Genomic DNA, 72,089 nt, shown 5'->3' with positions numbered 1-72,089 from the left:
AACCGCAAAGGCGATCATTGACGTCTTTGACGGTAAGATTTCTCTTCGTGCGGGTGACGAGGTTGTCACATTTGAGATCGATAGAGCGATGCAGCACCCTAGTTGTGGAGATGATGTTAGTGGGCCGTGTCATTCCGTCTATGTTCTTAATTCATTCATATCTTGTGTCGACACGTGCTTCGAGTACATTAGTGGAGCCGATCTGGTAGGTGAGGGAGTTGCTGACGAGCATTCTGAGGATGAGGTAGAGGAGGTAGAGGAGGAGTGTTTAGATGAGAGCGATGAGGTTAGTGCTGAGCCATTAGGGATCGATGCGATTAGTGGTGAGAGTACTCCGGTAGAGATTCCACCGCCTTTAGAACTTAAGGTTCTTCCATCCCATCTCGAGTACGCGTTTCTAGGAGAGAAGCCGAGTATGCCTGTCATCATTTCTTCGAAGTTGACAGAGGAGGAGAAGTCGAGGTTGATTGAGGTGCTTAGAGAGCACAGTGATGCGATTGCATGGAGGCTATCCGATATCAAGGGCATCAGCCCTACCTTTTGCACGCATCGCATTCTGATGGAGGACGTTTTCAAGCCTGTAGTGCAGCCGCAGCGTCGGTTGAATCCGAATATGCAGGAGGTAGTGAAGAAAGAGGTGATGAAGTTGTTAGCGTCTGGGTTGATCTATCCCATTTCTGATTCAGCTTGGGTGAGTCCTACGCAGGTTGTCCCGAAGAAAGGGGGGATGACGGTTGTTCTGAATTCGAAGAATGAGCTTATTCCGTCTCGCACTGTTACGGGTTGGCGTGTGTGCATTGACTATCGAAAGTTAAATGACGCCACTCGTAAAGATCATTTTCCGCTCCCATTCATTGATCAGATGCTTGAGCGTCTCGCGGGTCAGCAGTTCTATTGCTTTCTCGACGGGTTTTCGGGTTATTTCCAGATTCCTATTGCACCAGAGGATCAGGAGAAAACCACTTTTACATGTCCATATGGCACATACGCGTACCGACGCATGCCGTTTGGATTATGTAACGCTCCTGCTACATTCCAGCGTTGTATGATCGCGATCTTTCAGGATATGGTCGAGAGTTCGATGGAGGTGTTTATGGACGACTTCTCAGTGTATGGTAGTTATTTCGATCAGTGTTTGACGAATCTTGAGAGGATGCTGAAGAGATGTGTGGAGACGAAGTTGATGCTGAACTGGGAGAAGTGTCACCTCATGGTGACTGAGGGGATTGTGCTAGGGCACAAGATTTCGCGAGCAGGTATTGAGGTTGATAGAGCGAAGATAGATACGATTAGCCAGCTTCCTCCGCCGACTAGTGTCAAGTCGGTTCGTAGTTTTCTCGGTCATGCGGGATTTTATAGGCGCTTCATTAGGGATTTTTCCAAAATCACTCGCCCCATGACGCGATTGCTGGAGAAGGACGTTCCTTTCGTCTTTGACGAGGAGTGCCTTCGAGCGTTTGAGTTTCTGAAGGAGAGATTAGTGAGTGCACCGATCCTCGTATCGCCTGATTGGAGCTTACCATTCGAGCTGATGTGCGATGCGAGTGACCACGCAGTTGGTGCGGTGTTAGGGCAGAGACGGGAGAAGCATTTTCACCCGATTTACTACGCGAGTAAAACGCTGAATGATGCCCAGGAAAATTACACCACTACGGAGAAGGAGTTGTTGGCGGTGGTGTTCGCGTTCGATAAATTCCGATCATAGCTCGTTCTTTCGAAAACCGTCGTGTTCACTGATCATTCTGCTCTGCGTCACTTGTTTCAGAAGAAGGACGCGAAGCCGCGTCTTATACGATGGATTCTGCTTCTTTCCGAGTTCGACATTGAAATTAAGGATAAGAAGGGGGCAGAAAATGTGGCGGCGGACCACTTGTCCCGCTTAGAGGATCCGAAGCGTGAGGAGATTCGTGAGGAGGTGATAGGAGATAGATTCCCTCACGAGTCTATTGATGCTGTCACGGCTGGAGCCGTGGACCTCCCGTGGTTCAGCGATATAGCCAATTATTTGGCCGATGGGTTTGTGATGGAGAGTTTGAGTTTGCAGGAGAAGCGCAAGTTGACGAGGGACGCTAGGAAGTACATTTGGGACGATCCCTATCTCTTCAGGATAGACGGTGATCAAGTCTTGAGGAGGTGCGTTAGTAGAGAAGAAGGTGCGGGGATCCTGAGGCACGTGCACGAGGGATTGACTGGAGGACACCATGGTGCGCATGTGACCGCGCAGAAGGTGTTTGATTGTGGTTTCTATTGGCCGACGGTGGTAGATGATGCGGCCGAGTTTGTGAGGAAGTGTGACCGGTGCCAGCGGACCGGCAACATCTCATCCAAGGATGAGATGCCCCAGAATCCCATTCAGGTGTTGGAAGTCTTTGACGTTTGGGGCATCGATTTCATGGGACCATTTCCATCTTCGAGTGGAAATCGGTACATCCTCGTTGCGATTGACTACGTTTCGAAGTGGGTGGAAGCTCAAGCTTCGCCTACGAATGATGCACGAGTGGTGGTGAGGTTCTTGAAGAAGTTGTTTACGCGATTTGGTACGCCTAGAGCCATTATTAGTGATCGCGGCACGCATTTTTGCAATGCGGTTATGGAGAAGGCGTTGGAGAGATATGGAGTTACGCACCGCTTGTCCACCGCGTATCATCCACAAACGAGCGGTCAAGTGGAGAACGCGAATCGAGGAGTGAAGCGGATTTTGGAGAAGACGGTAGGGAAGAGTAGGCAAGATTAGTCCGACAAGTTGGACGATGCGTTGTGGGCTTTTCGAACCGCCTACAAGACGCCATTAGGTACGACACCGTTTATGATCGTCTACGGGAAAGCGTGCCACTTACGGGTCGAGTTAGAGCATCGGGCTCTTTGGGCGCTCAAAACGGTGAATTTAGATTTGACCGAGGCCGCTAGGAGACGATTTTTCCAAATCCATGAGTTAGAGGCGCTTCGTGACGCCGCGTATGATCGTTCTTGGAGTATCAAGGAGAAGTCGAAAGCGTTGCATGATAGGAAGTTGCGAAAGTTGAAGGAGTTTAAAGTGGGCGATCGGGTGCTATTATTCAACTCGAGGTTGAAATTGATCGCCGGGAAGTTGAAGTCGAGGTGGTCCGGGCCGTACGTCGTGAAGGAGGTTTTCCCGTACGGTACCGTTGAGTTGTTTGATGAGGAGAGTTCGCATGTGTGGAAGGTAAACGGGCATAGGTTGAAACACTACATAGGAGGTCCCATCGATACCGCCGAAGAGGAAACCGTTCCTCTTTCGGACCCGCCTAGCACCGCCACGTAGGTTCTTGAGTGAAAACTCAAGTGTAGAGTTTGTATGTTGCGTCGTTGTCCGTGTCGTGTCCTTAGTTTAGTTTTTGTGCATTTTTGCGTCATTTTCGTCGTTTTGTGTGTTTTTGCGTCGTGTGTGTGTCGTGAGTATTTTTGCAGGTTTCATCGCCTTTACGGAGCCGAGATCGATCACCGAACAGCTGCACAGGTACGTTTAACGCTGAAAACGCGTAAATAAATGCAGGGGGTAAAATGGGGATTAATGAAAATGAATGTTTGCTGAAACTTGCTGTTGCTGTTAACCAAACAGCAGTTCTGCACTGTCCATGCGACCCGCGTAGGGTTTTTCCCTATTCAACGCGGCCCGCCTGGACTTAAAAGGAAATGCAGATTAAACGAACACTCGCGACCCGCTTTCACTTGCCATTACACTTCACGCGGGTCGCTTGGGTGTTAAAGGGGTTTAAAAATAATAAAGTTTAAGCGACCCGCTTCATATTGGCTTCACACTTCATGCGGGTCGCGTGAACAGTCGCAGTCGGTGTCATCTTCAAAACCCCCAAATCGGTGTCATTTGAAACCCTAACCCTTTTAGCACTTCTCTCCGGCGATTTCACACCCATAACCGCCTCCCTTCACCACCCATCTCCACCACGATAACCCACCATTCATCACCCCACTACCACCATTTTCGTGCACCACCGCTGAAACCCCATCACCACCGCCTGCCACCACAAACATCACCTTCCACCACCATTTCCGGCCATCCCTCACTGCCATCAGTCATCGCTGCCACCACCTTCATCCACGACCATCTTTCATCCGCAGACCACCATTATTTACCACCGTCTACCACCCCTGCAACCGATCACCCACCACCGCTTTCCACCGCATCACCACCATTACACCCACTGTCCACCTCCGCAGCCGATTGCACATAAGCAACCATCACCACCATTACAGCTTAAAAGGTATGTGTTTCCTGTGAAAGTACTGGTCTAGTCTGTTTTGTCGAGTCGTGTCTGTTGTATCGAGTGTGAAGGTCATTTATGTGTCGAGTCATTGTTTGCAGGTCCTAAGTTGATGTTTGAGCAGTCCGGTTACTCAGTCCGGTCCGTAGTCGAGTCACGTTAGCTGTTTTGAAATCATAGGCTCAGTGTTTGTTTTGGGTCCGGTCCGTGTCTGTTTTGGGTCACGTAGTCAAGTCGAGTCAGTCGTGTCATAGTGTAGAGAGGGTGCGGGTGGCCCGGGTTGGTTTATTTTGACGATTGGTTGTTTTGAGCGATGTGCGCGTGGGGTGTGATAGATACATATAGGAGGGGTGGTTTTGTCCGCGGATGTATTGGTCATGTTCTTTGGACGCGGACGTTCGTTTTAGGATATGGTAACCTCCAAGTGTGGGGAGGCTTTTCGCGCCGTTTCATAAAAATTCCATTTTTCACAAAAATCCCGCGCATTGCTTCCGTTGCTTCCGCACTTGGTGTGTGATGTTTTCTCGGCACTTAGGATTGCTCGAGGGCGAGCAAGGTGCCGGGAGGGGGTAAAACTGTAAATTTTTGTAAAATGAGTCATAAGTGTCATTTTAGCGTCATTTTGCGTCATTTTGCGTCGTTTAGGGTCCGTTAGTGTGTTTCGAGTCATAGTTGCGTCATTTTAGTGTCGTGTCGTGCACGTACTATTGCATCGCTCGATTTTAGGCCGCGTCGCCCGTACTCAATCTCCATTCGGGCGAGGTTGGCCTAGTTTCGGGTTGTTTTTGTGATATGCACTTATATCGAACAACGGCCGCGAATGAAATGCTATACGGCCGTCGTCCGATTGTACATTATTATAATATTATTTTATTATATAAAAAAAAAAAAACCAGAAAAATTCCAAAAAAATCAAAAAATTCAAAAATACCAAAAATAGCTTGTGATTACTAACGGTTCACCTGTTTTGCATGTTTATTTGATCTGTTGTGAACAGGATGTCAGGTGAAGGATCATCTTCAGGTGTCAAGCGCAAGAGGCGCACTACTCGTGCCCAGGCAGCTGCACAGGAGCAGCCGGATGCTCCGGTGCTTCGAGAGATTAGATACATGGATGCTGGGACCCCACACGGGCAGAGTGAGAGGTTGGTTGAGAGCCCGTTGTTGCGTTTTACGGTGGGGTCATACGAGTTTATGAAATTCGAGGCAATTAAGAAGGTGAAGTTGTTAGAGAGTAAAAGGATTGACTGGGATTTGGTTAGGAAGTTGGGACAGGTCGAGAGAGTTCAGGAGCTTCTAGGGGATAAGTTTAGGTGGGCGATGGATTGTGAGATGCCTCAGTATCTGGAGCTGACTATGGAGTTTCACTCCACATTCATTTATAGGCACCCAGGGGGGTTCGATCAGCCGGATGTGGTTTCGTTTGCGTTGGGCAAACAGGTTTACAATATGAGTCTGATGCAGTTTGCAGAGGCGACAGGGTTGTATTCGGCTGAGGAGGTTGGGTCAGATGAGTTTAGAGGTTTATTGAGGCAGGTTTTGAGAGACCCGGCAGAGGCGTGTGTCGTGAAGGAGGATTTGGCACGTTTCTGGCACACCATTGCTATTTCACCATATTCTAGCAATTTGGTGGCGTCAGACATTAGAGATCCGGTTCACAGGTTCGTGCACAAGATTTTATGTTCTACTCTGATAGGAAAGCACGAGGGAGACAAGGTAAACCAGCACAGTTTGTTTTGCTTGATGTGCATGGTTGAGAGGCGGTCGGCCAACCTAGCTAGTATTTTGGCATGGTCTTTAGCGAGGCCGAAGAAGGGGGGTGGTACGGCCAGATTGTATGGTGGGCCGTATATCACTATGTTGGCAGCCAATTTGGGTGTGTTTGCTGAGTTTCCGGCGGAGAGGATGACTGAGGGACCCGCTCCATCTCTTGTGGAGTTGAGGAGTTTACAGCTAGCTAGGATTGTCACGTTTATCGAGCCGCTAGCATGGACAGAGATTCTGCCAGCACCACCGTCTCCGGATCCGACTGCCGAGGAGGCAGCGACCACCACGATTCCGGAGCGGTACCAGGTGCCACTTCAGAGACATCAGCTCCCAGCACGGGAGTATCCTTTCAGGCAGCCGCGGCCAGTGCCGCTGACTTTGGAGGGTTTGTATGATAGAGTGGAGGAGGTTAGACAGGAGGTTAGACAGGAGGTTGAGCAGGTTAGGCATGAGATGCAGCTGGGTTTTCAGGGTTTGTATGATTACTTTCATATACAGCTACCACCGGTATTGCAGCCACAGCAGGGGGGTCCCGCTGGTGGAGAGGAGGAGCCTGCTGGTGGAGAACAGGGTGGAGCAGGAGATGCATGAGGATGAGCAGCAGTGCTTACAGCAGTTATATCTTTTGTTTTATTTTTTTTTATGCTGTTTTTGATCCTCGTTAGTCGGTTTGTATTGATATGATATATTTGGTTGGTCGGGTTTTTGGATTGGATGATACTTGTTGATGATACTTTGATGTATATATTATTTTGGTTTTGGTATGTTTGAGTGATAGGTTGTTTTGATGCCGCTTCCGTTCGCGTGTCCGAGTTAGTACAGTTTGCTGAGCGCGTTTTGGATTGGAGGGCATGTGTGGTATCGACTGGCATACTGACAGTCTCACATATGATTCAGCTAAGTCGTTCCACTTGTATACTTGTATATTTATTTATTTATTTTTGTTTTTAGGTTTTAGGAGTCAGGTTTACATCCTTGCATTAGGGACAATGCAACATTCAAGTGTGGGGATGGGAACTTTTAGTTAGTGAGTCTTGAGTCGAAAAAAAAAATCCAAAAAAATTAAAAAAATAGAAAATGTCTTTTGAAATAAGAAGTTTGCAAAATAAAAACGGAAAATGATAGAAAAGTCGGGTTTTTGGTCGGGTTCAAATAATAATAATATGAGATAAAAAAATCGTGCTTGTGTCTAGTTTGGGATGCGCGGGTAGGCTTGATTCGGTTTCGGGTTCCTTTGATATTAATTATACCTAATTGTCGGTCTACTAGTGGGTTCTCATCTAGGGAAAGTGGGGAAATTGAAACCGCCAATAATAGTATAAGGGATGCCGTTATAAGCTAAGATCGTTAGAGTTTTTGGTCATTATCTCGTTGAAAAAAAATAAATAAATAAATGAGCGAGCTAGAAACTAAATGAAAGTAGCCATTCTATGTAATCTGTGGTTAGGGATAGCGACTCTACAGCCGGAATACCGCTAGAATGTGTGAAATCGACCTTGCAAAATAAATAAAAAGCACCGAGGCCTATGTAATCTGTGGTTGGGGATAGCGACTCTACAGCCGGAATACCTCTTGGATTAGGGAAAGCAACGTCTACGCTCGTGAATGAAAAAAAAATGAAAAATGAAAAAAAATGGAAGAATAGATTTGATTTTAAACTCTCTTGATCTTGGTATAAGGCGGTTATTGTTTGGTTATTGTTGATGACTTCTCTAGTTTACATGGACCCTCTTTTTACACTCGAAAGATGAGACTGCAGGCATTTTGCAAGACTTTGTGACACAGGTTGAAAAGCAATTTGACCTTCCAGTAAAAGTCTTCAGGAGTGACAATGGCACAGAATTCAAAAAATAAGGAGTTTGATGCCTTCTGTGTGAAGAAAGGGATTGTAAGGCAGTACAACATCCCTAGAACACCAGAGCAAAATGGGGTTGTTGAAAGAAAGAACAGAACATTGATTGAGGCTGCCAGAACCATGCTTGCAGATTCAGGTTTGCCATTAACTTTTTGGGCAGAGGCAGTAAACACTGCTTGCTATGTCCAAAACAGAGTTTTGATCAACCCCAGACACAAAAAGACTGCTTATGAAATTATGTATAAAATAAAGCCATTAATCTCATATTTCAAAGTTTTTGGTTGCCCATGTTTCATTCTAAACTTAAAAGATTCTATCTCAAAGTTTGCAGCCAAAATTGATATGGGATATCACCTGGGATACTCAACCACTGCTAAGGCCTACAAAGTGTTTAATACACAGACCAAAGTAGTGGAAGAGACTTTGAATGTAAAGTTCAATGAACTTTCATCAATGAAAATCCCTGCAAATCCTGCAGAATTGTTTGATCTTGAAAAATTCACTTTTGAAAATACTGCTGTCAAGACTAACAATGCAGGTCCATCAGAAGATTCATCACCAGACTATGGATATGAGATCATCATTCCTCAAAAGTTTGCTTCAACAGGGAGAGCATCAGTTGTTCAAAACAGTTGTCAAAGCTCAACCACTGCTACCTCAACAGTTGTTGACCAAAGTAGCCCATTAACCACTGCTTCCACCTCATCAAACACTGCTGACAAAAGTCCTCAAACAGTGGATCAAAGTCAGCAGGTGTCCACACCTTTACCCCCTATGCCACCACCTTTCGAAGCCACTGCTGGGTCATCAAAGTCACCAGCAGTGGTTAGCTCAGATGATACACATTTGAAGCCTTCACCACTCAATGCCATTATTCCATACCAAGGAGAGCTAATCTTCTTGAAATCTCATCCACCAGATCAAATCATTGGCAACATCAATGAAGGGGTGCTCACAAGAAAGCAGTCCTAAAACATTTGTCTTTTTGCAGGTTTTCTATCACTCCATCAGCCAGTCAAGTACCAAAAGGCACTGAAAGACAACAGATGGGTAAAAGCTATGCAAGAGGAGCTCCAACAGTTTAGAAGACAACAAGTATGGGAGCTTGTTCCATTGCCAGAGGGTGTGAGTCCTATTGGCACAAAATGGGTCTTCAAAAATAAAACTGATGAAAGGGGTATTGTTGTCAAGAATAAAGCCAGGCTTGTGGTTCAAGGTTTCAGACAAGAAGAGGACATTGATTATGATGAAACATTTGCCCCTGTAGCAAGACTTGAAGCTATCAGACTCTTTCTGGCCTTTGCTGTCAACCACAACATCAAGGTGTATCAAATGGATATCAAATGTGCATTCCTCTATGGTAAGATTCAAGAGGAGGTTTATGTTTGTCAACCTCCAGGTTTTGAGGATCCATTTAATCCAGATCATGTCTACAAGCTAAATAAAGCTTTGTATGGCCTGAAAAAGCACCAAGAGCCTGGTATGAAACTCTGTCCACCTTTTTACTTTCCATTGGTTTCACCAGAGGCAGGATTGATAAAACACTGTTTTTAAAATGGAGAGGAAAGGATTTGATGATTGTCCAAATTTATGTGGATGACATCATTTTTGGAAGCACATGTAATAAAATGTGTGAAGAGTTCAGGCAACTCATGACAACTGAGTTTGAAATGAGTGCAATGGGTGAACTCTAGTTCTTTCTTGGTCTCCAAGTAAGGCAACTGCAAAATGGTACTTTCATCCATCAAGGCAAATATGCCAAAGAACTTTTAAAGAAATTTGATATGGATGATTGTAAGCCATGTAGTACACCCATTGCCACCAATAAATTGGTCATGTTTGAAGAAAAGGATGATTTGGTTGATCAGACCTTATATAGAAGCATGATTGGGTCTTTATTGTACCTAACTGCATCTAGACCAGACATCATGTTTGCAACATGTGTCTGTGCAAGATCCCAATCAGCCCCTAGAAAGTCAAACCTTATTGCTGTAAAAAGGATATTCAGATACCTCAAAGGTGCTCCCACACTTGGTATCTGGTATCCAGCTGATGGTAAAATTGAGCTTTCTGGTTTCTCAGATAGTGACTTTGCTGGATGTGATAAAACAAGGAAGTCCACTTCAGGAGGGTGCCAATTCCTAGGCAATTTCTTAGTGTCTTGGCAAAGCAAAAAGTAAGCAGCTGTTTCCACATCCACTGCTGAGGCAGAATACATAGCTGCTGCAAGCTGTACAGCCCAACTGCCTCTAGCTTCAAAATCAGTTACTGGATTTTGGTATCACTGCCTTAAAGAGACCACTTATGTTGGACAGCCAGGCAGCAGAAAATATCATCAAAAATCCAGTTTCCCATTCAACCACTAAACACATCAGACATCACTTTGTGAGGGATTGCTATGAAAAAGGTTTGATTTCTCTGCATCATGTTCCAACTAAGGATCAGCTGGCAGATGTGCTAACCAAAGCATTAGACACGTCCACCTTTCAAAGCTTGATCTCTAGGATTGGCATGCTAAACATGGAATAACAGGCAAAATCCTGTTTTTCTATGAATAAAAGCATTAAAATGTTTTCAGAAAATCAAAAATTCATCCTTAATATAGCTAAAAATGATTTTTTCATTAAAATCCTAAAAGTCTGCCATAACCACTGATGGGTTCAAAAGTCTGTTCTACTTCAAAAGTTTGTCCACTGCTGAAAGTCATCCCCTGTTCTCATTTTCCTTTGATAAACCCTGATGTTCAAAATCAGTGTTTTATCCACTGCTGAGCTATCCACTGATAGTTAAAAGCATCCACTGTTCTCCATTACCAATACAACTACTGTCTTCACCAGTTGTTTTCACAAAATGTACTGTTCAAAAGTACTGTCCTTCATTTCACCAGGGGATGGCATGGGGACAGTACATAGTGGTCAGATCTTTTGTAACCGCTACCACGTCAGCATTCACTTTTCCTCCATAAAACCCCTTTTCAAAGCCCAAACAGGGTTTCACTATCGAATTGAATTCTTAAAAATTCTCTTCTCAAAGCAGTTTCCAATTCATTTCATCAAATTTCTTCACAAAATCCTTTTCATTCCTCATCTTCAAAATGACAAAATCGAAATCATCCACAAAATCGTCTAAAGGGGCCTCTCAAAAGGCTACCTCCACAGAAATACCACACAAACCATCTCATAATCTTCTGGGTCTCCTCACAAAACCCGGCCACATCGACACATTTGATTCCATCCTCGATATGCTCAATGCATCAAAGTATAAAACTTTGTTAACCGTTGATGCACCCATTTACCTGCAAACTCAGAGAGAGTTTTGGAAAAACTTTACCCTTGAAACACAAGGAGAAGATGTCATAGCCATTAACTCTACTCTGCAGAAGAAAGCAGTCCGAATAACACCGCAATCCATATCTGAGGTCTTTCAACTCGCTGATCAGGAAGGTAAAGATTCTTTCCCTAAAAACGAGTTAAAAATTGACTTCATTGAGAGAGGGTATGCCGACACAATGATGAAGACGGATACCTTACAAAAAGGTTTCTTCCCTCCTGCAACAAGATTTTTATTTCATACCCTCCTCATGTGTGTTTCAAATAAAACCACTTCTTTCAATGAAATACCATTGAAGATTCAAAATCTGGGATATGTTATTCTTCAGGATGAAAACTTCAATTATTCCCAGGTAATCTTCAATGATTTGGTTAAAAATGTTGAAACAAAATCATTTTTACTGTTTCCAAGGTTTTTGAGTTATTATTTTGAGAAAAAGTTCAGTAAAGATGATATTGCGGTAATAAACCAAGGTGACTTTTTTCAAATAAACAGCTTAACTGCTGAAACATTTACAAGAATGTCAACACCTTGCAAAACACAAGTAGAGGTGCCTGGGCAGATTTTAGCAGCAAACACTGCTCCTCAGGTATCTGCTGCTGAGCCCACTGCTCAAGGTGATCAAGGTAGTCAAACAACTGCCCTGAAACGCACACCTAAAATCACCAAAAAACCACAGAAAAAGAAAAATCAAAAACCCCCCAAACCCATCAAAAAGGCAACTCTGGAGGATGAGATACCAGAGCAACTGCCTGTGACAGCACAAAAGTCACAACAAACCACTGCTGCTACTTCCTCACAGCAGTGGGTAAAAATATCTCAAACCTTAGCCGAAACTCCTCCTGTCTCTTCACAAAAAGAACAGGTTGTACACATAGGGTCACCACATCATGATGCTCTGGAAGCACTCGTTTCCATCATCCACAGCCCAATACCCGGGGCAATTCCGCTTTCTAAACCTACCTTCACATCCCCAATTCCCCCAAACACCAAACTACTGTTGGATGCAATTGATTTGAACCTAGCACAAACCAGTCCTTCTCACTCACATGTTCATGAGAAAATACCTCAACATGAGACTGGGCTTGATGTATCAATCTTTGCTAACCCACCAACACAACCTGAGGAGGTTACACCCCTTGAGTTACAAGTAACTCTTGGTGGTATTCCAAGTGAAGCAGCCACTACAAGTGTTGAACCTACAGGTTTACACTTGGACAGTGGTTACATCAATAAGACTTCCTTGGAGGCAATTCCATCCATAACACCTCTGTTATCTGCTAGTGAGTTTGTGTTAACCACTGGTTCCATCAAAAGATTATCAAGTGTTGAAGGAAGAAGACCCCAGTACGAAGAAAAAGGGGCACCAGTTGTTGATGTTTGGAGTACACTCCCTACCTCAACATCTGATAAAACCACTACTAGTGGGAAATCAGATGATCCCATTAAATTGGGTAATGATTTAAAGTACCAGGAATTGACGAAACGAGTTGAAAAACTGGATACATCTGTTGTAGAAATCAAAGAAATGCTGCAACAGTTGTTAACAGTTCAAATGGTACCATCCACTGCTGTTCCACCTCAAGCACCTGCTCCACCACCAGTAGATGTTACAAATGAGCTCTGGAATCTTTTTCAACCTTTTCTCCAACAACAACATCAACTGGCTGAGCAGCAACATGAAAAACATGTTCTAGATCTGACAAATACAATGCAGACTAGGTTCAAAGATACAAAAGATGACATCAAGGCTATCAAGGCCCATCTGTTAGCAACCACTGGCACTACTCCTCCAACAGTTCTGTTTATTGATGAAATCCCCACAGATAATGCCAAAAAGGGGAGAAAATTAAGGAGTGGACAAGGAAAGGGATTGATAATGGGTTGTATACTGATCCAGAAAAGGATGCAATGCTCAGAAATATTCCCTTGCCAGATGGTAGCAAAAAGGTTGATGTTACCCAGAATGCACTTGATGATGGTGTCATAAGTGTAAAAAGGGATAGAGCGGCAAAGGATTTATCAAGGTGGAATGAGGAGAAGAGAGCTTTCATGGAGCTAAATGAGCAGGGTTGTTCTGGTGAAAAGGATGATCAAAATCCTGTTCCAAAAAGAAATCTTACTAGAAAAGTAAGGAAACCCAAATCCACACCATCCAGTCTTCCAAAGCATATTCCAAAACCACCATCCTAAAGCCACCAACATCAAACCTCCATCAAAACAGTTGTTGAAACTCCTGTTGTATCAACGTCTGCTGGTACCTCAGTTGTTACAACAACTGCTCTCACTTCAACACACACCACCACCACTGCCTTATCACCACCCAAAACAATATCTCCACCATCAGTTCCTGCCTTAAAGCAGAAGACAGCAGATGTTAAAACATCTGTTGTAATGTCAACAGTGGTTGAAACACCAGTTGTTTCAACAACTGTTAGTCAGTCGCAAACCACTGCCACTCAAACCACCTCCATTGTTCCATCCAAAACATCATCTGCCTCTCCTAAAATAAAAAGGAGAAGGGTTATCATACCAGATGATGATTCTCCATCACCACCACCACCAACAGCTTCAAAATCCCAAGCACTTGTCACAATTCCAAAACCCATTCCTCTCTCTTCAGCTCAAATTTACAAGTCCTTACCTCCTGCGGGTGTCCAATTTCCTCTTGAACTCATAACAGTCAGAGAAGAGATTAAATCTTTCTACTATGAGGATGACCCTGCTAAAAGGAGTTTGCCATCAGTTGAAGGATATCCAAGACCAAACAATATTGAAGAATATTTGAAAGTCAAAGCTAAACAAGCAGAGGATATCTCAAAAAGAAATGCTCAAGGAAAATCTGATAGAGAAATTCAGCAGAATTACCAATTCTTGCTCACACAAGTCAGATCCTTAGAACAATTTGCAAAGAATGTATGTCAACAAATTTCAGAAAGAGCAGATGAAACTCTTCGAAAAGACTACATTGAAAGCATCATGGCAACCAAGAAATACAAGGGGGAGAAACACATGTACAGAAACTGGACCATTCCTGAGCTTGAAAGTGAAGCAGCCAGGATTCATGAAATGATCAAAGATAATGTCCAGCAGACTCCCCCTGAAAAATTCAAACAATTTGAAGCTGAAAAGGCACTAGAGTTGAAGAGAATGAAAGAGGAGCTAATCACTGCTGATTATGGGTCAAGGAATTCTGTGTCAAAGTGGGGAGAAGCTAGGGTCAAGGCCACCTATAAAAGGTTAGAGGAGCTCAGGAAGAAAGATCCAACAGCTCCACAAAAACCTGACTATTCCAAAGCAGGGGTTTCAAAAAGACCACCAAAGCTGCAAGCCAAATGAACCGCTGCTCCTGCTGGTGCTGCCATCTACAAAAGAAGGAGTCAAAACCAGTTGGGTGCCGAAACAGTTCAAGATTTAATTACTAGTAATGACCTTGTAAAAGAGGGAATTATGTTAATGATGAAAGAAGAATCTGAACTGGAACAATCTGCAAGTACTGCTCAGTCAGTCATGAATAGGCCAGCATCACCAAACTCCTCTTCTAATAAAAATCTCCCAAGAAACCCATCAGGCTCAAAAGTACTAAAGTGGAAAACTGATAAACAGACCCACGTATTGACTGTGTTCAGGTCTGATGGCGAAGTGAAGAAACTAACAAGGGAACAAGCTCTTGGCCTGAGTCTTGAAGATTTGCAGGATCTCCTTGTTCTTTCACTTAGCAGGGATGATGATGAGACAGATGCCTTAACTTTTGAATTACAATTCAAAGGGCAAATAAGGGAACTGCTGACGAGGCAATAAAGATCTACAATAATGAAGAGTTTTGGCATTATCTGTTCCAGGGGGAGATTGTTGGGATTGAACCCTGCCAAAGGAACAGATAATTAAAGCCAAAACTGGATCAGAGCAATGGATCCAGAATAAGCAGATGTTTGGTCGCAAGTCTCTCCCCTTGAAAGTGGTTTCAACATCTGCTGACCTCCTATCTGCTGATCATGCAAACTGCTGACCTATAACTGCTACTCAAGACAAAGACTGATTGAAGAACTAAAGCTCTGCTGCTCAATCTATTGCCTTGGTTCAAGCACTGCTGATCATGACAAGTACTGCTGGGTTCACAGCAGTGGAAGAATGCAACAGCAGTTTATGTTTGTTTTATGTATTGAAATGTAATATCAGTAGTTAGCATAGCAGTGTCTGTATAGATCAAAGGTTAGAGTTTGTTAGGAGGTTAGATGTCACTTTCATGGTGACGTCAGCTTAGATGCTCAGTGGTTTGCAAGTGCCTATAAATAGAACAGTACTCTGTACTGTTCTGTTTAGCTCTTTCACCATCTTCTTTCTGCACGAACAAACACTGAGCTCGGGCTGAGGTGGAGTTTGCATATCATACATGCATTGTAATCGGAGTTTAAAAATAAATTTAATCATTTGATTCGGTGTTGAAAATGTATGATTGAAAGCATTTCTTCTGTTTGATTGTGAAAAGTTTGCTTCCATTTAAATTCCGCTGCACTACTCTTTCATTTGTTCATCTAAATTCAAACACAAATCACAACTAATCCAAACTCAGATCCTAACAGACATCTATGCTTGTGTAATCATTGTTCAAACTCTGAACAATCCAATATCAATAAAACAATGTGTTTTAATCCTAATATTTGTTTAATTATGTTTGACATTTTGCACATTTTGATTTTTGATCGTTTTTAAACTCTATGTCGCTTTCTAGAAAGTTAAACGCAAACAGATGCGTAAACATAATCAACTTAACGCGACAAACACTCCGGAACAGCAACATAATCTTAACATACCTTAAATAACCTTTATATAACTTAGAAATAAGTTTTAAAGGGTTTGGTATGGCAAAAACAAGTTTATTCGCTCACAGGGACTATTTGCGTCAAACTGCAAAAGTCTGCCGTTTCGTATGGCAGCGTACCAGTCCGGAACATGATCATAAGCTAAACATACCATAAATAACCTAAACATAGTTTAGAAATAAGCTTTGAGTGGTTCGGTGTGCGAAAAGATGCTTATTTGATCATACAGGGACTAAAAGTGTCAAAAACAGCGTAAGTTTTCATTTACGCGCATATCTTACGTTCTAACCACCCCCGGACATCCAAAAATTTTTGTAGACACTAAAATATTTTATTTTAGTGATCGGAATGCAAAAATACCATTCGTCGCTTAATATGGATCGTTTTCGCGTCCGTTCGAGTTTCGTCGTAATTAACCGAACAACGTGACCGTACGACCAAACGAATCGACATCCATGGATTTTCCGAGCATATTTTGAGTCCCCTATACTTTAACGACCTTGTAGAGCCTTGAAATTGGCTTAACGGGGGTTAAATGTGCCAAAAATCAGCTTAAATGCGTGCAGGGACCAAAACAGTAAAATGTGAAACTGTTGCTGAATCAACCAGAGGTCGAGGGCCGCCTAAGCCCAGCCTCATTTCTTACGCGAGGCGCAAGAGCATGCCTAGTATCAGAAACTTGTTTTTCAGCTGCTGTTTTGCAAATCAGGCCCTTGTATGCAATTTTTATTGTTTTGGGAACAAGTTAACACCTCTCCAAGGAACATTAGCTGCCCTTAACACTTGTATGGCTAGGATTTCTTGCTTAATGGCCAAACAAACACTTATAATGATCTTACAAGATCACCACAAGTATAAATAGCATGGCCATTCATTTGTTTCCTTGCTCATTCTCATATTTGAACTCTAAGTGGAGGAATCCCTGCAAAGGAGCCACCTACCTAGGGCTGCAAACGAACCGAACGAACACGGAAAGGACTTTGTTCGTGTTCGTTTGTTAAGAAATATATGTGTTTGCGAACCGTTCACGAACACTTATCGAACGCAATTTTATGTTCGTGTTTGTTTGTTAAGTTAATGGACTTGTTCGTGTTCGTTTGTGTTTATTTGTTAATTTTAGGCAATGAACAAACACAAATGTTGACGAACACAAATGAGCACAAACTAATGTTCATGAACACAAATGTAAACAAACGAACACAAACAATCGTTCATGAACAAAATATATAATACACTGACACTTATTAGATATTTAGTTTGTCGGAATTTTGAAGTATTTAAATACATATAAAAACTAAAAACACTAATTAACTATCGAACATGTTATCGAATGTTCACGAACATAAATGAACGAACACGACCTCTGTTCATGTTTGTTTATTTAACTAAACAAATGAAATTATTGTTCATGTTCGTTTGTTTAATAAACGAACGAACACAAACGAACTTCCCGCTGAACGGTTCACGAACTGTTCGCTGAACGTTTGGTTCGTTTGCAGCCCTACACCTACCTGAGTTCTAATATCTTCCTTCTAGCCTTTGAACACCAAGTAAGTGTTCTTTCATGGCTTAGTAGTGATTTTCAGTTATTTAGAGCTGAAAGTCAAACTGTTTGAGCAACAGTTTGACTTTCGGTTTTGACCATCTATTGGTCAAGTCAAAGTTCAATTGAACTTTGCAACGTGATTGTAATCACGATGGTTATAATCCTTAGCGACTATACCTACTGATTACCACGCTGACTAGGTGTAGTGACGAGTCAAAGTTTCGGTCAAAATGCGTTTTAGCGCGCATTTTGCAACGGAACTACTTTTAGGTATCAAAATACTTTTTTTTATACCAAATCAGTATTCTAAGTTAGTTAAACATGTTTTGACATGTTTAACTTGTCACTACTAGTTTAGTGCTTGTTTAGGGTCGCAAGTTAAGCGGTCTAGACAACCGCTTAGACTTTCGAACCCGGCCCGTTTGGTCGATCATTAGGATCCGACCAAGCATGTTTAGTGATCATAGTTGCATAGGGAATAACCACTGAGGTTATACCTTATGATCACATAGGTTGGTTAGTTATTCGTTAAGTAGTTTATGTGCCCATAGAAAATGACGAAAATGCCCTTTTTGAACATAAATCCATATTTTGCATATGGGAACATGTTTTTGACATATAATCTGATTTAGTAACATATTTAGGTACAATTGGGCATGTAAGACTTAACATAGCACATAGTTAACCATCCGACCATAGTTTTACGCAACCGACGCATTATAGTAGCTTATACTACCGTAACGGGTCGAATCGGGTCAAAAGCACTTAGGTATACTTTCAAATCAGAATGTTGGGACTATTAAATCATGCCATATGAGTACCAATACTCATTTAATTTATAGAACCTCATTCTATCCTGTCTCCCGATTTAGGATCCGATTATTAACGTAGTTACCTATATTAGGTGTCGTTTGATTTCGTGATCCTTGAAGCTTAATTTGGTCTTATTCTCAAGACTATCAGGCAATCCTAAGTGAGTACATAGTCCCCTCTTTTACCGCTTTCAAATACTTTGGGGTGATACACATGTGCAGACTTGTTACTTTCATGCTTTTCATGCTTTTCATGCTTTTATTACATAAACATGCTATGTTCACTTAGTACACATATAGTACATGATTTCAATTATGTTTTGCTATTTATATTGACTGAGCATGCTAGCACATTGATTTCATGAACATTTCTACTATGTATGTTTACTTAGCATACTTAGTACATGGTTTTCATAGCATGCTTACATTGGTATGACATTTGGTATGTTTAACGGGACAATAATACATTCATTAACACTGATCATGCCGCTCGGTAGTATGTAATGGTACCATAGGACTTGATAAATCCCATTTCCGACTTCCTAGGTTTGTTTGGAAGTTGGGAATGACAGAATCTGATATACATAATTTAGATAAACCTTTAATTTGTTTAAGGGTTTGTCGCCACAGTCGCAAGGCTTGAATGTATGCGTTTAGACATTACTGCATAAATGTTCGTATCCATAAAGCATTGTTTTCTGCAAATCATAGCATTTGATTTAAACTTAGGTTTATTCAAAAACCTTGTTTTGTACATTTTCCTATGGGGTTGAGTAAATACTATTTATTCACCATACATGACATTTGTTTTTCACATACACATTATCATATAGTTTGAGTAGATACTTTCTACTTGCTATACATTTCATTTGGGTATACATGATACAGTTTACATGTGACATTGAACATGGTTTACACATAATCAATTTGACATTTGCTTTAACAAGACATTTTGGTTGATTATTCATAAGTGACTATATAACGGGGCTATGTGTTATGTGATAAAAGCATGGTGGATACGCCGCTGGTACTTCCTATATATAAGTGCTTTTATTGTATTACACATTGTTGCGTTATCTAAACCACTTCGACAAGACATGAAACACTTTATACAAGTACACGACATTGTTTTACAAATTACATATTTTATACAAATTCACTTTTACTTGGTTATCCATTTGACCATGCATTATCCTTTTATTATCATTTGATTTTCACTTCGATTTTCATATGATTTAATAAAAGAAAACAGTTTTACAAGGTTCATGACTACTTTTGTTAAACACTTCTTTTAACTACAAGTCATGAATCCTGCATAAACAAAACCTATGTATCTCACAGGCATTTTTATGTTGACGTACCTATTTTCACATGTGTTTCAGGTGCTAATGCATGATGATATATGTGCTACACTTAGGCGGACTTGGGCCTTAGTGACTTAAAAGACAGTTAATTATGTTATGTTTCTGTTAAATTCCAAGACAATGTAAACTTTAATCTTAATAATACAAAACTTTAATTACCTGAAGCGAAGGACGGGAACGAGCGGAATCAATGTGTTCCAATTTCTGGCCTTGCACGGTTATTGAAACAATAATTCTGTCGCTCCACTCCCCGACATTTCCGCCGCGGTTTGTTGTTTTACGCAGTCGGGGTGTGACACGGATATCATCAACTGAAAGTACAGGAAGAGGATATTCCTAAAACTACTTTCAGAACGAGATATGGTCATTATGAATTTACCGTCATGCCATTTGGTTTAACCAATGCCCCAGCCGCATTTATGGACATGATGAACAGGATATGTAAACCATACCTGGATAAATGCATAATTGTCTTTATAGATGATATTCTAATTTACTCTAAGGGTAAAGAGCAACATGCAGCGCATCTGCATACACTTCTGACATTGTTGAGAAAGGAGAAGCTTTATGCTAAGTTCTTAAAATGTGAATTTTGGTTACAAGAAGTGCAATTCCTTAGACATCTAGTTAATCATGAAGGAATTCATGTGGATCCCACAAAGATCGAGGCGAATACTAAGTGGAAAGTCCCTGAATCACCAACGGAAGTACAAAGTTTTCTTGGACTGGCAGGATATTATTGACGATTTCTTCAGGATTTTTCTAGAATAGCCATTCCATTAACTAAACTGACCTGTAAATCAGTTAAGTTTGAATGGGGACCAAAACAGGAAGAAGCCTTTAGAATTCTCAAGCAAAGATTAACCAACGCACCCATACTCGCATTACCAGAAGGAACTGAAGACTTTATAGTCTATTGTGATGCGTCTAAGCTAGGATATGGATGTGTGTTGATGCAACGTCAAAAGGTTATAGCTTATGCCTCTAGATAACTTAAGAAACATGAAGAGAATTACACAACCCATGATCTAGAACTAGGAGGCATAGTTTTTGCCCTTAAGATTTGGAGACACTATTTATATGGAAATAAATTTGTTGTCTTCACCGATCATAAGAGTTTAAGTTACATTTTTGAGCAAAAAGAATTAAATATGAGACAAATATGCTGGATGGAAATTCTTAGTGATTATGATTGTGATATCCAGTATCATGCTGGAAAAGCTAATGTAGTAGCTGATGCTTTAAGTTGAAAGTATCATGAAAAGCCAAAACGAGTACGCTCTCTCCGATTAAATCTGCAGATAGATTTAAATGAGTAAATTAGAAAAGCACAGGAATCAGCAATCAAGGATGATGCTGAAAGTTTAAAAGGAATGATTAAGGAATTAGAACAGTGAATAGATGGAATTTGGAAGTTCCATAAGAAAAGGATGTGGATACCTAAACAAGGAAACCTACGCCACATAATTCTAGAAGAAGCTCATAAGTCTAAGTATACGATACATCCTGGAAGTGATAAGATGTATCAAGATCTAAGGAAGAATTTCTGGTGGATAGGAATGAAAAAGGATATAGCTAACTATGTTGCTAAATGTCTAACTTGTTTACAAGTTAAAGCTGAACATCAGAAACCCTCGGGACTTTTGCAACAATTAGAAATGCCAATATGGAAATGGGAATTGATAACAATGGACTTCGTTACCAAATTACCCAAGATGAGAAAAGGAAATGATACAATAAGGGTGATTGTAGACAGATTGACCAATCTGCTCATTTCTTACCAATGAAGGAAACTTTTAGTATGGAACAGTTAGCCAAGCTATATGTAAATGAAATAGTTTCATTACATGGAATTCCTTTATCTATCGTATCCGATAGAGACAACCGTTTTACTTCTCATTTTTGGACAAGTTTCCAAAAACCAATGGGAACCAGGTTAAATCTAAGCGCAGCTTATTATCCACAAACGGACGGACAAAGCGAAAGGATAATTCTGATGATGGAAGATATGCTTAGAGCATGTGTAATTGATTTCAGAGGAAATTGGGACGATCATTTACCATTAATAGAATTTCTTACAATAACAGCTATCATACAAGCATTAATGTTGAACCTTTTGAGGCACTTTATGGACGAAAGTGCAGAACTCCAGTCTGTTGGATAGAAGTTGGAGAAAAGCAATTGTCTTGTGACACTTGTGACCTGTAAACGATATACGATGTAAAGCAATATCAATTATCAATGAAACAATGTGTTTTGGTGTCAATATTTGTGTATTTGTGTTTGACGATTTTACGTTTTGATTCTAGTTCGATTTCAAGCTTTAAATCGCTTTCTGTAAAGTTATACGCAAACTGATGCGTAAACGTAATCAGTATAACGCGAAAAACACTCCAGAACAGTGACATAGGCTTAATATACCTTAAATAACCTTTACATAACTTAGAAATAAGTTTTGTAGGGTTTGGTGTGTCGAAAACAAGTTTATTCGATCGCAGGGACTAATTGCGACAAACTACGAAAGTATACCGATTCGTACAGTAACGAACATTCCGGAACATGATCATAAGCTAAACATACCCTAAATATCCTTTACATAGCATAGAAATAGGCTTTGAGGGGTTCGGTATGCGAAAATATGCTTATTTGATCAATAGGGACTAAAAGTGTCAAAAAGTGCATAATTTGCATTTACGCGCATATCTTACGTTCTGAACATATCCGGAAATCCAAAAATTTTTGTAATCATTAAAATATTTTATTTTAGTGATTGGAATGCAAAAATACCACTCGTCACATAATTTGGTTCGTTTTCGCGTCAGTTCGAGTTTTCATCGTAATTAACCGAATAACGCAACCGTACGACCAAACGAACTGACATCCGAGATGTTTTCAAGCATATTTCATGTTCCCTATGCTTTAACTTCATTGTAGAGCCTTGAAATGGGGTTAACGGGGCTGAAAAGCATCAAAATCAAAGTTTTAAGCATGCAGGGGTCAAAACTGTCAATTCTGCAAAGTTCTTAGGCGGGCCGCGAAAGATCACACCTATTCCTACACGGAGCGCGACCGACCTGCAGAATAGAAACATTGAATCTGGCAAAAGCAGCTGATTTCATTGATTTTTACCACTGATTTAGAATACCATTGGCTTGTTTTTGAGCTCCCCTTGTATTAGAAACTATGGGCCACATGTGTATGGCCAAGATCATGCTTTGATCCTTGTAAAAACACATGTAACGATCTTGTTAATTCAAGGTTTCCTATAAATACCCATCAAGTTTGCCATTGTTCCTTGCTCATTGATCTGATTTGCTCTAAGTTGAAGCTCTCACATTGTTGAAGGCTTCATACCTGAGTATTTTAGTTCAATTCTTCCTAGCTTGGACCCTTTGTAAGCTTCTTTCATGCTTGTTTATGCTTTTCAAGCATGAAAGTCAAACAGTGTTTGACTTTCTCCTTTGACCATGAATTGGTCAAGTCAAAGTTCAATCGAACTTTGCAACGTGAGCGTAGTCACGATGGTTATAGTCCCTTGTGACAATACCTACTGATTACCACGTTGATTAGTCGAAATGACGAGTCAAAGTTTCGGTCAAAATGCCGATTATGCGCATTTTGCGACGAAGCTATTTTCGGGTATCAAAACACTTTTTTTGATATCAAACCTGTTTTCTAACTTAGTTAAACATGTTTTAACATGTTTAACTCGTCACTTTTAGTCTATTGCTTGTATAGGGTCGTAAGTCAAGCGGTCTTGACAAACCGCTTAGACTTTCGAACACGACCTGTTTGCTCGATCATTAGGATCCGACCAAAGATATATTGTGACCATAGTTGTATAGGGAATAACCTTCCGAGGTTCTACCTTATGGTCACTTAGTTTAATTAGTTGTATGATAGGTAGTTTATATGCCTTAGGAAAATGACCAAAATGCCCTTTTCATGCATAATTTGATTTTAAGCATATGTAACTTAATTTTTGTCACTTAAACTGATTATGCAATATATTTAAACATGTTAGGGCATATAATACTTGTCATAGGACTAGTTAGGCGTCTCGAACGCGCTTTTGCGTAAATGACGCGTTAAAGTAGCGTAGACTACCTTAACAGGTCATAACGGGTCGAAAGCACTTAGGATAGGTTCCGATTTAGAATGTATACTTTGTTAAACCATATCACATGAGTTCCAATACTCATTTGGTTTACGAGACCTCATTCTACCCGATCTTCCGATTTAGTGTCGATTTATTAATATAGCGATCCGATTACTAGGTGCCACTTGATTTCCTTGGTTTGCCCGAGCTTTGTTAAGTTCATTTAGTCGAGGATATCTTTGCAATCCAATGTGAGTACATAGTTCCCCTATTTTACTGTTTTCAATTGTTTTGGGGTGATTCATATGTGTTAAACGATTTCGATGCTTTCAATGATGATTTCAAAAATGAATACTATGGTTTATTTTAAACATAACGATTTTGATAATGTGAACGAACTTGTTGGGACGTAATTACATAACGAATGACATTCATTAGCTTTGGCCGAGCCGACCAGTAGTATGTTATGGTACCATAGGATCTGACAAATCCCGTTATCAAACTATCGCCATGGTTATGTGTAGGGATATGTGGGTAACGATAAAACCTGATGATTGTTAACTTACCCTTTGGTGGTTTGTTAATACGAGTTGAAAAATGGACGAGTTACGAAGGTTTGAATGTATTCAGCGAGACGACCAAAAGTAGTTTTCACAATTAAAACATTAACGATTATGAACGATTTGAACAATTTGGAACAATTTGAATGATTTAAACAAATGAACGATGGACTATAACACGAACGAGTTGAACGATTTAAATGATTGGTTTTTGGGATGTGATTAGATAATGGGACGGGTGTAATGTGATAAAAGCATGGTAGATTCGCCGCTGGTACTTCTTATATATAAGTGCTTTTATCATATTACATAACGTGGCGTTATTTAGTTCACTGGGACGAACGATTTTAAACGATGTCACGCAACGATGTTTACTAAATGATATAAACCATACGAGTTTTATTACGAGAACGATTTACAATTTGGTTTACATAAACAAATGTTTTGGGTTAAGATTCATGGCATCGAGGTTTTATAAACTATAACCAACTTGTTTTGAGTTGGTCAATCATATTGCAATACTAAACACTATTCAAAACAAGGTTTTCAACTATCAACTTTTGTAGTCTAACGAGGTATCGTAACATGTACACGAGCCATGAATCCGACACTCTCACAAAACCTATGTGCTCGCCGGCATTTCTTTGTTGACTTTATTTTCGCATATGTTTCAGGTGGTGTTGAATGATGTTGATTGTGACTAGGATGCATGCTCACTTAGGACCGGACGAGGCCTTAGTGACCTAATGATGATGATAGTCGATATGTGAACTTGTTTGTTCTGTTTCAAGACAATGTTTAATGTTTAATATCTAAATAAAACAAACTTTTTAATCCATGTGTTGTGAAACAATAATTCTATCGTTCCACTCCCCGACGTTTCTGCCACGGTTTGTTGTTTTACGCAGTCAGGGTGTGACATGTCTGGACCAAAGATAGTACAAGAAACGACAGATAAGATAATTCAAGTCAAGGAAAGACTAAAATCAGCACGAGATCATCAAAAGAGTTATGCAAATAATAGACGAAAACCTTTAGAATTCCAAATAGGAGGAAAAGTATTACTAAAGGTTTCTCCATGGAAAGCAGTCGTCAGATTCGTTAAGAGGGGAAAGTTAAGCCCCAGGTATGTTGGACCTTTTGAGATTATTAGAAGAATAGGACCTGCAGCCTGTCAGCTACAACTGTGAGAGGAAATGGCAGGATTACATGATGTGTTTCATGTATGTAATCTCAAAAAGTGTTTAGCAGACGAATCGTTATTAATACCTCTTAAGGACATAGAGGTAAATGAGAAACTTAAGTTTATCGAGAAACCAATTCAGATTGAAGATAGGAAGATCAAGAACCGTAAACATAGGAGACTAGTTCTGGTCAAAGTAAAATGGGATTCCAAAAGAGGACTAGAGTACACTTGGGAACTCGAATCAGAAATGAAAAGGAAATACCCACACCTGTTCCAGTAGACCTCGAGGACGAGATCTTAAACAAGGTGGGGAGGAAACGTGACCCTAAGACGTTCTTTACGTACCCCGTACATGAGAACCGGGCCCGAAATAACCCAACACTTAGAACAATCATGAAAAACAAATTTCAGGTGTCGCTCGCGGGCCATGACGGAGACCCCAATGGTCTATCGCGGGGTACGACGGCCCTTACTTGGCCGGCACATAATAGTGCCACGTGTCGTAAGCGTGGCAAAGCTACCCCCTGACTCGACAACCCTATAAATCGACACGTGGGCTCTCGCGGCCCGAGACGGCCGAAGCCGTAGCTCTCACGTGGCGCGACGGATTGTCGGATCAGCCTATATAAGGGGGGTCAGGGCTCATTTGCAGCTCGTTCAATTCTCGATTCTCTCTCAAACTTTCTTATAGTAGAAATTCTACACGGGCATAATACCCACTATAAAGCGATCGATTTAGGATTCCGTAATGCATTTCGGCTCTGCCCGACTCAGTCATTGGAATTCTGTCTCGTGTGTACACCCGATTAATTTAGGATTCCGTAATGCATGTCGGCTCTGCCTGACTCAGTCATTGGAATTTTGTCTCGTGTTGTACGGTTAATGTGATTTTGGGTTATTTTACTAACACGTGTGCATTTTTTAATTTTAATAGATAATAACCAGGAGATTCTCAGGAAGCTTTAGTATTACCTAAGTAAACAAAGTGAGTACATCTGCTTTTCGTAAACTATTTTTACAAAACCTCAATTGTTTTGAAATATAATTAACAGTGATTGAGTCTATGTATTCTTCAATTACTGCCGGTATGTTGGGGTTTTGTATACAAAATGTGAAAGACGTTACCATTAGACAAAGAGTTAGCCAATGAGTAATATGACCCACCAGTCAGGATTGACAGTATTTAATGAGTAATTGTGTAGATATAAACATTGTAATCGCTCTCAATACTATGAAATTATATAACTATTTTTTTATTAAACTGGGATGCACTCGCCAGTATTTCTTGCTGATAAAATGTTTTTAAAACGCGTTTCAGGTAACAAAATGTGAAAGCCAATAGAAGCCAGCTGGAGAGCACTGAAGGCTTGGAAAAGTGGCTATAAAAGTTACCTAAATAAAAAGGAGTTTTTGTTTTCAATAATTAGGGTTTATCCCTACAATTGTACTGTCAAGTGAACTTGGGTTTTATCCCAATGTTTTATTATTATAAAAAGTGTGGTGTTTTACGCTGATAAAAATATTTCCTAACTACGGTCCTGATGTCTCATTTCCGCTGCCAAATTAACAAAACACCGATACCACGAGCTCTAAGGTTCGCGGCGCCCGCTCCCGGGGTAGGGGTCAGGGGCTGCGACACACGTCGTCAAACATCAGCGTAGGCTGCGAGAAAAGGTGTCAGCATGATTTTTATGTTTCTAGTAGGTGTCGGCGACACAAAAGGTGGCGTCGGTGACGCCTCCTTCTATGTGTCGACGCGATTTTTGTTGTTTGTTGGCTTGTTGACGAGTTAAAACACATCTTGGGGTCCTTTTTCGGGGGTTACACTTATTTTGGAGTTCAAACCTTGTTCTTGGAGCCTAGAATTCACCATCCATCAATCCCTTTCATCCATTACACCAATCATCAACCGAATTCATCATCATATTCATCCCATAACCCTAATCTCCATCATTCCATCAATCCATTCTCCATAACCTTTCACCTTAAACCCTAATCATCACCTCCACCCTATTTAAAGCTTCAAGATGTCAAAGTGCGAGTTCCAAACATCCGGTGATCGCGTTCATCCTACCATGAGCGACTAGAATATTGTGGGTTTCACCCCGGTGTAGGTTTTTGTAAGTTCTTAGGGTTGCTATTTGTTCTTTAGTTGATTTATGACAAGTTGAATTGTATTTTGAATTGATTGATAGTTGTCTTACATTGGAACTACATTTGTGAATTGTCGAATGATGATAAAATTTGACTTTGTGAAATAAGTTTGTGTATTTATGCCTTATCTTTCAAAAGGTTTTATTTGTCCAAGGTAACGAAGTGCATTGTCGTCTGTTATACGCGCTGATAGCAATTGGCACCTAAGCTTCGTGATAGAAATCCGTTAATGACATGTTCAATTGAATCAATCTAAAAATATTTAGCAACCTTAGGACTTCAATTACCGAACCGGGTGTGAACCTTGTTTTCATATATTGTCTTAAATCGTTAATTCTAGTTTTCATGCAACCGTCTAAGTTTTTAGTAGTTAAATCATTCCACTCAAATTTGTCGGTTCATTCCAACCCACTTTCCAACAAACAAATCAATAAAATTCATAGCAAGCTTCATAATTTGTGACAAAACCTTTAAAATCAATCACATCCATTCGTAAACCACAAACTCTTCGTGGTTCGAACCCTTACTACCACTAACGCATTGTTAAGGGTAATTTGGGAATGTAAATATTATCTTTGACCGAAGCGCGACACTCCAATCAATTTTCAAGATGTTTATACTGAATCTAAGGTTGCAGGTCATGAGGTTTGAGTGATAATTTATATGATTCCATGTCTGTCGTTGTTCAAGATAAAGGGGTTTGGGAGAAGAGAAAGGGAAAAAAGTTTGCGGATGTGGGGTAAAGAGGTGAAATAATCAAACACTCTTTTTATTACACTCCGCAGATATTTGGTCCACCTCTTCTCATGCAGACGTTTGCAGATGTGGTCCGCAGACTGCAAACCTTTTGCATCTAAAAAAATAAACACCACCTAAGTAACTTTAGATAATTATGTCTTAAGCGAGCTAAACTTGATTTATCTTATGGTGCTTGTAGTAGACTTCTTGTATCTTGAATTCTTGATTTATAATTTAATGGTTGTATTTGACTACTTGTGTCGTATGTTTAAGGTTAATGGTGTTTTTTTTTAATTTCAAGTTTAATCTTCGTTTGTGTTCATATGTGTTCGTTTGTATTCGTTTATTGTTTGTATTCGTGACTAGTGTTCACGAACAACTAAAATTCCTTAACAAACGAACATGAACATAAACTTTTGTTCGACCTGTGTTTGTGAACAGTTCACGAACACCTGCATTTCCTTAACGAAGGAACACGAACATGGTCTAGTTCGTGTTCGTTCGGTTTGTTTACAGCCCTAGGCTCAACGATTACTCAATAAATATCGAGAATGTCAAGTCCCACTCGGAGATGAGTATGAATATCCAACTAGACCAACAAATAAGGGTTAGATTATCCATTTTACTCATTCTCACTCTTAAAACGAACAAATACTTATTCTCATATTGAAGCTTGGTTCATTGGTTGCATGGATAAATCATTTCTTGATGCGATGAAGCTAATGGTTTGCTAGACTTGCATATTACTTCTCATCGCTTTAGTTACGCGCTACACATGATATCCACCGATCATCTATCCAAAGCACAGAGAGATTGACTTTAGCTTCAACAAGCACAATGGACCTTCTTGGATTTGTATGTATGTGACATACGGCTCAACAAAAAATGAGATACCATGTTCCAGAGCGTGAAGCCCTAGCTACAAAAATGTTTCTTAATAAAAAACCAATGATTAATTTTTCTGTATCCTGAAACTAAAGATCAATAAATCGATAAAAGGTTTACTGGACTTGGTCGAAGTATGTTTATTGAAAAGGTTTTAAACAAGTTCAAAATGGAAGGAATGTTAATTTTTATATTGTACATTAGGTAAAACTCGATATGCGTGTTTAAACATTGTATAATAACAGATTAATAACCTATTGTTTGTATTAATAATCGATTTGATCATGTATGTATTGTTATATGCCAGAAGAGGTGTTGCTTATGCTTTATGAAAATCAACAATGTGTCATTCATATTCTATCAAAAAGTATTGGATTAACATCAAGAATGTTCTTATTAGTTACTTATTAAGGACTAAAGGATAATTTTTGGTCTACAGGACTTGGAAGAAGATCTTTGTATTACTGTTTAAACATATTGTTTTTTTAATAAAATAAAATTGAGGTACTATCAGACGAAAAAGTTTAAAGTAGAGAGATCTTTTATGATAACTCATGTTTCACTATGCAAGCAAAAGAAACTCGGTAACATCATCACACCACAACACATGGAAATGAAATATCACATCATTAGACATTTTGTTCATATAGAAGATAGAAAAGTTTATCAAATTCCAACTGATGACAACATCACTAATTCATTAAAAAAGCTTATATAATAAAGTATGTTCATCATGCAAGTGAGAGGAATGAGATTCCTTTGTGAATGACATCACTTTTAGAGACTAGTATTTTGATATGATTATAAATATCGATTTCAACATTTTAGTATTACATTTTAAATTAATATGCAACTAGATTTAAGCTCCCTCGCGTTGCGGCGGGGGCGTAGAACTATGCCAAATAGCACTAATGTCACACCAACGTCAGCGACTACCAACACTGAGTCGACCCAGGACCTGCGCGTTGCGACGAACTTGGCAAATGAAAAAAAAATAAATGTAAAACATTGAACCACACATGCATGTTGCGTCGTGTTAACTCACATAATTTTGAATGAAACAAAAAAAACGTTAAACAACAACGCACGTCGCGCCGTCTTAACTCGCAAAATTTAGAACGAAATGTAAAACAAAATTTGCAAAAGATGAAAAGTATAGGGACCAAAGTTGAAGGTAAAAATATTGTGAGGTTAAATTGAAAATAATGAAACTTTTGAGTTAAAAGTGAAAAAAAACAATTTATATGGGTTAAAATTGCAAAACATAAAAAGCTTTTGGGTTAAAGTTAAAAAATCAACTTTTTTTTGAAAACCACCCAAAATATGAATTACTAACACCTTATGCATAAAATTGTTCCTAATTTATAGAATGTAAATATATGGTACATAATTACATAAGATGGTATTCAATATTAACAAGTTCTACGTAACCCATGAATAATGAGAAGTTTTCTAAAAGAGTTGATGAAACACTGGTTAACACAAGGTCATCCAGCTAGGTTGTCTCGTGTATTAGGGTTCAATCTCTTCTTTCACTCATCAATCGCAAAATAGAACACCGGTGACTCGCCATAAGGAGGGGAATAGGGGGCTCTCCTTGTGACCACCCTCCGATGTGAGAATAAGTACTGTTCTAAGGAGAATAGTGTGTATTGTAGGTGAAATAGAGAGAGAGCAGAATGTTATACCTGAAGGAGGAGTCCTCTATTTATAGCTGAGGGATGAAGGAGGGAAGAGGTGACCTGCCAGCTGCCATTGCCAACTGTCCGACCAAGAGGAATATCCTCTTGGTCTCCTCTGCTGTTACCAGAGTAGTGGATGACGAGGCGCGCCCTTATTCATCCAGTTAGGAGAATTCTGGCAGTGGTTGTCGGCCTGTCCAATAGATATCTTGCAAGTCCAGTTGGCGTCCATCTATAGGTGACACGTGTTGTCCTTTATGTCTGGGAGAGCATCCTTTGTGTCACCTGTGATTTCTTCCAGAAGCTTCTGGATGCCTCCTGCTGATGTAGGCGCCATGCGGTGTGGTCCCTACCATGTGTGCATGGATTTGGGACCATACCTCTTCAAGTCCCCTAGTAGAGTGTGCCTTCTAGGTGAGTTTATCATCTAGGAGGGATTCTAGACTCATAAGGATAGAGGTATTGTCGGTTGTTTTTGTTTGAGTACTGGGGCGTGCGACGCATGGAGATGGCGTGCAAAATTGAGCCAAAACAGCGCACGACGCATGGAGATAGGGTGCAAATTTGGGCCAAAATGGTGCACCGCGCATGGAGATGGCATGCAAAATTTGAGCCAAGACAGCGCACCGTGCATTGAGATGGCGTGCAAAATTGAGCCAAAACGGCGCACCGCGCTGGAGATGGCGTGCAAAATTGAGCCAAAACAGCGCACCGCGCATGGCGGGTGAGATTTTTCCTTGGAGATTTCTTCAAAGAGAAGTCTTGATTTTCAACTTAGTAGAAATGATGATGTTTGATGTGTGACTGATGTTTCGTCTGAGGTGGCTGTCTTGTCGGAGGTGTGAACAGTTACTTTTTCAGTTGTCAGGCACGTTTTTCATCATGTGTCAGGCACGTGGCGGCCACGCGCCCTAAAGAGGCGGCGTCTCATTTCCTCTCTCCTGACGTGTCATCTCCTGGTTGGTTGACCCTCTGTCTTCTGACTGTCCACTATCCCATTGCATTAAATGCAATGGGTATAAATAGTTGCCGATTTCCACCAAACATTCCACCTTCTTCTCCAACTCCTTAGAATTTCAAATTTCAAAATCCTCTTTCTTTCAAATCTTCCTCTTCCCTTCTTGATTTTCTTTAAGAAAATTTCTACCGGTACCAAGCCTACCAGTACTAAGAAGAGGAAATCTAAGCCAAAGAACCCTCCTGGTCCGAATCAGGCGGTTATCAACTGGATGGAGGAAGAACTGAATAACTTGATTTAAATTTTTTCTTTTTCTTCCGACTGGGTTGTCCAGTTTCCTACAGCTAACTACACCACTTTGGATGCTCCCCCCGGTTATATGACTCTTTATGTCGACTTCTTTTGGGAAGGGAACTTCCGGCTTCCGATGTCAAAGTTTATTGGCGAATTGCTGACTGGTTATGGGTTACACATCTCACAGATAAACACGTTGGGTTTGCCACGGATTACTCACTTTGAGTTTATCTGCCGGGCTTAAAGGATAGAGCCGACGTTTGAGAAGTTTAACGTTTTTTATTTTGTGACTTACACCGGGGGTTTCTATTCATTCAACTCCCGAACTACTGGTGTGTTACCTTGTAGCCGGGACCCTCCGAAGAGTCTGCACGACTGGAAACAGAAGTTTTTCTACATACGTCGTGGAGTTATTCCGATCGATATGCATTATCAATCGGAAAGTGAGGGTGTGCCTAGAGTTGCGGTTTCTATCGCTTTTGCTGATGAAGACTGGTATAAGACTCTGAGCCGGAGAGCAACTCTGATGATTCAACTGGAAGAGAGGGCCCCAGTTGCGGCTGGTATGAGCATGTTGTGGGTGCCCCGTGACCCTAGGGCTTACCTAGATTATGCACACAAAGGGAGAGGTATTGCTTCCTTACGGTTTGTCTTGATATTTCTTTTCTTCGTTTATTATCTCACATGCCTTTATGTTTTTCAGCAGGGTATAGTTTGATGAATGTGTTCGACTCGAAAGTTGCTGGTGGCATGGCTGTGGCGGCATTACCAAAGGGTGAACCAGGATGGGTTTCTCGGATTAGAGACAACTTTTTGCATCCTTTCAACGAGAGCATGGCTACCTATGCCAATGTCATTTTAGGTGATGATGAGGATGAAAGTGATGTTGATGTCGTTCCTACTCGGGAGGAGCTTATTCTCCTTTCATCGCGTCGGGGACCTACTCAAGAGCCTGCTGGTAAAGGTGTATCTACTCCTCCTGTTGTGGATCCAACTGTTGCTGCTGCGGGACAAAAGGAAACTAGGACGAAGAAAAGAGAAGGGAAGAAGACGAAAGGAGAGAAGACTGCTGAAGAGCCTGCCATATCGCCGATTCGTAAGCGCTCTTCTAACGTCCCACTTTTGGACTACGTTGTTGTTTCTGACTCATTGTCTGGTTTAGACGCAGGAGTCAAACGGTCTGCTCCTGACCCAGATGATGATGTCACCTTGACCGAGCTGTTAGCCAAGAAGCAGAAAGTTCTTGAAGAAAAGAAACGTGAGTTGGATGCACAGGCTGTTGCCGCCCCTTGATGTATGGTTTGCCTGTTACTTATGTTTAAATTTTGTTTATCCTTTTTTCCCTTTTTGGGATAACTGTTTGTCCTTTACTGCAGCGTCTGCTAAGTCTACCTGCTCTAAGGTTGATATCTCCAAGATTACTCCGCCCACATCTCCTCCCCCCCCCCCCCCGTTCCATTTGATGTATCGCCTCCTCACCCTGACCCAAAGGGAAAGGGTAAGGAGGGCCCTGTTGAGGGGGGTGCTACGGAGAAGGTGGTACAAAGTGTTGCTCCTGGTGTGGTGGTTCAAGAGGGTGGCATGCGCGTTGAAGGAGCCAAAACTGACTGGGAATCAAGCGAGGCCACTCTCCAAGGAACAATATACACCCGACGTGGGCCTCCTACTCCTGGAGGGGGTGGTCCTTCTGGTAGCGGGCAGGGTCTGGAGTTTCGAAGAGTGGAAGGTGGTGGATCTTGGACGGAGCATAACCCAGCTTGTGATGATCTCCCGCATGCTCCCCATTGGGGTTTAACCCAAGGCTCCCGGATGGATGACCTTGGTAACAGTCGTGAATTTTACTCACTGTCGCTCCCTCCTGCCTAAAGACTGTTTCAAAAGAATCACCATCGACTAGACCTTTTGGATGATCATATCCATTCAGGTGTTAACTTTTTCTCCACTACACAAGAGATTGTGAGGGACTGGCAATCGATGGGTGAAGACATTCTGGAGTTTGAGGCTGCCAAGAAGGAGTTTGCTGCTGAGAGGGAGGCTTTTAACTCTGAGAAAAAGGGATTGTTGTGGAGGGTTGCTGATAGTGAAGACAAGCTTGCAAAGGAAAAACAATTCAATGCTAATCGCCAGAAGGATTGGGAAGCAGCCTATGAGATATCTAACCGCGATCTAAAGTCTGCACGTGATGAGGTGGTGAAATTAAAGGCTGAGAAAGCTAAGGACAGCCAAGAATATGAGCGTCTGGCTGTAGCACACAAAGAGAAAGAAGCTGAGTCCCAAGCGCGCATTGCCGCCTTGGAAAAAACAGTTGAAGAGCAATCGACTCAGAACAAGGCATTGAAACTCTTGGCTAAAGATCTTGGTGCTGATTGCAAGTGGTTGCTTGCACGTGGCATCCCCTTGGTATGTTTCCTTGTCATTTCAATTTGTCTGATATTCCTTCTTATTTGTTATATTTCTTCTTTTGTCTTTTATGTAGATTGTTGATCGATTGGTGAAGTCAGATGAGCTTGCGAAATACATGTTCGAGCTGGGTGGTGCTGCGTATGATAATGGACGTAAAGATGGATATGGCGAGGGTAAAGTAGCCCCTCTTGCCAAAGACAAAGATTACCAGTTCGAGCTCTATAAGGTTGATTGCATAGCTAATTATACGGCCAAGCGTCAGGAGTATGAATTCCTTGAGTTTGTGATTATAAAGGCCATTAAGAAGCTGATCCGAAAGGGTATTGCTGTGGAAACTTTGAAGAAGGTGCTTGAGGATACCGATGCGGAGACTGGTGCTGCTGGTCCGAGTCACCAAGTCTAATTGTGTTGTTCTTCCGGCTTGCATGTCGTGTATTAGTCTATAGACCGTGTAATTCCAGATAATTTGATGCTTGTTCTATGTTTGTTAACAATATGTCTTACTCATTGTGTTGTGTTGTATGCATAACTGCCATAATTTTGCTAGCATATATGTTAAATTTTTAGTTGTTAACTCGTTTGTGTGAATTTTGTTTGAGTTATAATTAGTGCATATGATAATCACTTTGATCAGGTGCTGCGAATGAATGGTGGCTATGACAGGTTATTGTGTTTGATCAACCCGGCTGTGCACTTGATCGTGACGAGTCTTGGAGGTTTACAATGTTTGTTCTATCATTATGCCAACACTTTGTTCACGTATGCCTGAAATGTTACGAAGTGATCGTTGACAGGTTATTGTGTTATATCGACCCGGCTATGCACTTGGTGGTGACGAGCCTTGGAGGTCTACAATGTTTGTGTTGCCTTGTCTACGATGCTTTCGTGTGTAACTGGGTACGAAGTGAAGGTTGGTTGACAGGTTTTATTGTGTGTAACCAACCCGGCTGTGCACTTGGTCGTGAAGAGCCTTGGAGGTCTACAATGTTTTCTGTCGTTAAGCCAACGATGTTTTCATGTGCACCCGAAGGAATGTATGCATTTGTAACAAAAATTCACAAAAGGTAAGATGTAGGATAATCAACACTTCTTGTACTAAAGATGTTTGTGTTGGGCTCATGGCCTTACATTTAATGTCAGCTAGTTACATGTAACACTTCCGTAATTGCTGGGCATTCCAGTCTTTGGTATTTCTTTGTTGTCCAAGGTACGCAACTAATATGCTCCTTTGCCTAGGACCTCATCAACGACGTAGGGTTCCTCCCATTTCGAAGCCAATTTGCCTGGTCTTTCGGCGTTAGATGCTTCATTATTTCTCAGGACGTAATCACCAGGATTGAAGGTGCAGATCCGCACCTTGCTGTTGTAGTACTTTTCCAACTTTGTCTTGTATTTTGCTTCATTGATTGCCGCCATTTCTCTCCGGATCGAGACTGTTCCGGAGCTGCCGTTGGTGGTCAGTGATACCGTTGAAGGTGTTGAGAAGACGAAGAGTGCGATCAACGTGTTGAAGCAGATTGGAGCTTATTCTGATGCTGAGAAAGCTAAGGACTCTTCTGGAATTCATCCTGGAAAGGGGAAGATGAGGAACAGGAGGTATATTAACCGAAAAGGACCGTTTATTGGGTACGGAACTGAAGGTGCTAAGTTAGTTAAGGCTTTTAGGAACATTCCTAGAGTTGAGATTTGCAACGTTGAGAGGTTGAATTTGCTGAAATTGGCTCCTGGAGGTCATCTTGGAAGGTTTGTGATCTGGACGAAGTCGGCGTTTGAGAAGTTGGATTCGATTTATGGATCGTTTGAAAATAAGAGTGAGAAGAAGAAGGGGTATGTGTTGCCCAGGGCTAAGATGGTGAATGCTGATTTGGCTAGGATTATTAATTCGGATGAAGTGCAGTCGGTTGTGAGGCTGATTAAGAAGGAGGTGAAGAGGGTTCCGATGAAGAAGAATCCTTTGAAGAATTTGAACATTATATATAATTAATTTAGTTTATTAATTATTAATATGTTATATTAAAATCAGATGGCAGTTTACTTTTTTTTTTTTTGACTGAAATAGATATCTTGAAAAGACCTAGAGGACTAAAATAATATTTAACTCTTAACATAAATTACAACGACTATTTTTTACATAAAATAATAAGGGGGGGCATCAAATAGTAAGTTTATTTTGGCTAGGAATGATAGAAAGCAATAGGATTAGAACATGTGGTAAAATTTAAAATAAAGAGAAAGGGTATTTTAGTCAATCTTATCCTTTTGTTCTTCCTTCTTCTTCCCAGTAACATCAAAACCCACCATTTTCAAAACCCACCATCTTCAACCATTTCTTCACTTTCTATCTCAATAATCACTACATTATAGTGCGATTTTCGTCACCAATCAATGATTCAAACACCTGATCAATGTGTTCTTCAGCTTTTTTTTGAAGAAAACCCAGTTTAATTTCATTCAAAATCTCGTTTTTTTCCCGTGATTTTGAAGATAATCACTCGAACCATTCGATTCGATCGCTGATAAGTGTTTCTATCATTCAAATTTCGTCAATCGTTGAAGAAATCAGCTTCGATCCATGTAAGAAATTCTTTAATTTCATTTTTACGATCTGGGTTTTTGATTTAGTCATTGCGTTTTACGATCTTGGCGGGGGTCCGAGGGCAGCGCCCCTGGTAACAGGGTCCAAGGGACAGAGCCCCTGACTGGGGTCGAGCTTGTTCAGACAATTCACAGACAGTTTTATGTGTCCATTGCGTTTTAGAAATAAGAGAGTTTTATGTGTTTTCTGGCCATTGCGTTTTAGAAAAAACACATTTTTTAACTGTTTTTAGTCATTGCGTTTTAGGTAAAACACATTTTTGAAGTGTTTTTAGTCATTGCGTTTTAGGTAAAACACATTTTTAGGTGTTTTCAGTCCATTGCGTTTTAGAGAGAACACTTTCTTTTGTTTTTTTAGGCCATTGCGTTTTAGAAATGAGACATTTTTAAGTGTTTTCTGGCCATTGCGTTTTATAAATAAGACATTTCTTTGTGTTTTTTGTGCATTGCGTTTTAGGTAAAATACATTTTTATGTGTTTTCAATCCATTGCGTTTTAGAAAACAGACATTTTAAGTGCTTTCTGGCCGTTGCGTTTTAGAAATAAGACATTTGTTTGTGTTTTTGGTGCATTGCGTTTTAGGTAAAACACATTTTTATATGTTTTCAGTCCATTGTGTTTTAGAAAGTACACTTTCTTTTGTGTTTTTAGGCTATTGCGTTTTAGAAATAAGACATTTCTTTGTCTTTTCTGGCCATTACGTTTTACAAATAAGACATTTCTTTGTGTTTTTGGTGCATTGCGTTTTACAAAAATGTCATTTTTTAGGTTTTTTTTATTGCGTTTTACGCAACTAGGTTTTTTCTATTGCGTTTTACACCACTGGGTTTTCGAAAAAAAAATATTCGAAAATATAGCAATAGTATACTCGTTTTAAAGATAAAAAACAATCTTTTTTTGTGCAATTTTTATAAAAAAATAATGTCGTGTGAAAGACTTATTAACATTTAAAAAACGGGGGGGGGGGGGGGGGGAATTGGAGGAGAGAGAAACTATTGCGTTGGATTAACTAAAATGCCCCTAAACAAAGTCACGCGCGCCTTTTTATTCCTTCATTTTCAATCATTTAATCTTAGCCTTGATTAAATAAATGGATGAACATATTACTTCCTACGCTTTCTACCCAAATAAACTTCCTATTATATTCTAATTCAAAATAATAAATATAAAATTAAAAAGAAATATTGCCAGGTAAGCCACATGAGAATGGACTGACTGGCCAGATTTGATGACTAGTAGATTGATCCTCAAACGTACACGTGTCAACAAACGGGGGATTCTTGTATCGCTCCAACTATTCTTCCAAAACCACCCTCACAGTTTTTTAATGTTTACACTTTTACCACCAACTCTTATTTTTTTTAACCGAAAACTTCATAAAACCAACCGACCCCGAAAATCGGGACGGAAAACCCAAAGAATTACATAATCATGAAATTACATCAATCCAACCACCGGATCGACTTGAACTTAGACCTATTTTTTTGACCCACAAAAGCCCCATCGATCTCACGTCATTAAAAATATCTTCAACCTTGACTTGCTGACCGTTGAACCTAACTTTTCCCACCAACTCTAAAACCAGCATAAATAGTTCCTTGTTAATGTACTTTTTTAATATATCGTCAAACTTTTTAGGAAAATAAATCAAATTGAGGCCGAGCTTGACTAAATTTAATATCTTGCTTACTTATAACTTAAAAAGGTTTATGTTTAGTTTGAGTTTTATTTCTAAATCCCTAACCCACTTTTTTAGTAATATTATAAGCTTGAACTTAATACGTTTATTATCAAACTATCTATAGATGCATAACAGTAAATATTGCAAAAGAATATAGAACAAGATAAAGCATTTATATCTTCAATTTAAAAAAAAAAAAAAACTTCATAATAAAATAAGAAAATGATGAAATTAGTTTTATGATTTTTTTTATGTATATAAACATACTCATTTGTATGTAAGCAAGTACAAAATTTTAAAAATATTAAGTACTAATTAAATTTTTTAACAAGTTAGGTTTATTATTTTTGTTCTCGCAATAACTTAATGTTCTATAATGAAGTTACGTTATTTATATAATTACATATTATAATGTATATAATATTTAATTACTTTCTACCATATTTTAAGAATAATGATTATCCAATCATGTAATTTATTTTGTTATATTACCATACTATAAATATAAATTAGGAACATGTATGTGATTTAGTGAGTTATACTTCAAGGTTAGGGAGTTTTCCACGAAAAAAATTGAGTTTTCACTTTTAATCCTAATGTTTTATTTTTTGCAATTTTACATCTTTGGTTTTATTTTTTTATTTTTAACACAAATGTTTTCATTTTTTCCGATTTAACCCCAACACATTCTTATTTTCAACTTTGATCTATGTATTTTTCATCTTTTGCAAATTTTTCGTTTTACGTTTGGTTCTAATTTTGCGAGTGAACATACCGCAACATGCATGTGGGTTTCAACATTTTTTTCATCTATTTTTTCCTGTTTTACAGGACTGTCACAACGCGTCTATTTTCCCTGTTTGACAGGTTCGTCGCAACACGCGTGGTATCAGATCGACTTAGTTATTCTTTTTCTATTTTTACGTGTCAGTCTAATTTCTTTTCTATTCAATGATTTTACATATGCTTTTCGTTCGGTGTTATTTTTTCCTTTCTGTTTATTTTGTTTTTACGAGCTTTTTCGGTGTTGCTGGTAGTTGTGTAGCATTAGTACTACTTAGCACGGTTTATGCCCCCGCCGCAACGCGGGGGGGGGGGGACTTAATACTAGTTATTATATAAATACTATCATATTTATATTAATATTTATAATAATATCATTTAGGGTTTAGCAGTCTAATGAAGCTAGTATATGAAGTCTAGACTTTGTTCATTATATGATTTAGTTTGAACTTGGGTTGAGTTGAGACTGTTTAATCTCAATTTAATTAACGGATAGTCTCTTTTACATTGCCAAATGTGGTGTTTTAACTTTTTAACATTTGACAAAAGTGTGTTCAAAATAATATTAAATGAAAATAAGTGAAGGGGGCAAAGTGTAAATCATGATAAGTTAATGGAATACACAATGGCCAGCACGGTATCGAATGGGCCAGCTCACTTAGCACCTTGTACACGGCACTTCCACGTGTCGGTATAATATCAAGTATTTCGATTTTTCTTATACACAATTAAATAGTTAATTTATACTAAAATTATTTTATATATATATCTTAAATATAACTTCCGAGTAGATAATTGTTAATGACACAAACTTACAATTACTAACTACCATCTAATGTTGTTCTTACTATGATTTCATTAACCAAATACGGTTTGTTTTCTCTATAAAATTCATGATTTTGTTTTTTGTTATCCAGGTCTCGACTTCTTCTAATTGTTTGTTTTATCCATTATAAACTCATGATATCGTTTTTGGTTATTCGGCTGAAAACTTCTGAAAGCGTTTACATATGAACTAATACGACTCCAATCAGCCATTAATTACGCATAAGTGTGTGTTTTGTGCATAAAAACTCATGATGTTAATTCAGTTACTCAAAATGCGACTTTCTAGGAGCTTACGTATCTTGGTACAACTTCCTCCTTTTGTGCATAATTATCTATTTGTCCATGAAACTTTATAGAGTTATAAAACGCATCGGTACAACTAGCATACTTTGTGAATAGTGTTTGTGTTATGATTTTTTTTTTATCTTTTTGACTTATTTTTTTCTTTTTATCATTTTGGTCCTTTTTTGTTTTTTATATTTTAACCTCTCAAATTTCAGCACCGACTAAAATTTTCAGAAGATAAGTCGGATCAAATTTAATACGTTTTCGTGCTTATTTTTATGTACGTTGTCAGTCAGTCTACGTTTTAACGCAAAATTTTTACAGAACACCGTGACAACACGCAGGGCAATCTACTAGTCGTACTTATTATCAATCGTATATACACTTATTACACGTGGCAGCTGACGTGGAAGGTAGCCATATTGAGCAAAAAGCCCCCACTTCTTCCCTCCTTGGTTGCAGACGACAGACACATGATCAAACAAACATACAAACTGCATCAAAATTCTTCTTCTTCTTCATCCCAATCAGTCATTCAGGTATCTCTTCATTCTCACCCTTATTTATCCCCAATTCATCTTTCACTTTTACTCAATTCACTTCTAATTTTCATCATTACCAGTTTAGTTTAATTAATATTTTTCATGTTTAATTTTAAAGATTCCGTCGTCCACTTGTCAATTTCTGCTGCTAATTCTTCGTTAATTTAACCCTAATTTGAACTTCTCATTGCATATGTATACAATTGTTGATCAATATGTGCATAGACAGAGAGATCAGAACTCAAAATTGGGGAAAATAAGCTCAAAGAAATTAATTAAATCGATTTAAACCCTAATATTAGAGCCAGTATTTGAAAACAACTGAAAGCATTGTTTTGAAGGCTTCTGATTTTAGTTTTTGAATATTATATTTTTTTTTTTTTTGTATTTCTAGTAGTTAGTAGGTATATTGGATTGTTAGAAATCTGGACTGATTGTTTTAGTTTATGATGTTAGATGCGGATCAGGAAGGACAACAAGGGCCTGTACTTTTTTTTTTTTACTTTCTTATTTTATTTTATTTTTTTACTTTCTTACTTTTTTGCTTTATGTCAAGATTTTTGTATTTTTACGGTAATCATTTGCTGGTTTTTTGGGAGGTAATTGAAGTTGGAATCAATATGTACCTGCAAAATTTGCTCAGATTCTGTTATATAAGTCAGACGTGCGAGTATATGATTCAGATCACGAATTTGATGGAGTGGTCACTAGGTTCTAAGTTCGTAGGTTCTAAGTTCGAACTCTGGGGCATTTTTCTTTTGATGGGAAAGCAAATATTGTATATAAAAACCATGGTTTTAAAAAAACGGTTGAGGCGTGCACCTCAAGGCGCGCCTCGAGACGAAACGCCCAAAAAACGATTTTGAGGCGCGCCTCAGGGGTTTCTATTGTACGTGCGCCTCATAGGGGTTGAGGCGCTAAAAAGGCTGCGCCTCAGGGGATTTTGATATTTGTTTTTGACTATTTGTGTCAATTTCAAGCAATTTATCTTTTTTATGTGTGTTTTTGATGAATTTAGTTAGTATTATTATTTTTATAAGATGTATAATTTTTTTTTTGTTTTTTAGTATAAGCTTATCTCATTCATATTTGCCAAGTTACATCAAAACAGAAGGTAGACGGGCAAAAATGAATATAATTTTTATATTTATTTTTTAGTTCCGCCTCGTGAGGCGAAGGGAAAGCGTCTCGAAACTCGTTTCCGTTTTTTTTTAAACCTTGATAAAAACACAGTTAATAAATTGCCTTGATATACTTGATATGTGTGTTGACTTTGGTTTGGGTGGGTGGGTCACCAGTCAGAGTGGGGGGGGGGGGGGGTTGTGATTTACTCACAATTTTATCCGGAGTGACTCTCATATATATGATGATCAATGTCATGCTATATATATAGTATACATAGACATAGATACATGTACATATAATCGCGCCTAGTAGGGAGGGAAGGAGGTTTTTTTTCTGCCAAACATAGATGTGTATCTATTAATTAATAACTAATGTAAATGTCAGCTTGTATTTGTTGTATCGTGTTTTAATCAGGTTATGTGTAGGTAGAGCGTTGCATTTTTATTTTCCTCATGTTTCCAATTTGTGCTTTAGTTACTTAAAATGTACACACGTTGAGGCTTCTCATATATTATCTGGTATCATTCTTTCCTTTTTTTTAATCTTTTACTTGCATTTTCTCTAATGGCAAATGTAAAGATAGAGGTTGTATTGTGTGTTTACATTAAATGATTAAGAGTATACCAACTAGAAGATGTTTGGTGGTTTTTGATGTTTATAATCGGGTGCCTCTTAATTGTTAGACCACCCGTAGTGGGCGTCTTCTCCCCCCAAACACGCCTAAAAACGCCACCGCCCCCACCCCCGCCGGCATGTTTGGGCGCTTTCTTTCAACCCCCCCCCCCCCCCCCCCCCCCGGCGTTTTTCAAATCACTCTTGGTGCAATTTTGAATGGCCAATCACATTTAATCTTCCTTTTTTTGGCCAATAGCTTTTTTTGTTGGTTATTTTTATTTACTTCTCTACACCCTTTTAACATAATGCCCACATCCCCACTACTCCCATTTTAGAAAAAAACGCCCAATAATGCCCCTTGCTGACTGTACTGCCACATGGCGGAAAACGTCCAAGGGTGGGGACATTATTCACCCTTACCACTACGCATGGTCTTAGGAAATTTTTATTCCGTATTTCTTTAGTCTTGTTTTTTTTTATGCATTTTCTTCATCTCGTAACCTCTCTCGCCTGTCATCCTGACACCTGTCTTCTGCAGCCAAGGGAGGAAGTATTTAGCAAGACAAATTTAATAGCTGAACGTGAAAGGCCCGCATCATATCTAAACCGGTTTAAGGTGTTTACCCATGGGAAACTGTGAAGAAGCAAAGGATTGTAAGCCCGAAGAAACATCTTCACCACCTGCGGTATAATCCAAACACTTATTTTCTTTCTCCTTTTCATTTTTTTTATAAAATAAATTACATGAATGTGAATATATGTAACAGCAACAGACCTGTCATGTATATACTGATTGGGCGTCCATGCAGGTCTGATGATTTTAACCACCACTTACGTTAACGATTGTAAATTAAGGTCTTGAACCAGATTAAACAGCTAACATTGATTTTGCAGGCTTATTACGGCCCGAGAATGGCTGTGCCACCATACTTCAGTTCACCTGTTGCATCTGGTCATGCACCTCCACCTTATATGTGGGGTCCAATGCCGGTATTGATGCCATACAAATCCGAAATTATACAAATGTGTTGAAACTTGACCATCCATTGATCCTTTTCTTGTACTTTCGGTTCAGCATATGATGCCCCCTTACGCTGCAATTTATCCACATGGAGGTGTTTATGCACATCCCGGAGTTACTGTGGTAATTTTCATAACATTTCTACCTATTTTTTTTTTTTTATATTTTATCCATATGTGTCTTGTCGTGAACTCATGTTGGTATGATGCAGGCGGGTAATCCTAATCCTACACTCGTACCAATCGATTCTTGTGCCAAGTCATCAGGGAATCCAGATAGAGGCTTGATAAAGAAGTTGAAAGGAATTGATGAGCTAACAATGTCGATAGGGAACAACAATGGAATCTCTAATAGGTATTTTAAACTGCATATCCATTATCCATTGAGGGTAAGGTTATTGTAAAAAAGGTTAAAAGTGTGAGAAAGGTGAGAAATATTGTGGAGATGACATGTGTCCTCCATCTAAATTAATTCAAAAGGGTAAACAAGTAATTTTATAATTAATTCAATTAATTCAAAATTATAACCGCCACCTTAATTATAGGAACATGATTTTTTTAAAAGATCTCTAAAAAACACTACGAATAACACTGCAACCACCATTCAGCACATATATAACACCATTTAATAATTATATAACACCATTCAGCAAGTATATAACACCATTCAGCAAGTATATAACACCATTCAGTAAGTATATAACACCATTCAGTGAAGAATATAACACCATTCAGTAAAGAATATAACACCATTCAGTAAAGAATATAACACCATTCAATAATCACTACACCTCTGTAAAGAATATAACACCATTCAGTAAAGAATCTAACACCATTCAGCACGTATATAACAGCATTCAGTAAAGAATATAACACCATTCAATAAAGAATATAACACCATTCAGTAAAGAATATAACACCATTCAGCACATATATAACACCATTCAATAAAGAATATAACACCATTCAGCACATATATAACACCATTCAATAATCATTACACCTCTGTATCATCTTCTCCACTTCCGGCACCACCACTGCCGCTCCGCCGCTGCTGTCGTGTAGAGAGAGAGATCATCTGGTCGTGCGGTGTAGAGAGAGAGATCGCCGCTGCCGCACCACCACTGCCGATCCGGCACCCACCATCGCCGCACCACCACTGCCGATCCGGCACCACCACCGCCGCTGCCGCTCGTCGCCACCGCTCCACTGCAATGTAGAGAGATAGATCGAAATTGTAGAGAGAGGGAGCTCTGGTCGTGCGATTGGAGAGAGAGAGATCGAAATTGTAGGGATTTTGATTACAGTTTCCTATTTTGAATGGATATAAAGACTTTATTACCCCTATAATTTTCAATTCAGTCCAAAAAAATAAAACAAATTTTACAATTTGGTCCCTATTAATCTAAACCATTAGATTAAAGATATAATGGTGTAGATTCTTTCTTATCCTTCTCACACTTTTGGTCTTTTTTACAGGAACCTTTACCTATATCCATTGATATATATATATATATAAACACATCTGTAAAAAAAATTGCCGTGCCGGTTTTTAATCTTCATTTAAGGTGATGTAAATTTTCAGAGGCAACATTTATTTATTTTTATTTATTTATTTTTTTTCTGAAATAGTTGTTTTTTTTTTTGGGAATTTTTTTATTGAAAAAACTTTTGTAAGGCCTAGTTTTCACGGTTCTCACAACTCAAGGTGGTTCTCAATTTACCCTTTCCCTTATAGATACAGGGGAGAGTAATCTTCAGAACGCTAAATATTGCGAGAACCGTGATAACGAATGGAAAAACCAATCAAAACCAATTTTTTTTTAAGTACAAACCTCATTATAACTAAAATACAACACTAAAAATAGAACCTACTTTTTAAATAATTGATCCCTCCTCTCAAAATCACTCTTAATAAATTTTTTCACCTGTGTAAATACAACAAATTTACACGTGTAAATGGCAAACTTGCACATATGTAAATTTTCTTTGTTTATAAATACATGTAAATTTAATTTCTAATATTGTATTCGAATAATAATGATAAGTGTAAAAAATTTTTGAATATGAATTGTTGTAGACCAAGTTCTCGTGGTTTTTTCATTCGTTCTCACGGTTCTCGCAATATTTAGGTGTGTGTATATATATGTATGTATGTCAGTAAATTTTTATAATCTTTTATTGTTCGTAACAGTCGAGATACGGAAGGTTCCAGTGAAGGCAGTGATGGTAATACAAGTTGTAAAAATGGTCACAAAAGGATCCGTGGAGGATCATCTACAAGTTGTAAGTTTCACATTACATGATTTTAAAAATATAAAAAAAAATTAGGTTACGTATAATCTATACTAGAACTTCGTATCACCAGCTGAAGGTGGCAAGACTGAGCGAAGTGATGCGAACGGGGTCTCTAAGAAAGTGACAGGTGTCAAGATTTTGGGTAAAGAAGTTGGAGCGGTTATTTCTGGTGACTCGGGAACCGAGCTAGAGCTTAAGAAGTCGCCAGCATCTGCCAACATGGCCATGGTGCCCAACAGTCTTGTGCTTCAGGTGCATTGTGTGTATGTTTCATTTTTTATGTCGGGTTATTGGAGTAAAATGCCATTTTTGTCCCTGAGTTTTGTCTAGTTCTGTGACTTTCGTCCAAATATTTGAAATCTTACCATTTTCATCCGGCTCGTTAACTCCGTCCATTTTTCTCTGTTAATGTCAGGGGTATTTCCGTCTTTTTTTTTAACTTAAAGGGCAATTCAGCCTTTTTCACTTTATGTACAAGCATTTAACATAATGTACAAGTATTCAAAATACCCTTACTAAATAAAAAAAAAATATCCCTAACTTAACAGAGAAAAATGGATGGAGTTAACGAGTCGGATGAAAATGACAAGATTTCAAACCTTTTGGATCCAGATGCGGAAAAACAAACCTTTGGATGAAAGTCGCAAAACTGGCCAAACCTTAGGGGCGAAAATGACATTTTACTCTGGGTTATTGTATTAAATTTCAAACATCAATACCGTGCAATATTTTTTTTTTTAATTCTAGTTCTGAATTTGGACCGTGTGATTTATATCTAGAACGAACGAGAACTGAAAAGGGAAAAAAGAAAGCAGTCTAACCGAGAATCAGCTAGGAGGTCGAGATTAAGGAAACAGGTAGAAAAAACTCTTCTTATATTACGATTTTAGTTATACTAGAAAAATAAATACAATAAAAACGATTAATTCTATTTTAATTTTTGGTTGAATATTTTAATATCCAGGCCGAAGCCGAAGAACTTGGTACAAGAGTTGAAGCACTCACTAGTGAAAATTTGAAACTCAAGTCTGAGATTAACCAGTTAACCGTTAATGCAACAAACTTGAAGCTTCAAAACGCTAAACTACTGGTACTTGTGCAAATTCCACAATCTCAAACCTTTATATTTGGCGTTGATGGGTTGTAATCAATTTGTAAATGTTTAGTAACGGGTTGATGGGTTATAGTAAATGGGCAAATGGGTCAACCCAAACACATTTTATTAAACGGGTCAACCCGGGCACAACACATTTATTAGACATGAGATACACAAGCAACCATTTTAATGATAGTTTGAATCTGGTTACAGGAAAAACTTAAGAAAGCTACAGAAGGCCCAAGGGCCGACAAAAAGGGTTCATCTCTGAGCACTGCTAACCTCCTCTCTAGGGTCGACAACCGATCTGGTTCTGTAGTTGGAGAGGCCACCAGTTCTGGTTCTGGTGCACCGCTGCACCAACTTCTGGATGCTAGTCCCCGGGCCGATGGTGTTGCGGCTGGTGCTGGCTAACCCACAACAAGCATGCTCTTGACCCCTTGCTATTGTGTCTTAATTTATAAAGTTAATTGTGTAAATTTGGTCTATTTATGTGATCCAAATTACTTCTAACAGTAAGTAGAGGATATCAATCTGTCTCAAATAGGTACCCTGAGTTTCAGAGTCCGGGTCTGGGTCAAAGTTGGCCGCCGATAGTTTGCTGTAATTAACCGATCTGATGAAACCTATATACATGTTTGGTGTGATATATAAGATGTGTTGGTTGGATATGTTAAGTTTGGTTTTAAAAACCAGTTGTGGTTATGTAGTGTTTCAAAAGTTGGTTCTCGGTTTGGTTTAGTTCAAATGCTAAACTTGAACCCTCCTAGTTTTTCATACTATGATGTGTGCAAATTAACCGCAATAACTGATAATCGAACCATAACCGACATAACTAGCTGCTAGTGAAAAGTACATACTAAGCATAGAATACAAACTGTAATATAATTGTAAGAGTAAATTACAACTGGTGTCCTTTACGTTTGTATCAAATTACAACCGGTATTCTTTAACTAAAGAAATTACAGGCTCTGTCCTTTCTGTTACCAGTTTTTAGCATGTTATGTCCTTTAGCTCTAACCTAGTTAAGTTTTTCGGTTAAGTCTTACCATGTGCCTCTCATATGAGGGCAACATGGTCTTTTCATCTCAATTTAACATGAATTTCGATTTCCCCCTTGCATCTCATAACATTTGATTGTTCATATTCATCTCAAAGACCATAGCTATTGTCTATGTCTCTCAAATCTTCGATAAAAAAACCCTACAGAAAAAAGGAACGTGAATCAAACCTTGCAATTGGTGCTTTCTACATACGCCAAGCACTAGAACAAAACGACATCGATGAAATTTATGGTAAGCTTCCAACATCATCGTAGTCAGTTCTTTTGATTGATTTGATAAAACAAACATGAATTCCAAAATATTGTTTACTTATTTATTTATTGGTTTGAAAAAATAGAGGGGATAAAATAGATTTATTTATTTCGTTTTTTAATATAAAATTGGGATGAAAAGACCATGTTGCCCTCATGCGAGAGGCACATAGTAAGACTCAACCAAGAAAACTTAACTAGGTTAGGTCTAAAGGACATAACATGTTAAAAACCGGTAACATAAAGGACAAAGCCTGTAATTTCTTTAGTTAAAGGACACCGGTTGTAATTTGATGCAAACGTAAAGGATACCTGTTGTAATTTACTCTAATTGTAATTATGTGGGCAGTAGATCATGATCTAACAACACGTAATGAAAAGTGAAGATTCGTAATCCACAACTTGATTTATATCATTTATTATTTATTTCTACAAATTGATACGAGTACCCCCCCCCCCCATACTTTAATACCATAACAACACCGGTGATGAGTGGCAAACGGTACATGTGACATTGAATGCCGAACGAATATTCATCATGTGTCCTAGGCGAACGTTGATGAGCCTCGCACTCTTCACTCGCTAACAGTCTTTTTATTGTCCATAACAACACCGCTAGCCCACTAATGAGTGGCTAACGATACATGTGACATTGTATGCTGAATGGATATTCATCGATGAGAAACGTTGATGAGCCAACCTTACAATTTTTACTCGCTAACGATCTTTTTGTCATATATAAATTTATGTAAAATTTACAGATAATTGTATGAATAAATGGTTGTACACGTTTCTTGATATAGAAAACTAATATTTAAAATGGGAGCATCATTACAAAGAGAGAGAAGGGAGAAGCTAAGACAAAATTTTGTTTGGATACTTGGATATATACAAAAGGATAATACGAGGAATGAATATATGAAGAAGATGAGATCATGAGTCAGATATGAAACAAACAACACCGTTGATGTTGTGTGCGCATACCCATGACCCAAACAGCAGTTTAGAATTTTAGACATTTCTCACACTTGCTTTGTTTTTTTTTTGGTCAAAACTGATTCTTTTATTATACATAATTATAAAATCTATATTATTATTATTATTATTATTATTATTATTATTATTATTATTATTATTATTATTATTATTATTATTATTATTATTATTATCACTATTATTATTATTATTATTATTATTATTATTATTATTATTATTATTATTATTATATTAAATAGTAACAAGTCGATGCGCACTGACCCATATTGGCTTTGGAGTTCCTTAAGTGCTCATCTTACTCACATTTGAGTCTTGCTGAAAACACTTTCTCAAGTAAATTACAACCAGTATCATTTAACTAAAGAAATTACAGGCTCTGTCCTTTATGTTATCAACTTTTAGCATGTTATGTCATTTATCCCTAACCAAGTTAAGTTTTTTGGTTAAGTCTTACCATGTACCACTCCCATAAGGGCAACATAGTCTTTTCATCTCAATTTAACATGAATTTGGATTTCCCCCTTGCGTCTGATAACATCTGATTGTTCATATTCATCTCAAAAACCATAGCTATTATGTCTCTCAAAACTTCGATAAAAAAACTCTACAGAAAAAAGGAACGTGAATCAAACCTTGCAATGGGTGCCTTTTGGCTTTTACATACGATAAGCACTAGAACAAAACGACATCGATGAAATTTATGGTAAGCTTCTAACATCATCGTAGTCGGTTCTTTTGATTGGTTTGATAAAAAAACAAATATTAATTCCAAAATATTGTTTGTTTATTTATTTATTTATTTATTGGTTTGCAAAAATGGAGGGGATAAAAGAGATTTATTTATTTCATTTTTAATATAAAACTGGGATGAAAAGACCATGTCGAGAGGCACATAGTAAGGCTTAACAAAAAAAACTTAACTAGGTTAGGTCTAAAGGACGTAACGTGTTAAAAACCGGTAACATAAAGGACAGAGCCTGTAATTTCTTTAGTTAAAGGAAACCAGTTGTAATTTGATGCAAACGTAAAAGACACCGGTTGTAATTTTCAGAACTTTCGGAATACACGTCCACTATGTTTTTACCTAAAAATAATTACTTCATTTATTTCAACTGTTATTAATTTTTTAGTTATTTTTAATTTTATGTTGATGTTATTATTATTATTATTATTATTATTATTATTATTATTATTATTATTATTATTATTATTATTATTATTATTACTACTAATACTTTTGTTGTTGTTATAAACTAAGTAAACTGACTTTTTCTGACATACACACTATTTAAATATCTCGTGACTTAAAACTTGCTTAAAAATAAACTCAAAAAACGAAATCATTTACAATAATTGTCAAGGTAAGCTGACTGTTTAAAACTCAAGCCTAGCTCGTGCAACCTTAAACATGGTTAGGAACCAAACTCGACAACCCTACCTGACTCGAACCCGATCTCTGGTCAACCCGGTTTGTACCCGCTTCAAGCTGTAAGATAGGACTCGGTTTGAGTACTTCACAGTCAAAACGGTCCAAACTAGATCACCCAACACGGTTTGAACCTGATATCACAGACCCGCCATAGGGGTGTGCAATAAACATCTAAATCTGAAACAGAACATGAATGATCGGAAATTCCAAACATGAAATATTCGAAATTTTTGGATTTGGATAATGATTTTTAAAAATTTTGGATATCCAAAATATTTTTCCAAAAAATATTAGTAATGAATATTAGTTAAAAATTTTCAAGTTTTTTCGGGTATTTCAAATATCCGAAATAATATTTAACTAATGTATTAAATATTTTTTTATATTTTATTAAAAAATACATATTATTTTACAATTCGAATTCGAATATTGAACCTTTTAGTTATTTACTTGTTTTTTTTTTGGAAAATTTCAATTTACGTGAGATATTAAACGCGGGTATGCATGGGCATGTTGAAGACTAAACGCTAGATAACTATACCGAAGACGACGAATAATTTAAAAAAATGAGTTTTGTGTCGTAATGTTTTTTTAATGAAATTATATTTAGTTAATTATGAAGTTACAAAAATAAAGTAAGTATGAACCTTATAGTTATTTATGTTTATTATTTAATTTTTGAGGGTTTTTTAATAGCACTGATCCCGGTTTGAGAACCTAACCCGAATCAATTTTATAGGATTGAGTTTTATAGACCCAAATCCGAGTTGACCCAACCCGGTTTAAACCCGATTCGAGTTAAAACTTTTAACCTGATTTATGCAGTTCTATTCCAAGCCAAGCCAAACTATCTATTTGATTTTTGAAGCTAAAGCCTAAGCTGACTCTTGTCCACTCATAAACAACCCTACCTGTAGATTTACACATACAGTTGTATATCACATGTAGAAGAAAATGATGATTTTGTCATAAAACAAATACATATGCATCCACATAAAATTTGATGACACAAAAGAACCTCGAACCATACGAAAGGACCCCACGTGCAACCATCTGTCCCAGAAGATTCCATATTTCTTTGGATTCTCTTCATTTTAGGGTCTGGTTTGGATTCTTTTCATATAGGGTGAACGGTGTGGGCGGTAAAGGGGTGTGGCAAACTCGCTTTGCCATTTGGGCACATCGCCGCCAACCCTTTTTGCCGCGCGGTGAACATGGTGGGGCGGTAAAGGTTTGCCGATGCAGTGAACATGTTTGTGAGAGATGGATTTGCTTTATATGTTTTTTTTTTAATAATAGTTTACCAATTCATGAAGCTGTGTCTAACTATTGTCAACACTTTTCAGCATAGTTTAAACTCTTAACGTTGAATGACATGGCACATTCTTATTGGTTGATTTTGAAGTTTACTACTTTCAAGTGTCTAACCACTCCCTACACCCTAAGTTATTTGATATAGAATAAATGAATAATATTTTGATTAAATAAACAGATTTATACAAATTAAAGAAATAAATATGACACTGATTATCTGCATATTGGTTTGAATGTGTAAGGTTGACAAGTTAGCATTTGATTTTCCCTTTAAAATATATGATATCAAGGCTTTATTAGGTTGCTTTTTCAAGCTGATTTATCATTCTTATCACATTATTGCCTATTTAAAATTGGCCCGTTCAACAACATGTGCTCACTTACTATTATCAAATAACTATATTAAAAATATTGTATTCTTAATCTAATATATAATTTAAATAATATTACTAGTTATCATATGTAATCTTGTAACTGGAGTAAATAAAAACTAAGATAACCAAATAAAAAATGAAGTTATGAATTGGTATTAACTTGAATTAGACTCATTGAAGAGAAGATGCAATTGGTTATATAAATGGTATGTAAATATGGTTTTACAATTATGACACTCATGGTTTTCAAATTTAATAAAGGTACCACTACTAATTATTTTTTTAAATGATCATTCTATCTTAGACCATGTGTAGTCGTCTCTTATGGGACGTTTTTTGTGCCCAAACATGCTAAAACACGCCGGGGAACCACCCCCTGGGTGTGTTTGGCTGATTCTTTTGTTTTCGCGTGATTTAAATCACGCTATGCTCGAATTGATTTGGCCAATAGTGACCGTTTGCGACGGTCCACAAAGCAACGGCCATATTATTTTTTTTCATTTCTCACTTTTATATATATATATATAAACTCTTCTACTCATCACAATTTTTACAAACAAAAACCTATACCATCTTAAATACTAAACCATTTTTATAAAAAAAAAAATGGATTCCCCTAGTTCCTCGTCCATCTCAAATTATTACTATAGAGAGTTTTTAGCGGATGACGGTGAGTCCACCGATGAGGAGGTCGAGCAAGAGGCGGTTACGAGTGCTTGTCAACTAGCGGTGCGATATATGGCGCATTGTAGCCTTCCCAAACGTGAAATTAAAACAAGGGATTATATTGAACTAGACCGACGTGTGGCAAACGATCGGTTGATGAAAGATTATTTTGTTGAAGCGCCAACATATCTGAACCCAGAAGTTTTTAGGCGTCGTTTCCGGATGAGTAAGCATTTGTTTCTATGCATCGTTGAGGACCTTGAAAGCAACTTTGATTATTTTACACAAAAAGCGGATGCGAAAGGGCAACTTGGATTCACCGATATTCAAAAGTGTACGTCGGCGCTACGAGTCCTTGCTTATGGAAACACGAGCGACATCAACGACAAGTATTTAAAAATGGCTGAGAAAACAGCGCGAGACACCTTGAAGCATTTTTGTTCACTACGGCTATCAACCTGCAACATGTATTAAAATAAAATCAACAATAATGTTGGCGAGCATACAAGTTTGATACATAGCATAAATAGTTTAAAACGTGACTTCCTCGTATCAAACATGAATAACATATTACAAGTTTCAATGTGCTAAGCCAACGTAATCAATATGTTAACCTAAGTTTCCAACGCATTAACTATGCCTTTCCTACTTCGTCGCCATGAAGAGGAGGTAAAAGAATCAAACTTAACAATACCCCAAGTCTCAAGGGCGATGCGTTAACCCTATAGCGCTATAATTGTCAATGTGGCTAAACATAAGATTCAACATTCTCGTAACACATAAGACTCACAAGTATCAGAAACATCATGTTTTCTTGTTTAACAGTGGATAGAGTATGTTATAAACAAGTTTCCAGTGGCGTGCGTTTATATAGAATACATGTTGCATCCAAAAGTGTTTAAAACAAAAGGGGATCGCGTATACTCACGGTGAGTGCTTAGAACCTAGACACACAGTCTGGTTTGATTGAAGGAAGCGCTGGATCAGCCTGCGTGCGGGAACAGAGCATAAGTCCTCTAAGTGCTGACCAGATCGGGAACAGAGTGTCGAACAGTGTGAAAAATGAGTTAAGTGTACAACAGGCTATCTGAGCGGATGAGTTCCATCCTAACGGATGATCATCCGGACGGATGGTCATTCGGACGGATGGCCATTCGAACGGATGGTCATTCGGCTAGTCCGTGGTTGTTTGTAAACTGTTAAAAGTTTCGAAGTTTTGATCGAAGTGTTCTAACAAGGTAAACAACGATTATTAACAGGTTCAGGTCATCCGGTCGGATGGTCATCCGAACGGATGGCCATTCGATCGGGTGATCTATTGGTTGAAGTGTTTAAAAAATTTTCTAAACGGAAGTTTTAAGTTAATGGAGACGGCGTGATAACGTGTCAAACAATCGGAAACATACCAAACCCAGTTCATTCGGTCGGATGGGTACCACCCCTTCTGACAGACGAACTGTTCTTGATGAGGTTCCATTTTTTACCCGTTAATCGGTCCATTTCTCTGGTGGAAATCCATTTTCAAGCCAGCTCTTGACTAAGGAACGAGTCGAGAGTCTGATTGAGTCCAGATTCCATCATTATTATGTAAAAACCGAAGGAAAGTTCAGAAATAAGCTGTAAAACGTGAAAGTTTATCAGATCCGAGCCGAAAACATGTGACAATCCTCTAGATCTTGTATAAAAAAGTGAAAATCCTTTAGATCTTGTATAAAAACGTGAAAAACCTTTAGATCCTAGACCAATCTTGGTTTATTGGTGTTTCACAACAGTTTGCCTAAGCAAAACGAGTGGAAACCACCTTCGAAGGGTCTAAAATCAGTGTTTTTGAGAAAATGTTAAGGTGTGTGTGTGATTTTGATGAAGAAGATAGAGTAGAAGTGAGTAAAAATGAAGATTGGAGGAGATTCGGGTGAAAACGCTTACAACATGGCCTTGAACCGCGTCTGAGGGCTTGAGAGTGAATGAGGACCGAAATGTGAAAATGGGGTTCAAGTCCACTATTTATAGTTGACAGTGACATGCCCATTCGACTGGTTATGATCGGATGGGTTAAGGCGGTGGCGAGTGGCATTGTCCGGATGGTCATCCGGGCGGATGGCCATTCAGACGGCCAGTACGCGTTTGTTAGTTTTCCAACTTTGGTTCGTTTTGCGAGCGAGGTTAGGTGTTGCGTTGCGTATTATTGTGAGTAGCCATTATATAGTATTATTACATCTAGACGTTCAAATAGCATAAATAACAAGGGTAATTTCGTGTTTCGAATTTCGTATTAAGCTAGTTTCTCGTTCATTAAGTATCAAAGCATCACAAAGAGTCAAGAATCTAGGGTAAATACATCGTCCACATATAAGAAGCATCACATAGAGTAATAGTTTCGCATTATTTAACACAATTAAGATTCAAACAGTCTTATTTCTCATTATGATCGGTTGTCTCGAGTGTACAAGTATAACAGAATAGGGAGTACGATAAGACTTACTGAGATAATAAAAGTATCGAAACGCAGGGCGTTACAACTACCCACATGGATACTATTTGTGCGACGAAATTTATCCTAGGTATTCGATTGTCGTGAAGACGTTAAGTGATCATATCGATGAAAAAAGAGCACACTTTAAAAAGGTTCAAGAGTCTTCACGAAAAGACAATGAGAGATGCTTTAGGGTTCTCAAACAACAATGGCAATATTTGAGAAATCCTTGTCGTGCATGGACCAAGCAAAAAATGAGAGATGCTATGTACGCTTGTCTAATCATGCACAGCGTGATTTTGGAAGATGAAGGAAAGGCGATGTCACACCCCAACTGATGGCGGAATCATCGGGGCATGGCACTGAGCGAAACAGATTGTCCAGAAGCTTCCATAACAATTATTATCACTATTCAATTTATATAATACGTCCCATACCGTACCTCAAATAGCAAACAAATTATTACAGATAACATCAAGTCGAATATTCTGTTCCGACAACTCAGATTTTAAATATAAAAATTGTTCAAATGCTTCTAGAGACTCGATCTGCAAGATTTACAGACAACTATGCTCTAGACGCTTATTCTAAGCTCGCCTTCCTAGCAGATAAGCATCCTAATTGCCTGCCACAAACGTTAAAATAAAGTCAATACATAAAATGTAAAGGTGAGCATACAAGTTTGATAATAGCATAATAGAGTTCGAAATAGTTTACGCATAACCAGCACGTACACAGAGGAAAACGAAGCATGTTAATTATCGACATGGATCTATCGATACCAATGACTGCGGGTTGACTGCCCGAGGCAGTTCGCAATACATGATACCACCGTAATCCATGCAAGTAATTGTCCTTAACAACCCCCGTGTGAACGGGTGCTGAGTCCAAACTATAGTACTATCATCGTTAAGGCAGGTAGACAACATTCCACGTGTAAACATAACAACAAGCATTCATTTAGTCACATAATACATGCGGTAACGGTTAGCGTTTGAAATGATTGAGTAGTGTGTTCGATGTGATTTCGTATAAGTAACGTATGTAACACCCAAAAGTGCTAAAAGCAAAAAGGGATCGAGTATACTCACAGTGATTGATGGATTGAATGGAGCACTTGAGAGTAGGGTTAGCCTGAATAGTTCGATAGCATAACAATAAGCAACGCGTAAAACGAATACAAGTGTTGATGGGTCGAACACCCTGGTCGATCGAACGGTAGGTTCGATCGGACGGGTTGTTCGTTCGATTTGACAGTCCGTTCGGACAGCCTGTTCGGTCGGCCGGTGGGCTCGATCGGTTGGGCTGTTCGAGTGGATTGTTTCTTCCTTTGTGAAGGATGTGTTTGTGAATGATGGCTTGTCCTCTTAAAGTTTTCGTTGTAGTATTCGAGAACATTGAAGTGTCCTTACATTTCAGGTCGATCGATCGAACGGGCCGTTTGATCGGCCGGCTTAACCAATCGGTTAGGTACTTCAGTAATAAGTCCTCAGCAGGAGGTCACCTGATCGGACGGCATGTTCGATCGGGTGGCACTCCAATACGTCGAACGAGTTGAAAATCGATTAAGTGTTGAAGCATAGTATCTCATGATCCGAAGAGTAATTCAAATCAACCGTAGTTCGATCGAACAACACTTCGTTCAATACTAGACTTCATGAAATTGTTAAAGTGTGGGGCCATGTGCTAGCCGATCGGCTGGCCTGGTCGATCGGCTGACATGTCCGACCGGTTGGGCTGTTCGTTCGAACAGCCTGTCCGATCGGTCAGCATCCTGACTTGGTCGGCCTGTTCGTCTAACACTTGGCTGTTCTGATTGCTTGACGTTATATCGAGGTATTTTGACAACGAGCTGAACCATGGAACCTTCGTTCTTACTTGTTTCCCCTGCTCGGACAGGAATCACCCAAGTCCGGCCGGCGAACTGTTCGGAACAGTAGTTTGATGTTTAACCCGAAATCGGTGAACCTCGTGGATAGAATCCCGAATCTCGAACCGCACAACTACTAGAGTGATTAGTGAGTGGGTTCAAGCTCCGTTTCTACCGGTTTGAAGGCATTGAGTGTAAAAGAGTCGAAAGAAAGTTGGAAAATCCATCTTTCAATCTTTTCCACCATGAATATGTTTAGATCTGTGGTAGATCTTTGTTTGTTTATGTGGAAATCGGTTAGATCCAAGCTATTCTTGGTGGATTGAGGCCAAAACATGAAGTTCTTCAAGAACACCATGATGACATCATCCTAGAATGCTTGAATCTTGATGATTTCACGGTTAAAAGTTAAGATTTGAAGGATATAAAGGTGTAGGAGTGTGTATAGATCAAGAAAGTATAAGATTTAGGATGAAATCTTACCGGGATTGAGAGAAATCTGAGGAAAAGTGAAGAGCACGAGCTGGTCGGTCAGAGAGTTTCCAAAAGTGGAAAGAATGACAATGACAGGGCTATTTATAGGCTTCCCAAAGAGGAAAGGGCTGGCCGATCGGCCAGGCATCCCGATCGGACAGCCTGTCTGTCACACCCTGGCTTTGCGGAAGCGTGGTTAATTTGTGTGACTTCTTAATACCATAGCTTAATCATAACAAAGCTATATGAATTTAAAAACCATGCAAGTCATCCATTAAGTTTTTGAAAACATCATACAATACCATTGTTTTTAACATGCAACCATAACCTTGTTCAGTAATATTACAACTTATAACAAAACATAAACGTGATTTAGGGATTGTGTCTTGTCCAGGTAAGAGACACAACCCTAAACCCTGATGACTTCATGACCAGTGCAGCGGAAAACGTTCCATACCGTGCCAGATCCGTTTAATTTCCTGAAATACATGTGAGTTGAAAAATCAACAATAATGTTGAGCGAGTTCACGTGTAGGTGAGTATGTAAAACATTTGTGAGTATAAAAATAGTTGTGGTATGTAGCAGTGTAAGAGGACTTGTGATCATCAATGGTTTGCAAGGCCACTGACATATGTGAAGTGCAAATAGGGAGACTCAAACCTAGCAGATTTCGCCACGGCAAAGTATGTGGACAAAGTCACCCCACGGTCCGTTTCTAGTTTGGCCGGGGGCTGGGCTCGCTACACCCAGATAGATCTACCGCTCCTGTCCCTCGGTCCCTCCATGAGGACTAATGGCCCCATGTTGTTCCTATCCACTCACATGATCGTATAACACCTCCTTACGTTAAACATACCGTTGTAAAGTACTCGTAAATCATAGTAACATGTATTTCACCCCCGCAGTTAAGTAAACTGAAAACAGTTAGAGAAAAGGGGGACATGAACTCACAGTGAATGCGTATCTCTACCAAGTAATCCGAATATCCGAAGCTGTGCAACGACCTACAGGTGCTAATTCTATTAGACGGATGGCCGTGCCTTAGCTTTATAACTTACATTTTTAGGAGACGGTTAGACAACCGTTTCGTGTATATACTTGGTATTTTACTTTCCTTCCCAAGGATGGGGGATTTAAATACATGTGTATTTATACTATCTCATTAAGTCCCACTTAATATATTTTTATTTCTCTTTCCAAAATATAATTATTTTTCTCAAAAATAATATATTTTCTTTTTACATATTACTTTCCAAAATAATACGTTGACAACATACGCGTTTGTGAATATTTCCGTAATAAGCGTAAGTTACGTTTTAAATGATTAGATGGTAATAGTAATCACCGTTGTAACTTTTATGCTTGTCGTATAAGCGTTGGTATTATTTTGGGTTTGACAAGTTAGTAAATATCATTTTTACTCTAAAAATAATATTTATACATTTTCACAAAATAATCATAAACAGTGTTGTGACAAAATATATTTACCGAATATATATTTATCACGTTTAGTTTTGTGAAAATCCCACCTCCGATTATTTAATAAATAAAGTCATGGCGAATATATTTTGTATATATTTCCAATAATAGTTCTAACACTTGTAAATAATTCTAAGTGTTAGATTTTAGAAAAATTTCGCCAGAGTTTCCCCTGTAACTGGAGGTGGCCACGCTTTCAAGCGTATCATTTTCTTTTACAAAAATCACTTCTTTTATTTCAATCAATCAATTTCCAACATAATAAACAAGTTTCAACACTTCAAATTTGTAGACTAGTATGTAAAATCGCATCGTTTCATGAACTTGTAGTTTTTTCCAAAAACCATGGTGTAGATCTCGTTATATTTAGTGGATCTATGTATAAAATAGTTTAGTCTTGCAAAAACCCCGTTTTTGGAACAAATCACTCTTTACAACTTCCGACAATTTTTATAAAAAAAAATTGTTATTTTGTCGGATCTTTCGTTTCACAAGTGTTTATACACTTGTAGACTATAAAAATCACATTTGTTAACATGTTATACAACTTTTATAAAACATGATTTTCTCGACATCCGGTCCTACGAATATACCACTTGTACATACGTAGATCGGCTCGTTTTAAATACTATTTTTCATGTTAAAACACTTTTACACAAGTTCATGTTTCCCGTGTGGTGGAGTTTCACCTTTTAACCCTTGTACAAAAGAAACAAGTGTATGTCAAGATACGTGATCCTAACAAAGTCGGGTTAAACGATGATGAGAGCCACCACATCGTAGATCGGGCCATAATAACCAACATATTCAAGTACTACGACATTTACACGCGTTATGACCTTTTATCCAACGATTTTCACATTTTAGTAGACTTTAATGATTCAAGAAGTGGGTTACCGACATTTAACCGATAAAAATCCTTTTAACCACTTTTGATACGATTAAAAACGAGTTTTAGACAATATACCTCTAGCTCGAGGCTAGGGAAGAATCTAGTCGAAAACGGTGTGGATAAAAGCAACTGCGCGAGGTCCTTTAGCTTCCGTTTGCTCCGGGCTTCGTTGTACGTGATCCCCGACACTAGTGTACACTTGGAATGGGTGAAGCAAAACCGAAAAATGGTTGGATGGGGGTGGGTGGTCTCGGCCGTGAGGGTGCACAAGAGGGAGAGAGAGAGTGAGTTGGGTGGTGGTGATGATTATGTCTAGTGTGTGTGTGTTTATATAGAGGTTTCAAGTGCCATCGTCCAACGGTTCTCGAGTCGTTTAGATATCCGCATTATCAAATAAAATATTTAAAGTGTACTCCCCTTGGTCCCACCATTTGGCCGATTTCTTTAGGGTGGTGGGGCCACCCGGTTCAATTCCAACTAAACAGTTAGTGTTTAGTTAAGTTAAGGTCGGTTACTTTAAGGTCTAACCCCGTTAGTTGTTTAATGCGTTAAAAGGCGGGTGTTAGGGTAATCAGGGACCCTAACTGGCTCAGAAAAATACTAACAATAATTCTGGCAATATTTTTATGTTCCGGGTATTGTCCGGTTGTTCAGTCGGATAGGAATCCGTTAAAGTGCTTAAGATATCCTTTAAGCGTCGTAAGTAATATTTTTAGCGACACAATTTATTCAGCAAAGTGTCAGGAATAATTTCTTGTATTTTGGCACTTTATTAATTAGCTAGAAGCTAGTGTGTAAATAAAAGTGCTGTGTTTCGTGCTTAAAGTACGTTTTAGGCACATCCAATCTCTGTATCTTATTCCTAGAGACGCAATTATACAACCCTTGTATCTCTACTCACACTATGGGTGTAGTAAAATAATTCTGGCTCATTCAGGCCTTTAGAGGCAGTGTTTGCCTGATGCTGGCTACATCAGCATGTTCAATAGGTTATCCGTTCAAATGCTACTGTGCTTTTGTGCATCATGTTTGTCACTAAAGTTCAGTAAATAAATAATGTAGTGACAAGAATCAAAGTATGATGCAGATATGTACAAGTACCAACAGTCAAGTAGCAGTTTATCAGAAATCTCAGTTAAGCACAGTAATTAGGCAACAGTTAATAGCTAATTAAGTCGTACGGATACCTGTTTTTGTGAGGGTTGTCACACTGTCCGATCGGACGGTCTGTCCGATCGGCTGGACTGTTCGATCGGCTGAAGGCCTGATCGATCAACAGCCTGTTTCGAGTGTTCGGTGCGACGATTTCTGATATTTCGATTTCGATTGGAGATGATACGAATACGATAGAGTTTCCTATTCAAAATACTTTTAATCCCAACCACTATATCTACATACAAGCATCTATATTTCACACTATCTTTTCGCCACCATTTATCATAATTCGATTTCGATTGAGTTCCGAGTTTCGATTCGAGTTTCGATTGATTACCACACATCACATAAAGTAAACATGCACAAGTAACACATAAGGCACACACACGTATACTAACACCAGAATTCGCGTAATTCGAGTTTCGAGTTCGATGATGATTCGATTAGCTTGATTATTGATTTATTGACCTTATCGCATTGTTACTTCCTATTATTCACAGTCGCGAATCGTTTCGCGTCGATAAACATTCGATTACTTTGATTAATAACACTTACTCCACATAATACAACTAATAGAAACACCAATCATAGAATAGACTAACTATAGTCAAAGAAGTCAATCTTGACTTTGACTTTGACTTTGACTTTGACTTTGACATTTGGTAACACGGGGTGTTACAGCCTCCCCTTGTTTAGGGAATTTCATCCCGAAATTAGGCTGAAAGCTGTACATCACCGTGAATCACGTTTGAGAACTTTCTCTCTCTAGACTTTCACTTGAACAACTGCGGGTACTTCGCCTTCATGTCGCTTTCGAGTTCCCAAGTGAACTCTGCGCCTCGTTTGCCTTCCCATCGGACTTTCACGATAGGTATGCGCGAGCGCCTGAGTTGCTTGGTTTGGCGGTCCATGATTTCGACAGGCTTCTCCACGAAGTGTAGCGCTTCGTTTACTTGAAGGTCATCGAGAGGTACTATCAGATAATGGTCAGCTAGACACTTTCGGAGGTTCGACACATGGAAAGTCGGGTGGACGTTACTAAGTTCATCCGGTAGTTCGAGTCTGTAGGCGACTTTTCCGATCCTTTCCAGAATCTTAAAAGGTCCAACATATCGAGGCGCTAGTTTCCCTTTCTTGCCGAATCTGACCACACCCTTCCAAGGTGACACCTTTAGGAGTACGTAGTCGCCAACGTCAAATTCAAAGGGCTTGCGTCTTCTATCGGCGTAACTTTTCTGTCTATCCTGGGCTTTCGACAAGTTGTCTTGAATCTGGAGGACTTTGTCAGTCGTTTCTTGTAATAGCTCTGGATCGGTTAATTGCGAGTGACCGATCTCGTGCTATACAATAGGCGATCGGCATCTTCTTCCATATAGGGCCTCGAATGGTGCCATTTGGATGCTGGTATAGTAACTGTTGTTGTATGAGAATTCGACTAACGACAGGTATTTGTTCCAACTACCACCGAAGTCGATGACACACGCACGGAGCACGTCCTCAAGAGTACGGATCGTTCTCTCAGTCTGTCCATCGGTTTGAGGATGGAATGTGGTACTTAAGTTAAGTGTCGTACCAAGAGCTGCTTGAAACGTTTCCCACAATCGCGAGGTAAACCGAGCATCACGGTCAGAGATGATGTCGCGAGGCGTACCATGATTACAAATGATCTCGTCGGTGTAGATTCGGGCTAGTCGTTCTACCTTGTAGTCTTCCCGTATTGGCAAAAAGTGGGCGGATCTGGTCAAACGAGTTTTAGACAATATACCTCTAGCTCGAGGCTAGGGAAGAATCTAGTCGAAAACGGTGTGGATAAAAGCAACTGCGCGAGGTCTTTTAGCTTCCGTTTGCTCCGGGCTTCGTTGTACGTGATCCCCGACACTAGTGTACACTTGGAATGGGTGAAGCAAAACCGAAAAATGGTTGGATGGGGGTGGGTGGTCTCGGCCGTGAGGGTGCACAAGAGGGAGAGAGAGAGTGAGTTGGGTGGTGGTGATGATTATGTGTAGTGTGTGTGTGTTTATATAGAGGTTTCAAGTGCCATCGTCCAACGGTTCTCGAGTCGTTTAGATATCCGCATTATCAAATAAAATATTTAAAGTGTACTCCCCTTGGTCCCACCATTTGGCCGATTTCTTTAGGGTGGTGGGGCCACCCGGTTCAATTCCAACTAAACAGTTAGTGTTTAGTTAAGTTAAGGTCGGTTACTTTAAGGTCTAACCCCGTTAGTTGTTTAATGCGTTAAAAGGCGGGTGTTAGGGTAATCAGGGACCCTAACTGGCTCAGAAAAATACTAACAATAATTCTGGCAATATTTTTATGTTCCGGGTATTGTCCGGTTGTTCAGTCGGATAGGAATCCGTTAAAGTGCTTAAGATATCCTTTAAGCGTCGTAAGTAATATTTTTAGCGACACAATTTATTCAGCAAAGTGTCAGGAATAATTTCTTGTATTTTGGCACTTTATTAATTAGCTAGAAGCTAGTGTGTAAATAAAAGTGCTGTGTTTCGTGCTTAAAGTACGTTTTAGGCACATCCAATCTCTGTATCTTATTCCTAGAGACGCAATTATACAACCCTTGTATCTCTACTCACACTATGGGTGTAGTAAAATAATTCTGGCTCATTCAGGCCTTTAGAGGCAGTGTTTGCCTGATGCTGGCTACATCAGCATGTTCAATAGGTTATCCGTTCAAATGCTACTGTGCTTTTGTGCATCATGTTTGTCACTAAAGTTCAGTAAATAAATAATGTAGTGACAAGAATCAAAGTATGATGCAGATATGTACAAGTACCAACAGTCAAGTAGCAGTTTATCAGAAATCTCAGTTAAGCACAGTAATTAGGCAACAGTTAATAGCTAATTAAGTCGTACGGATACCTGTTTTTGTGAGGGTTGTCACACTGTCCGATCGGACGGTCTGTCCGATCGGCTGGACTGTTCGATCGGCTGAAGGCCTGATCGATCAACAGCCTGTTTCGAGTGTTCGGTGCGACGATTTCTGATATTTCGATTTCGATTGGAGATGATACGAATACGATAGAGTTTCCTATTCAAAATACTTTTAATCCCAACCACTATATCTACATACAAGCATCTATATTTCACACTATCTTTTCGCCACCATTTATCATAATTCGATTTCGATTGAGTTCCGAGTTTCGATTCGAGTTTCGATTGATTACCACACATCACATAAAGTAAACATGCACAAGTAACACATAAGGCACACACACGTATACTAACACCAGAATTCGCGTAATTCGAGTTTCGAGTTCGATGATGATTCGATTAGCTTGATTATTGATTTATTGACCTTATCGCATTGTTACTTCCTATTATTCACAGTCGCGAATCGTTTCGCGTCGATAAACATTCGATTACTTTGATTAATAACACTTACTCCACATAATACAACTAATAGAAACACCAATCATAGAATAGACTAACTATAGTCAAAGAAGTCAATCTTGACTTTGACTTTGACTTTGACTTTGACTTTGACATTTGGTAACACGGGGTGTTACAGCCTCCCCTTGTTTAGGGAATTTCATCCCGAAATTAGGCTGAAAGCTGTACATCACCGTGAATCACGTTTGAGAACTTTCTCTCTCTAGACTTTCACTTGAACAACTGCGGGTACTTCGCCTTCATGTCGCTTTCGAGTTCCCAAGTGAACTCTGCGCCTCGTTTGCCTTCCCATCGGACTTTCACGATAGGTATGCGCGAGCGCCTGAGTTGCTTGGTTTGGCGGTCCATGATTTCGACAGGCTTCTCCACGAAGTGTAGCGCTTCGTTTACTTGAAGGTCATCGAGAGGTACTATCAGATAATGGTCAGCTAGACACTTTCGGAGGTTCGACACATGGAAAGTCGGGTGGACGTTACTAAGTTCATCCGGTAGTTCGAGTCTGTAGGCGACTTTTCCGATCCTTTCCAGAATCTTAAAAGGTCCAACATATCGAGGCGCTAGTTTCCCTTTCTTGCCGAATCTGACCACACCCTTCCAAGGTGACACCTTTAGGAGTACGTAGTCGCCAACGTCAAATTCAAAGGGCTTGCGTCTTCTATCGGCGTAACTTTTCTGTCTATCCTGGGCTTTCGACAAGTTGTCTTGAATCTGGAGGACTTTGTCAGTCGTTTCTTGTAATAGCTCTGGATCGGTTAATTGCGAGTGACCGATCTCGTGCTATACAATAGGCGATCGGCATCTTCTTCCATATAGGGCCTCGAATGGTGCCATTTGGATGCTGGTATAGTAACTGTTGTTGTATGAGAATTCGACTAACGACAGGTATTTGTTCCAACTACCACCGAAGTCGATGACACACGCACGGAGCACGTCCTCAAGAGTACGGATCGTTCTCTCAGTCTGTCCATCGGTTTGAGGATGGAATGTGGTACTTAAGTTAAGTGTCGTACCAAGAGCTGCTTGAAACGTTTCCCACAATCGCGAGGTAAACCGAGCATCACGGTCAGAGATGATGTCGCGAGGCGTACCATGATTACAAATGATCTCGTCGGTGTAGATTCGGGCTAGTCGTTCTACCTTGTAGTCTTCCCGTATTGGCAAAAAGTGGGCGGATCTGGTCAAACGAGTTTTAGACAATATACCTCTAGCTCGAGGCTAGGGAAGAATCTAGTCGAAAACGGTGTGGATAAAAGCAACTGCGCGAGGTCTTTTAGCTTCCGTTTGCTCCGGGCTTCGTTGTACGTGATCCCCGACACTAGTGTACACTTGGAATGGGTGAAGCAAAACCGAAAAATGGTTGGATGGGGGTGGGTGGTCTCGGCCGTGAGGGTGCACAAGAGGGAGAGAGAGAGTGAGTTGGGTGGTGGTGATGATTATGTGTAGTGTGTGTGTGTTTATATAGAGGTTTCAAGTGCCATCGTCCAACGGTTCTCGAGTCGTTTAGATATCCGCATTATCAAATAAAATATTTAAAGTGTACTCCCCTTGGTCCCACCATTTGGCCGATTTCTTTAGGGTGGTGGGGCCACCCGGTTCAATTCCAACTAAACAGTTAGTGTTTAGTTAAGTTAAGGTCGGTTACTTTAAGGTCTAACCCCGTTAGTTGTTTAATGCGTTAAAAGGCGGGTGTTAGGGTAATCAGGGACCCTAACTGGCTCAGAAAAATACTAACAATAATTCTGGCAATATTTTTATGTTCCGGGTATTGTCCGGTTGTTCAGTCGGATAGGAATCCGTTAAAGTGCTTAAGATATCCTTTAAGCGTCGTAAGTAATATTTTTAGCGACACAATTTATTCAGCAAAGTGTCAGGAATAATTTCTTGTATTTTGGCACTTTATTAATTAGCTAGAAGCTAGTGTGTAAATAAAAGTGCTGTGTTTCGTGCTTAAAGTACGTTTTAGGCACATCCAATCTCTGTATCTTATTCCTAGAGACGCAATTATACAACCCTTGTATCTCTACTCACACTATGGGTGTAGTAAAATAATTCTGGCTCATTCAGGCCTTTAGAGGCAGTGTTTGCCTGATGCTGGCTACATCAGCATGTTCAATAGGTTATCCGTTCAAATGCTACTGTGCTTTTGTGCATCATGTTTGTCACTAAAGTTCAGTAAATAAATAATGTAGTGACGGGAATCAAAGTATGATGCAAATATGTACAAGTACCAACAGTCAAGTAGCAGTTTATCAGAAATCTCAGTTAAGCACAGTAATTAGGCAACAGTTAATAGCTAATTAAGTCGTACGGATACCTGGTTTTGTGAGGGTTGTCACATTCTCCCCCCGTTAAATAAATTTCGTCCCGAAATTTAAGTTCTGCTTGTAGATGCAGAGTTTTTGGGAAATAAGTGGGGGTACTTCTCTTTCATCCGGTCCTCACGCTCCCAGGTGTATTCAGGACCATGTCTGGCATTCCAGCGAACCTTGACAAGTTTGACACTGCTCCGGCGGGTCCTGTTAACTTTCCAATCTGTGACCTCGACAGGTGCTTCTACGAAGTGGAGCGTGTCGTCAACATGAATCTCGTCGATAGGAATGGCAACGTCAACTTGAGTTGGACTCTTCTTTAAATTAGATACATGAAATGTATCGTGAACACCATTTAGTTCAGCAGGTAGGTCCAACTTGTATGCTACAGTTCCAATTCTTTCTAGAATTCTGAAAGGACCAATGTAGCGTGGATTTAACTTCCCACGCTTCCCAAAGCGTGCCACCCCTTTCCAGGGTGATACCTTCAATAACACCATCTCTCCAACTTGAAAATCCATATGTTTTCGGTTTGGATCCGCATAGGCCTTTTGTCTGTGGCGAGCGGCTTCGATGCGTTTAAGAATCTGCGCAATCTTGTCTGTCGTCTCTTGGACGATTTCGGGACCGGCAAGCTGCCTATCACCTGCGTCAGCCCAACATAGTGGTGATCGACACTTGCGTCCGTAAAGGGCTTCAAAAGGCGCGACACCAATACTGGCGTGGTAGCTGTTGTTGTATGAGAATTCGACCAAAGGTAAGTGTTTATCCCAGCTACCGCCCAAATCCATAGCACATGCTCTCAGCATGTCTTCCAAAGTCTGTATCGTTCGCTCGCTCTGGCCGTCAGTTTGCGGATGGAACGCAGTGCTCAGATTCAATTGTGAGCCAAAAGCTTCTTGGAAGGATTGCCATATCCTCGACACAAACCTTCCGTCTCTATCAGAGATGATCGAGAGGGGTACTCCATGTCGTGCTACGATCTCTCTCAAGTAAATTTCCGCAAGTTTACTAGTACTGTCTTTCTCCTTGATTGGCAGAAAGTGTGCGGACTTTGTTAGGCGGTCAACAATCACCCAAATCATATCATGGCCTCTTGGCGTTCTTGGCAGTTTTGTAACGAAATCCATTGAGATTTGTTCCCATTTCCACTTGGGAATCTCAGGTTGTTGCAGAAGTCCCGAGGGCTTCTGGTATTCCGCCTTGACCTTAGCGCACGTTAAACATTTGCTCACGTAAATAGCAACGTCGCCTTTCATCCTAGGCCACCAATAGTAATTTTTGAGATCTTGATACATCTTATCCGATCCCGGGTGGATAGAGTACCGTGACTTGTGCGCTTCATCGAAAATAACTTCCCTTAATTCACCAAATAGAGGAACCCAAATCCTTTTCCCAAAACATAACGTTCCTTCCTCGTTTGGCACCAATATCTTTTCCATCCCACGGAGATACTCTTTCTCAAGGTTCTCCTCCTTGAGAGCTTCTTTCTGCGCTGCACGAACGCGCGAGGAGAGATCGGTTTGGATTATCATTTCCATAGCCCTAACCCTTAGGGGCTTGATCCTTTCCTTACGACTTAAGGCATCGGCGACTACATTCGCCTTCCCTGGGTGATACTTTATCTCACAGTCGTAATCGTTCAATAATTCAACCCATCGCCTTTGCCTCATATTCAACTCCTTCTGGTTGAATATATGCTGTAGGCTTTTGTGATCTGTGAAGATTGTGCACTTCGTACCATACAGGTAGTGTCTCCAGATCTTTAGTGCAAAAACCACTGCGCCTAGCTCCAAATCATGAGTGGTATAGTTCTTTTCGTGCACCTTCAGTTGGCGTGATGCGTAAGCGATGACCTTTTGACGTTGCATCAACACACAACCCAATCCTTGACGCGATGCGTCGCAATATACCACAAAATCGTCGGTACCTTCCGGTAGAGCTAAGATTGGCGCGTTACAAAGCTTGTCCTTTAATATCTGAAATGCTTCATCCTGTTTGATTCCCCAATCAAACGTCTTGTCCTTCTGCGTGAGGAGCGTCAAAGGTTGAGCGATTTTCGAGAAGTCCTCGATGAACCTTCGATAGTAGCCGGCCAAACCCAAGAATTGTCGAATCTCGGTTGGCGTTGTAGGCGTTTCCCAATTCTTGATTGCCTCGATCTTGGTTGGATCAACATGAATTCCATCCCCATTAACCACATGTCCAAGAAACTGGACTTCGCGTAGCCAAAACTCGCACTTAGAGAACTTGGCGTACAACTGTTCCTTCTTTAGCAGCTCCAGAATGGCTCTAAGATGCTGCTCGTGTTCAGCCTTCGTCTTTGAGTAAATCAGGATGTCATCGATGAATACGATCACAAACTTATCCAGGTACGGCTTACAAACTCGGTTCATCAAATCCATGAACACTGCAGGTGCGTTTGTCAAACCAAACGGCATAACCAGAAATTCGTAGTGCCCATATCGAGTTCTGAAGGCTGTCTTCGGAATACTCTCTTCCTGTATCCGCAGTTGATGGTATCCAGATCGAAGATCGATCTTTGAATAGAAGCTTGAACCTTGAAGCTGGTCAAACAGATCATCGATTCTTGGCAGGGGATACCTATTCTTGATTGTTAGCTTGTTCAATTCTCTGTAGTCAATACACATGCGGAAACTTCCGTCCTTCTTCTTGACAAACAAAACTGGAGCTCCCCAAGGTGAGAAGCTTGGTCGGATAAAACCCTTATCTAACAACTCTTGAAGTTGCGTCGACAATTCCTGCATCTCAGACGGAGCAAGTCTGTATGGTGCCTTAGCCACAGGCGCGGCACCTGGAACTAAGTCGATGCGAAACTCCACTTGCCTTTGAGGTGGCAAGCCAGGCAAGTCTTCTGGAAAGACTTCTGGGTATTCCCTCACGACAGGGATGTCTTCGATCTTCGGCTCAGCAGCCTTCTTATCCACAATGTGTGCTAGAAAAGCAACACATCCTTTCCTTAAACACTTCCTTGCTTTTAGGCAGCTAATCATCCTTAACGGCGTCTCACGCTTCTCCCCATGAACAACAATGGTCTCACCATCATCGGTCGGGATACGAATAATCTTCTCGTGACAAACTATCTCTGCCTTGTTACTCGATAACCAATCCATCCCTACTACCACGTCGAAGCTTCCCAACTGGACTGGTAGTAGATCGAGAGCAAACTCACGCTCTCCTAATTCAATCACGCAGCCTCTGATCACATCATTGGCTTCTACCAATTTTCCATTAGCCAATTCGATTGCGTAGGGAAAGTCTAACTTATTAGCGGCTAGCCCAAGTATATTCTTAAATTCTAGTGATATGAAGCTATAGTCGGCACCAGTATCAAACAGAACAGATGCATAGCGTTGATTTACAGGGAACGTACCAGTGACAACGTTGGGATCCTGGCGTGCTTCCCGTGCACCGATATGGAACACCCTTCCACGGGCTTGGTTCAATCCCGGGCAATCCTTCTTGAAGTGCCCAATGTCACCGCAATGAAAACATCCTAATCTTTTTCCACTTCCCGCACCGTCCCCAACTGGCGGGTTGTTTTGATTGGCAGTTCCGGCTTGATTTGCATTGTAGCCTCGATTATTCCCTTGTGGGCGATTTCCCAAACCACCACGATTATCGTTTCTATTCATATATCCTCCCTGGCCTCCCCGGCCTGTACTAGCCCAACATGATTCCTTTGAGTGGCCCGGTTTTCCACAAGATTCACAAACTTTCACGTTACAATTGCCAGTATGGTGGCGTTGGCAGTTGTTGCATTTGGGCTGGGTGCCCTGGTACCCTTTCCCTTTCTTGGTACTACCAGCTGATTTTCCCTTCTTTACTGCCATACTGACGCCTTGTTTGAAGTTTGAAAACTTCCTTTTGTTATCTCCTGAGGACTCAACGTGAGTCTCTGTCTTCTTCGCCTTGACTTCATCAAACTTGTTTAAACGAATTGCCTCCTCAGTGAGAGCCACACTTAAATCAATGGCTTCCGTGATAGTTGCCGGTTTGGAGGAGGTCACCATGCTAATGATTTGGGGGGCTAATCCCCAAATGAAGCGCTCGATTCGCTTGTATTCAGGCGTGACCATATAAGGAACCACTTGAGATAGGTCATGAAACCTCTGGACGTATTCTGCAACCTTTGGTCCATCCATCTTTAGGTGCCAAAATTCAGTCTCCAACCTTTGAATTTCTGCGCGGGAACAGTACTTCTTGCGCATAAGCTCTTTCAATTCGGCCCAAGTCAGGGCGTAGGCGGCAGCTTCGCCTAGTGTTTGCACTTGTAAGTTCCACCAAGATAGGGCTCCGTCTAGAAACAGCCCTGAGATGTAAGTGACCTGCTGGTCGAGCGCACATTT

At 39.6% G+C, this 72,089-nt stretch overlaps 3 protein-coding genes across 5 annotated transcripts; all 3 read left to right on the top strand.

Moving 5' to 3' along the window:
* Positions 1–2,806: 2,806 nt before the first annotated feature.
* On the top strand, positions 2,807–3,283 carry LOC110925038. The gene has a single exon (XM_022169010.1). It carries the CDS (start codon positions 2,807–2,809, stop codon positions 3,281–3,283), a length of 477 nt encoding a protein of 158 aa, XP_022024702.1.
* Positions 3,284–41,238: 37,955 nt separating this feature from the next.
* On the top strand, positions 41,239–48,241 carry LOC110921454 (common plant regulatory factor 1). 3 transcript variants are annotated; one of them, XM_022165775.2, is made up of 11 exons: positions 41,239–41,407; positions 43,689–43,836; positions 43,924–43,959; positions 44,045–44,140; positions 44,226–44,294; positions 44,383–44,525; positions 46,365–46,456; positions 46,539–46,720; positions 47,248–47,325; positions 47,433–47,558; positions 47,778–48,241. In XM_022165775.2, exons 2-11 carry the CDS (start codon positions 43,777–43,779, stop codon positions 47,976–47,978), a joined length of 1,083 nt encoding a protein of 360 aa, XP_022021467.1. In that variant the 5' UTR covers positions 41,239–41,407; positions 43,689–43,776; the 3' UTR covers positions 47,979–48,241. The 3 variants fall into 3 exon arrangements, with proteins under 3 accessions (XP_022021467.1, XP_022021466.1, XP_022021468.1); XM_022165774.2 differs by having other exon boundaries at positions 41,241–41,407; positions 43,918–43,959; XM_022165776.2 differs by lacking the exon at positions 43,924–43,959 and having other exon boundaries at positions 41,244–41,407.
* A 5,357-nt stretch (positions 48,242–53,598) lies between these two features.
* LOC110925037 lies at positions 53,599–54,132 on the top strand. Its single transcript, XM_022169009.1, has one exon. It carries the CDS (start codon positions 53,599–53,601, stop codon positions 54,130–54,132), a length of 534 nt encoding a protein of 177 aa, XP_022024701.1.
* Positions 54,133–72,089: the final 17,957 nt, after the last annotated feature.

Source organism: Helianthus annuus, chromosome 17 (assembly GCF_002127325.2).
Source record: "Helianthus annuus cultivar XRQ/B chromosome 17, HanXRQr2.0-SUNRISE, whole genome shotgun sequence".
NCBI lineage: Eukaryota > Viridiplantae > Streptophyta > Magnoliopsida > Asterales > Asteraceae > Helianthus > Helianthus annuus.
This window is presented reverse-complemented; position numbering and strand designations above follow the sequence as displayed.

Coding starts and splice junctions, on each gene's coding strand:
- LOC110921454 (XM_022165774.2), top strand. CDS start 43,777: ATGGGAAACTGTGAAGAAGCAAAGGATTGTAAGCCCGAAGAAACATCT. Junction 43,960..44,044: donor CTGATTGGGCGTCCATGCAG/GTCTGATGATTT, acceptor TTGATTTTGCAG/GCTTATTACGGCCCGAGAAT. Junction 46,721..47,247: donor CCAACAGTCTTGTGCTTCAG/GTGCATTGTGTG, acceptor ATTTATATCTAG/AACGAACGAGAACTGAAAAG.
- LOC110925038 (XM_022169010.1), top strand. CDS start 2,807: ATGATCGTCTACGGGAAAGCGTGCCACTTACGGGTCGAGTTAGAGCAT.
- LOC110925037 (XM_022169009.1), top strand. CDS start 53,599: ATGGATTCCCCTAGTTCCTCGTCCATCTCAAATTATTACTATAGAGAG.